The sequence below is a fragment of the Carassius gibelio genome, chromosome B13, assembly GCF_023724105.1.
Source record: "Carassius gibelio isolate Cgi1373 ecotype wild population from Czech Republic chromosome B13, carGib1.2-hapl.c, whole genome shotgun sequence".
Taxonomy (NCBI): Eukaryota; Metazoa; Chordata; class Actinopteri; order Cypriniformes; family Cyprinidae; genus Carassius; species Carassius gibelio.
The window spans coordinates 6,162,796-6,234,884 of record NC_068408.1 but is presented as its reverse complement, the minus strand read 5'-3'; the positions used below and the strand labels follow the sequence as shown (position 1 = coordinate 6,234,884).

General features: G+C 35.8%; 2 protein-coding genes, 1 long non-coding RNA gene and 1 other non-coding gene across 4 annotated transcripts; 2 read left to right on the top strand and 2 right to left on the bottom strand.

Moving 5' to 3' along the window:
- The first annotated feature begins 27,717 nt into the window (after positions 1–27,717).
- Positions 27,718–47,319, top strand: opn3 (opsin 3). Its single transcript, XM_052572642.1, has 4 exons — positions 27,718–28,165; positions 41,149–41,468; positions 44,738–44,989; positions 45,863–47,319. Exons 1-4 carry the CDS (start codon positions 27,841–27,843, stop codon positions 46,127–46,129), a joined length of 1,164 nt encoding a protein of 387 aa, XP_052428602.1. The 5' UTR covers positions 27,718–27,840; the 3' UTR covers positions 46,130–47,319.
- Positions 30,807–32,557, top strand: LOC127970251 (uncharacterized). The gene is made up of 3 exons (XR_008156569.1): positions 30,807–31,043; positions 31,967–32,014; positions 32,142–32,557. It is a non-coding gene; the product is annotated as an uncharacterized LOC127970251 (long non-coding RNA).
- A 953-nt stretch (positions 47,320–48,272) lies between the features above and the next one.
- On the bottom strand, positions 48,273–60,385 carry LOC127970243 (kynurenine 3-monooxygenase). The gene is made up of 15 exons (XM_052572640.1): positions 60,218–60,385; positions 58,976–59,045; positions 58,613–58,710; positions 57,103–57,192; positions 55,608–55,656; positions 54,458–54,545; positions 53,794–53,959; positions 53,638–53,709; positions 52,924–53,045; positions 52,012–52,159; positions 51,050–51,107; positions 50,688–50,770; positions 50,042–50,143; positions 49,892–49,951; positions 48,273–49,221 (listed from the first exon to the last, which is right to left on the bottom strand). Exons 1-15 carry the CDS (start codon positions 60,293–60,295, stop codon positions 49,081–49,083), a joined length of 1,425 nt encoding a protein of 474 aa, XP_052428600.1. The 5' UTR covers positions 60,296–60,385; the 3' UTR covers positions 48,273–49,080.
- Positions 60,386–63,110: 2,725 nt separating this feature from the next.
- Positions 63,111–63,182, bottom strand: trnah-gug (transfer RNA histidin (anticodon GUG)). The gene has a single exon. It is a non-coding gene; the product is annotated as a tRNA-His (tRNA).
- Between the last annotated feature and the right edge of the window lie 8,907 nt (positions 63,183–72,089).

The following is a 72,089-nucleotide window of genomic DNA, read 5'->3' as shown; positions in this document are numbered from 1 at the left end:
CCAACACTAACTAAGGTTGCATTTGATCAAAATACATGAAAAGTAAAGTAATATTGTGAAGTATTTTCACAGTTTTAAAAAACTGTTTTCTTTTTTAATATATTTTAAAATGTGCAAATTTGAATTGTTAGCATCATAACTCCAGTCTTTAGTGTCACATGATCCTTCTAATCCTTCTAATATGTTGATTTGCTGTTCAAGAAATATATTTTATTATTTATCATCATCAGTGTTGAAAATACCTGTGCTGCTTAATATTTTTTTAAAGTCGTTGGAAAGTGAGATTTTGAAAAAAGGCTTTTATTCAACTAGAATGCATTAAATTAATAAAATGTGAGAGTAAAGACATCTATAATGTTACAATATATATAATAAGAAATGTTTCTTCAGCAGCAAATCATCATATTAGAATGATTCCTTAAGGATCGTGTAACACTGAAGACATAAAACATCATAATTATTCCGAACATTCAAACAGTAGTTTATTTATTTATCTCTGTATGCAATTCAACCTCCACTGTTAAAGAAAAATGCACATTTTATCTCTAAAAAAGAGAGACCTTTCCTCTGAAACCACTGGAAATTTCCACGAAGACCTGTAAAGCTCATGCCTTAGGCAAAAACATTACAGTTGAAGTCATCCACCTTTGAGTTTGTACTTGAGTGGAAAAGTTTTTAGCCGAGGTAAACACAACTCTGGAACCTGTGATGTGCCGTCAGGTAAATTACTGTATTTACTAGCACTCAGTCAAAAAGCAAGTTATCATGAAGTTTCTACTTAGGGTGTAACAGATGCTCAATATACATTTCATTATATACTTTCCAAAATGTAAAGGTGACATCATACTATTTTTGGCATATACAAAGATGTAAATTCTTTAAAACACCATAATTTGCGGTGTAGAACTTCAAAGTAAGCATTCACTTATGTAACTGTAATCAATGTAAACTCGCACACATCTCAGTGGGAGAGCTGGGATATATTGTGTGTGTCCTGTTGCATAACATTCGTTTCAAGTAAGGCCATGCAAAAATGTTACTTTTTTCAACAGGGTTTCTTGTGCCTCTAGCTTATTTCTATTGATGTCTGTTATACTTTGAAGAAAGGGAGAAAACAAGACCAAAAAAGATTTCAGATAATGATGATAACACAGCCATGAATCGTACACCCCACAGTTTTAAGATTTAATTTGAGAAGGTGAAAATAGACCGCATATCAGATAATCTTGAGAAACTGTACGAAAAAATATTAGACCTCAAAAGTAAGCATTACAAAATGTTCTCAAATTTCTCGCATCTCTGTAAAATGTCTCACTATCATTCATTTCTGTTGTTTGAGTCTCACTCAGGCTGAACTAATGAAGGAAACAAGGCAGTGAGAGATGGGCTTATTTTCTTTTGCATGTCACACACACCTCAGAGAGTTTAATCCAAGCAAATACACCAGGAGATGATGAAAACCATCTCAGAATGATCATTTTCCTCCATAACTGTTTTTTTATGTCGTAGTGGGTCTTCTGTTATTAGTACATATGCTCACCAAGGTTGAATTACAGTAAAAACAGTAGTATTGTAAACTATTAAGAACTGTTTTCTGATTGCATATATTTTAAAATGTATTTTATATCTGTAATGCAAAGTTGATTTTTTAGCATCAATACTCCAGGCTTCAGTGTGAAATCATTCTAATATGCTGATTTGCTGCTCAAGAAATATTTTTTTGAAGACAGTGATGCATATTTTTTATTAATTTATTATATTTTTAATTCAAGTTTTACTCTTGTAACACTTTCCAAATTATCGACTGAGGGTTTCCAACTCATGATCATGCCAAACACTACACTGTATGAAGCACAAACGCAGCAAACCTCTATTTCCTGGAATAATGTGAGACTGTCAGGCTCTTGATAAATATACTTTGGCTCATGATACGGAGGTGCCAAAACAAGCATAATTCAAACTGAAGGATTTTCCACCTGGTCCAGAGCAGCGCTCGCTATAAAGCCGCCAGTGTCTCTGACAAGAAGGTGTTACACAGGGGAAACCTCTCATACAGCATTTCTCTGCTCCTGGTGTGGAAGCAAATACAAAGACAGAATGTACTGTTGGCTCTTTTACACTGACAGGAAGTGTTTTGAAACAGGGCCATATTTGAAAGAATGAATGCCATTTCCTTTCCATAGCAACAAATGAGATGCATTTTAAAACAGGGAAAGGTTTGGAATGGTGTTAGTCGATGTCTGGATAATGTTCCGGTTACAGGAAGGACACGCTGGCTATGTGTTGTTATGATGGAGAGAGAACACTGGAATGAAACACATAGTCACATAGTTCAGCTCAATGACTGCATCCAAACGTACTTTTAAGGCAAGTCAGTTTAGAACGTTACAAAAGATTTCTATTTCAAATAAAAGCTGTTCTTTTGGACTTTCTGCTCATTAAAGAATCCTGATTTTTTTTTTCCCCCACAACAATAAAAAGCAGCATAACTGTTTTCAGCATTCATAATAATAGCAAGTATTTCTGAAGGATCGTGTGACACTAAAGACTGCAGTAATGATGGTGAAAATTCAGCTTTTAATGATACATTTAATCCAAAATATATTCAAATATTTCACAGTTTTACAGTTTTTATTGTATTTTATAGGAAAACATATAGGCTTGGTAAACATACACTCAAAGACATTTCAAATGTTACCAACTTTCGAATGTCACGAAAACAAATTCCTCGTATGTGTGAACATACCTGGCAATAAAGCTCATTCTGATTCTGATTCTGATTCTGATTCTGATGGTAGTGTACAATTATTATTTTAGCGACTCGAAAATGATTCCTGAAAAATCCCACATTAAAAAAAAACATAGAAGTGGAGTGTGAAATGACGTGTGGAACACATTTTAAACATTTACTGATGTTTGTTGACTGTTTCCTTGGAATCAAGGTCTGTATCTCTGTCACATGGCAGCGGATTTGAGGAGAGGTCAAAGGTCACAGGCCTACAGGCTGAAGAAGAGGCACATCCGACAGCATGAAACAGACCAGACGACACTGGAGCCTGAACCCCCCACCGATTCTTCTATGCAGGAATGTTTTCTCGTCTCCATTATTACTGATGCTTTCTCCCTGTATTAGTGTTCCTCTCTCTAGTTTAATAAGCTGTTAATGGTTTGTTATACAGTCCCGTTTTGGATCGGCTGCCAGTATGTCTCTTTATGTTTTGTTTAGAAGAGTTTCAGCCACTTTAATAATGCTGAGCTGAGGTCATGAACTACACAACGAAATAGACCCATTTAAGGCAGAACTACTTTGTAAAACACACCTTCAGAACACAAGACGTAAGTCATTCATAGAAGACAATATTATGGGGAAAGAGTTTGTCTTAGAATATTATACCTGCATTGTATCTTCATTGTCAGGCCTTCACGCAAGTATTTGGTAATGTAACTTTCATTTTTCATGTAATTTGCAGTTAAGAGTCAAAATGCTACTGGGACTAAGATATGGTTTACAAGACAGTTGAAGATCCAAATATTTAATATTTAAACACATGAGCCCTCTGTGGGTTTAATATGGTATTACACCAGAAGGCTTTTTATATTTTAATTAGAAGTTTCTTTAATGAAATTTGAATGAAAATAATACCTGTATATTATGTAATGTAGTAATTTTATATTCTTTAGACATTTTTGTTTCTTCATCAGTATGAACATAATTACTGAAAGTCCAGTATTTTCAGATGCATTTATTATTACAATTTTTTTCAGATGGACTTATATTAGAATTACTATTACTAATATGTATTATAAAAAAAAATACTAAATTTTAAACTTTGAAGACACTGATATTTACTGATTGATTGACTGACTGATTAATTGATTGAATAAGGTAAAACTACATGCACTACAAAACACATACATGTTTTAATGTTTTTAACAATTTTTTTTTTTAATTTTTTTTTAGAATATCTATTTAGCATAAAGGATATTTAAATGTACATCAGTTCTCTGCCAGATAAATAGGATTCACTGAGTGCAATCTTTTAATAATTTATTTCAGTGAAGACCATGACCTTCAACCTTTGTCACTGACTGACCCTTCTAGCAAGTGGAATGTCTTTTGAACAAGTCACACTTTATCAGTTGAACTCTGACCTTGGGCATGACCCTCTTTCACAATAAATGCTAACCCTTCAGAGGTCACTTTCAGCTAGGCATGCAGCTTTAAGATGGAAAACGCATAACTGCACCATCCAACTGCAAAAAAAAAAAAAAAAAATATATATATATATATATATATATATATATATATATATATATATATATATATATATATAATATAAAAATATTATTATTATTTTTCTTTTTTATTAATTTTTTAAGTATATTTGAACTGGTCTGTTTTAGAACACACTTTGCTCAGTTTTTAACCTTAAAGTAAGATCACAGTTCAAATGGTTTAAAGTAAAAACATTTTTGCAAATGCCACTTGATATTTGGTATTCTGTTCTCTTATGCTATATCAATATATACAAACACACATAAAGAATATCTAACAATATCACTATGAAGTAAATCTGGAGCACAGATTTGAACTTTCAGATGGTCACAGGTTCATTTGGTTTATACATTTGAAACACTGCAAGGCACATATTATAGCTTTAAGTCTTTGGGAAAACCTGTGGCCTAAGATTTTGACATTCTCTAAACTGTTTTGTTTAGACTAATGAGATAATCTGATTCTGTGCCTCCCAGGGGAAAGAAAGTGTTTGAAAAGCAAGAAGAAGGAAAAAAAAACAATATTCCTCGATTTGGCCCAAACTCAACACTTTTTGCATGCAACCTGCTAATTTAGCCTAGTTAGTGACCACATTGCGTGCCAGCCGATCATTAGACGGCAGCGGCTGTCCTGTATCTGTCACATGTCCAGGTCGCCCCGTTCAGACCTGTCAGCTACCCCACAGCATAATGTAAGATCTAGATCAGACCCACAGAAGCCAGGAAGAATTTTAATTAGCGGCGAGAGAACACAACAAGGTTAAATCAATGCTGAGGCAAAAGGAGAAACAATCGCTCCCGTTTGAGAGCGTGATGGCTGCACAGAAACAGAAAAAAAAGCCTGAAGCCTCCAGAGAAAATGGACAAATCACACAAACATGGGCCGATTTACAGACACCTTTTGTGCTTTCCCAGGAGGCACAAACTAGAAAACCTCTGTGACAGTGAATTTGAGGAAAAACCAGACTAACAGGGAAAAAGAGATGAAATACATTAGAATAGTGTTCAGTGGAGTATTTTGATTGCTTAGCTGAAAATGACAAATGGGAAAATGTTTTTAAAATGATCGAAAATAAAAAACTTAATCTTTGGTTAAAATATTAGCATATTTAAAATACAAAATATACTACAAATGTAATATTCTAAATATATTCTAAAGATTCAGGGACAGGAGAAAGATATGTTCATACAGAATCATCCACATTATGAATCATGTGTCTTGCATTCATTACTATTTAAAATAATGAAGTATAGCATTGCCATTTTTTTTTTACTGTAAAATCAGTGAAATCCACAGTGAAATTTATAATAAAATATCCTAATGTCAACAAAATAATTCTTAGTAATTGCAAAATTCTTAATTCATGATAATGTCAACTGCAATAGCGCACATAATATATTATTTATATAATTAATATTCATATATTAAAAAATCTAATTTTATTAAAGTCCTAAAAAATGATAAAAAATACAATCAAGATAGACTTAATTAACATTGATTTTTTTTATCCTCAATTATTTTTTTTGTTTGTTTGTTTTTTTACTGAAGAAAATACAGTTTTAGAAACTTCTGGAATCACGAAATCAACAAAACTCTTTCTTTCTCTCTCTCTCTCCATATACACATACATTTATATATTATTTTCTGTTAATATTAAATTACGTAGGATGTTTTTTAATGCTGTGTTGAACAGTGGGGGGCTGTAGTCTATGTATGCTTAACTCATTTGTAACTAATTGTAAAATTAGATAGGCCAATACATTTATTTATTTATTTTTGTAAAATGTTCATATTTACCTGAAATTTGGTTTTAGTTGTTACTTTCAGACATCTGAAACTTGAATGTTAGCAGAAAGGATGGCAACTAAAGATAAGTTTGATTACTCTATGCATATTCTATGATAAAAGTTAATATAAGATCTGCTATTGTGTTTTTTTGTTGCTTCCTGTATTGTGAGAACCGAAAGAGGTTTAGCACATACTGTATTGTAATATTGGATGGGGTAAAAATAATTAAAATAAATAAACAAAATAAAACAAACAGATTACACCTTGCATGCTAAATGATCCCTTTAAGCCCCAGAATGATCATGTTTAAGAGGTTTTTGCTAATGACATAAATCCTATTAAAGGAGTTTAACCTGGTGCCAGAAAGAACACAATATAACAATATAATCGTCACAGTTCTCAAAGACATTTTCAACCTTACGAAAACATTCCCCTAACTGACCTCCACTTATATCACTCACTCCAGCAAGACGTTACGTGATGCCCTGTACTTTCTATGCCACAAAACATTAAAACTGTCAAATGATTTTTCAGATTTTCTGACCACTTTCCACATCTGACATTTATCTTCAGGTGAATCAGCCTATAAATGGCTTACTAGTTTCCTCTGCATATTAAACTGCATAGAAACTTGTGTAAACACATCATAAAAATAAGCCTTAAATGATTACTTTGTCAAAAGATTTGTTTACAGCCATTAGTTGCATTTAATACTGAAACATATTAAATCACGTATTTATGCACAACAACAAAAACATACTGTATCTATATACAAAATAACATGAGTGAATGATGTGATTCATTCTTTGAACTCCAGCGCCACCTTGTGGCACAAATAAGTTAATGAACTAAAGCTTTCTGTCATCTACTCCTAAAAAGGATTGAGTTTATTAACTCAGTCCTCCAACATAGAGCTAAAACCAAGGTTTAAGGTGATTTTGTAGAAATCAAAACTATACACTTACCATTTAAAGACATGAGAATGAGCAACAAACTACCTCATTTTCTTGTAAGGGATGATCAAAAGTGTCCCTAATGTTCACTTCCCTTTGAACTGGCTCTTGGGGTCCGTTTGTCCTTGTTTATAATTATTATTACTGTCAATTATTACTGATCAGCGGACTGAATACAGTCAGCAATTGATCTGAATACAGCCAGATCAATACAGATGCTACAGTCTAAATCAGCTATGAGCAATTGTTCAATTTCTTGTCTTCTCTTAAGTGATGCTTCCTCTGACTCTGCATTCAAGTGTCCATGGCAACCACATCTGTGTTGGACACTTTCAATTGAACTCAGGTGAGAAGTCAAGGTAAGAGCAAGACAACGTGAAATCAGGGGTCAGATTTCATGAACTCGGAAAATACTTTTAACAAAAATGAATCATTTTTTCTATTTACTGAAGATGGAAAGGAATAACACCTTGTTTATGTAAGACATATTTCTACTGGAAGGGGAGACTAGCTTCAGATCAAAAAACCAAACGCATTTCTGTTCTCTAGCAATGGTTTTGTATATTGAATTTTTTTATATATATATATATTTTTTTTTGTGATTTTCCTTAATATTAATTCTTAACATAAAAACTTTGATCTGAGTTCTGAGGACAAGGTTATTTTTTTATGAATGTAAGAATGTAACATATTTTATATTTTGAAATCTTACTTTACTGTAATCACTTTTTCTATCATTATTATTACTATAAAAACAATGCTTTGATATTTTTGCCAAATGGTTTTAATTTTAGCTAAAAAGCTTAAAATAGACTGTTTAAAGTGTCAATACAGAAACTTACGTCAAAAAATAAACCAACCCTTAGAAATACTCACTGAAGTAAAGCGTATAACTACCCACAGTCTTAAAAAAAAACTGTATGCACATCAGAATAAATCTACTGCTCATGTGCATTCAATTATAAAGTTTATGACAATATGTCCATGCTGGGATGTCTATTTTTTAGGTGAACACACTAATAACTCTCTAAATCATTATCAAATGATGTTTCCTCATGTTACTAAGGATGTTTATGTTTCTCATTCTTTTTATCTGTCACACTGAATGATGATAATCAGCTGATGTGTGCAGCAACATGCTTCACTGCAAAACAGTACATCATCAGAGGCATTGTACAAAATACAAATTTAATGAATGCATCTCTGCCTTCTAATTACAACGTATTGTGAAATATTGTGAGCTCCTACCTCAATAGCACTAGCAAGGTCACAGGGTCCAGTTATGAATAAAATGTAAACCTTAAATGCACATGTGAGCCAAAACAAAAATCTAAATATATGTCTCCAAATAAAGATTCAATGAGCTTCATATCTTTCTTATGAGAAACAATAGGGTGTCAGTGCATCAGATCCATAACACTGGTTGAATGACATTTTGTGCAGATTAATTCATAGGTATTGATTTTACTGTTTAGACCATTAACACCCTGGACTTCTCTCTTCAGAGACTGACCTTACATCACAAACCATCCATGTCCTCTGAGAGACAACATGCATGCTGATTGGCCGACTCAGGCCTTAAATTAAACTGCTGATGACTCCCTGGCTCTCTGGAAGATAAAAGGCAGCGTGGCTCGGGGGTGCTGGCCTTGGTTTTCTTTCTCTTTAATTTCACCCCTCATGTCAGCAGACCCAGAGACATGCAGGGCACCTCTGGAGAATGAGAGAGAGAAGTCATTTAATGAGCAAGGAAAGCGTTTGTGTTTTCGTTCCCCTCTGCGTGACACTTTAAACAGGGAGTCAGGGGTACAGACACACATGCAGAATACTGCTTTATGATGATCCTGATTGGATATAGTCATTAAAAACATACAGATTATGAAGCTCGAGTTGCAAAAGTTCATATGTTAAGAAGTGAATGTGTGTGAATTGGTAAGGTTTGAACTGAATAGATTTGGTGGTAAAAAAATAAACAGAAATGCTCCAAAATGAAAGATATGACAAAAAGAAATTTCCCTGTGTGAGTTCTTGTTTTAATATTTATAGTTATTTATTTATAGTCATTATAGGCTAGCAATAGCCTACCATGAGCAAAAGTGCTGTTAACAATTTAGATTTTACACAGCAGTTTATTGAACAAACAATAGCTAATATTACGTGAGAACTTACATTTTAGTAATAATATGTAAACATAGCTCCAAACTAAATCGAAGCAGCATGTAACGATGTTGAATTCTTGAACGAATAATTTTTAATGAATGATCCAGTATAAGTGAGTGCTTAACTGTCATATTTTTGACACAGTACAGTGAATATTGTCTGTATGAAAATAGCTCCAAACAGCTGAAGCAGAACCGTTGTGCATTAACAGTTGAATCCTCTTTCTGACTGAATAATTTTAATAAATGATTCAATATATAATATTAGTATATAATATTAGCTAATACTTACAACACAATATGGCCCATGTTGTCTGTTTTATTATGTGAAAATAGCTCCAAACAAAGCAGAAGCAGAATATAGTATAGTCAATAAATTAATCTGCGTTTCTGAATGAATCATTTGAGTAAATGAATCAATGTGTGTGAGCCATTCAAAGTTATCTTTTCTGAAAGTATGATATCACAACCATAGCCTTGCTGGCAACAATTCAATCATTCTGCTATTTAGCATTTCACACAAAACAGAAGAGCTTTGCATTCTTTTATTATCAGAATTTATTTATTTAGTAAATTACGCCGTTCTTTTCTTTGATTCACTGTGTACAGTGCATTTAAGAATTAGTCTTCTCTGTGCTTTCCTGTGGCTTATATTGTAACATCAAAAAACAGAGATTAAAGAATACATAAGTAGACTATAAGAAGTAGGCTAATGTATTTCAAAGAAAAATGCAATCAACCAAAATGTGCAAATATCTTTTCAAAGATACACCTGACATATTAAACATTAAATTAGAAAACTTGATTTAAAAAGACAGCAAAAGCTTTTGAAAATGAATAAAATATTGTCTATTCACATTTTGTTCAAATAATAAAGCCTTGATTGGAATAATAGAACACAAAAACTGTAAAATGTTGAGCCTTAATAACAACAACAGCACATTCAAGAACAGCTACAAAACAAACTACCTCGAGGCTGAACCGTCACTATAAAGCATGTCACTGAAACAGCCAAATATTGACCTGATAACCTATATATTCTCTGTCAGTTCAAACAAGCCTCCCTCTTCTCCACCTGCAGTTTTTCTCCATGCATTTTTCTACCACCATATCAGTCTACATAAAATAAATTAAAAATGTAAAAAAAAAAATAATTATCATGCATTTGTGAGACTGCCTATGGGGCATTGTTTTAACTGCATCCTGGTTCATTTATTGTTAATTATATATTAATAATATATAATGTCAAAAAAAATTGTTTTTTTGTTTTATAATTTGGAAACATTATAGGAATGTTCCTTTTGAAGTCCTAACATTTACAAAAGTTAACTTTGAACAAACATTATTAACATCACTGGACTTGAGAGAACATTGCCAGAATCTTAGCCAAAGTTCTGAGAATGTTCCCTGTTGGATGGAATACAACACACAGCCTAGGGAATCAGATAAAAGATGAATGTTCTGGCAAAAGTGTGTCAAAACAAACCGAAATATTCTGCTATTTGAGAACAAAAAGACAAAACATATTCCTTTTCCTAGAATTTTGGCCTAGATTTGAATGTGCATATTTTAGCTTTGAAGAACTTTTCTCAAACATCCCCTGGAGGAAAACAAATTCCCCTTTTAATATGTTCCCTTCGTATTTATTCAACACTTTCAGCAATAAATGTTGCTGAACCATTTCCATGTTGGGAAGCTCTGAAGATGGAAATGGGACACATTCTAAATATAGTGACCACAACAAGTAATTCATCTAATACCAGCACAATCAATTTGCATGGAATGCCACATCTTTACTATAATTTGCATGATAATTTATTAAAATAATTAAAAACATATTTGATTTGATATGTAAATTAAATTTTGTAGTAGTGATGCTACCATATTCTGAGGAAACAAATATGTAAATTCAAAAGGATGTGAATTTATGTTCAGACTTGCTGCTTGCCTCACAGCCTGAAAAAACGGAAACTTCCAAAAAACCTGACAATCTTTATGCACCTTTATACATACAGTAGCATAATAAAAATGCATGTCCCCATAGCAACTCATGGAGAACCTAGAGAATACTGGAGAATACTGCCTAGACGGTACGGATGATATTCAACCATGTTCTATTCAAAGCCTAAAATACATTAGATGTTTTCCTACAAGGCCCACACACATGTCAGACTATTTTCCATTCCTAATCTTATATTTTGTCATTCAGAGTCTCTCTTTGGTAGATTATGCTCATGGACGTCAACACAACCGCACGCCTGCACTTCGTTCTCTTATTAAGCTTAGATTTTCATCAGGATCATCTGTGAGCATCCCGTCACACAACGATTAGTGTCAGAAATGTAGGGCACAGAAATCCTGTAGGTGTAAGCATGTTGAAGAGAATTTCAGTTTCACATACAGTGAAAAAATACAACGAGAAGAGCTGTGGCACTACACAAAGCACAATATGAATGGATGGGAGTTTGTTTAATTATATGAGGGGTTTAGATCTCTTCAAAATGCACAAAACCTACCTACAAAACATACCTACAGGTACTTAAATTCAGTCTATCATGTTTAATTTATTTATAATTATTTTTGAAATTTAAAAACAATTTCTTAGTGAAAATATAATGAAAAAGTTTATAATAATACCTCTTTTTTTTTTTTTTTTTACAAAGAACAAGAGTGGCTTAATGTAGTGCGGGGTTGTTGTTTTTTTTGGGGGGGGGGGGGCAATTTTAGACTGACCTAACAACCCATCAAACATTTAAATGTTGGTATAAATGTATGAAACATTATGTATCTTTTTCTATGTTCAAAATTTGGAAAAATGTATATAATAACAGAGTAGGCTACATCATACATGTATCTACCAAACCACCATTTTCTCTTATCCCAAATCACTACGGTACATTTATAATAAGTGATTCTTTTTGAACTATTGTAGCCTGTTTAGGTCATCACCGCTGCGGAGTAACACATACCTGAGTGAATCGGCATAGAGATAAACTTGGATAAGTAGCTCCGGTTAGAATGTTTTTCCGCGGGATGCGCTGTTTATTGACCGCTAGAGCGCCAAAATGTACACAGTGTTAGTTTAAAAAGCAGAATAAAATATTATAGGTTCAAAGTAATAAAAGAGTGATAAATTATCCTTTATATTTCACCTCATTTTAAAGAAAAGCCTATATAAAACAAACCTTTCTTGAACATCAAGTGTACAGTGTACCTATCAAAACAAATAATCTTTTATCAGAACGAAAATATATTTTTCTTCAGAGGAAACACAGCAATCACATTTCACTCATGTTTGTTTCATTCCAAATCAGGCTGCTTCAGTAAATATCACATTTCTGACTACAATCATGGTCTGCACGCAGAATTCTGAAGCAGAAGAAAACAAGGCGCTTCCGGATTCCTCTGCAAACTACTTTGCCTCATATCCTTGTGACATTTAGAGAGTGACATTTGTCTAAACTACAAGTTTTGCTGTTGTGGAGCTTGTTCCGATCTATCTCTCTCTCACTGACAGGAGTGCTCACATTAAAGAATTGCTATACAGCAGGGGCAAATGCCACCCTAAAAGAAAGCCTTGCCAACCCTGTTGCCACCCCAGTTGGCAGCAACGAATTAAAGGTTATGGCCAATTTGGAAAATTTACTAGCGCGAATCTTTCCTGATTCGTGATCGAGCTCCGAACTCCCAAACTGACTCAAATGATTCGCGAACCCGCTTTGAACTCCCGAACTGACTCAATTCGCGAACCCGCTACGAAGCTACGAACTCCCGAACTGATTCAAATAATTTGCGATCCCCAAACTGACTCAAATGATTCGCGAACCCGCTTTGAACTCCCGAACTGACTCAAATGATTTGCGAAACCACTTCTAACGCTCAAATTGATTCAAATGATCCGCGAAGCCGCTCCGAACTCCCGAACTGATTCAAATGATTTGCGATCCCCAAACTGACTCAAATGATTCGCGAACCGCTCCGAACTCCCGAACTCACTCAAATGATTCGCGATCCTCATAACTGACTCAAATGATTCGCGAACCCGCTTCGAACTCTCGAATTGATTCAAATGATCCGCGAAGCTGCTCCGAACTCCCGAACTGATTTAAATGATTTGCTATAACCAAACTGACTCAAATGATTCGCGATCCCCATAACTCACTCAAATGATTCGCGATCCCGCTCGAAACTCCCGAACTGACTCAAATGATTTGCGATCCCCATAACTGACTCAAATGATTCGAACTCCCGAACTGACTCAATCTGCCTAGGGCACCAACTCCCAGAGGTTGGTGCCATCCCTGTTGCTCCAAAAAAAAAAAAAACATCCTCCATTCCCCCATCCGCAGTCGCGACCACTCGCACCTCAATGACCTCATGTTTGCAGCTGAATGTTCATAACTGATTGATGAATCCAATCCAGCTAAGAGAAAATAAAACTAAAAGTAAAAAAAAATTTAAAAAAAACAGACATAAAGTTGGCTTGATGTTGGACGAGTATCAAATTTAGGGACCGTCTCTAAAGTTACATGCGATACTGGTATACACTTTTCTAACGTCAGTAGCATTTGAGGAGTATGACTTTTAGTCATATAATCAACTGTAATTGTTCATGTAGGTGTCAGATATAATGCACAATTGAATTAAATGTTTGATGTTTATTAAAATAATCTGTAAATCATATGTAGATTATGCTACTTTTTCACATGGGCTCAAACACAAATTTGAAGCTCAATAGCATTTGAGGAGAAAACTTGCAGTCATAAAACAATTGTAATGTTTTCATCTAGGTGTCAGCTACAATGCACACCTTATAATTTTTATATATATATATATATTAAAATAAAGTAGCTATAAATCATTTAGGTCAAAATTAGGCCCGTTTATCACTTTCAGGCACATTCCTGTGAAAGTTTTTTTTTTTTTTTTTCAGGTTCCCTTACGAAAATTACCCATGGTTTTAACAATAACACCACAAATCATTGTTCTTGTAGCCATGATAACTGCAAATTAACCATGGTTTTGTTACTTCAAATAATAATTTACAAAGTATTAATATACTCTAATATTTTTTGTTGTTGTTGTTGTTGCTATAAAAACAGACCTAAGCCATCAATAGCCTTTAAAATGACCTAAAATGCATTATATAAAAAATAATGAGGCAATAATGACAGGTTAATAATAACAACAACACTGTTATGACACTGTTATGGTCACTTATTCCTTATATGAACTGTTTCAAATGCAAGACATTGACTGCATGAGATTAAGTTTGTAAATGGCAGCCTGTGTCCTTTTGTAGTGTGCACATATACTATTTATCATCAAACTGTGAAAACTGTGACTAAATTCAGTATATTTACATCTGCCATATGTTGCCACCCCTCAAAAATTCCTGCCCCCTTCTCGCCACCCCATCAATATTTTTCTACATCCGCCCCTGACTATACAGCAATTTGCACATTTACCAACAAAGCCACATTCTAGTCCAGAGGTTGACAACCTTTTTGTTCCATTATAAAATGTTCTTTAAATCAAATCACATAAATTAGGCTACATAATTATGACTTTCAAAGCCAGCGATAAAACCCTCAAAAACTGATGCAAAAGAACATCACTTAATTTAAAATTGTCACACTAATTGGCATAATTCATCATATTCGTTTAGAATGCAAACTAAATTAAAACGCTTTAAATGGACTTTTTATTCACTACATATTTTAATTAGTAATTTCAATATTTTATATATTTGAACTCGATCACTAAAATTGAAAACATCGAGTGGAATATGTTTTTTTCAATGTCTCTTTTGCAGGTAACATATTACGTCAGTAGGTGGCGACAAGTTACCGTCTTTATGAGTGAGTTACCAATTTATTCAAAACACTGATTCATTCAAATGATTTGTTTAAAAAAAAATATGGATTCTCAGTCCCACACAAAATTATATGATTTCAGACTTGAAATGTATCACATGGATGTTAATAATAACACCTTCAGTGCATCATTTTTTAATTTTAAATAACACAGTTCTTGCTGGGAAAACGACAGGTAAGTTTATTTTGTGCTGGTTAGAAGTAAGAGTGAATTAATTATGAGAAAATTTTCATTTAGGGATGCATTGTTCCTTTAAGCATCTGTCCATTTTTTTTTTTTTTTTTTTTTTTGCCGAGTCATCACTTTTCTTTCTCTGCATTGAAGTGAGAATAATTTTATTCCTCAAAGATTGATTTTTCAGCTCAGGAGACTTAATGAAGTTCTCAGTCATGTTTTATTCAGGATTCAACTTATTGTATTTCAAACCTGTTTATTTAAATATGCACAAATGGATTAGTTGTTGACATAAGAGCTAGATAGATCATTTGGTTGTTGAAAGTTCAAAGAGGTCATATTGAAATCTCTGACTTTTCATTGCAGATTTTGGGACCCCTGCTAATCTGAGCACATCTTATAAAACATTATTAAACTCATAAAATTACAGAGGAGACAGATATGAGATTACTGTTATGCCTTTAAATAAGGAAACCATAAAAAGCTGGAGACACATTCGAAGCGGGTGTAAATTCTCAATCCACTCTTAATTTTTTATCATTAACCGTATCAGAGAAACAATAGAGATATTAGGATTTTTATTTTATATAAATTGAATCTCAATCTCAAATACTATGGGTAATGTTAAAAGGTGGGGAGTGGATGTAGATATTTTTAGCATCTATAGAAAATTGTAATAGTCAGATTTCCAAGAGAGACTCATTTAGTTCAAGAAGACTTAACAAGAGAAGAATTGACAAAGAGTCTTGGCACAAATCAGCTTAGCAGTTTCAGCACTTTTACAGAAATCCGTCTTTAATTCCTGTCCATAGTAAATCCTCTGCCGCGCTGCTGTCTGGAGAGAGATCCGGCTTTTAAGAACTGAATGTTCCTGAGTGATAAAACAGATGTTTCACCTGAACGCTCTTTTGAACGCTCTTTTAATTTCATCAGAGATTACAATAATACAGCTTGTTTTGCATTACATGACTTGTTCACCAGTGAATTCTCTGCAGTGAATTGGTGCCATCAAAAATGAGTGTTAAAAGCGTCACAATTTTCCAAAAGTAATCCACAAGACTCTAGTCTATCAATTCAAATCACGTGAAGTAGAAAGCTGCATATGTTTTTCTTTTTCTTTTCTGGAAAGAGACAATGTACAATTTGTAACATTATTTTAATATTAAACATTGCATTTAATGCACAAAACTCCTAGACAGAACAGAAGTCCATTATCTATAATAACGTTTCCTCCAGTGAAGTTATCATTCAGACAGATTTGGATTTGGCTATAACCTAAAAGCTCTAGGAGGAGAAATAATATTTAGCCCTCAGAATAATAATAATGTGCTCAAATTCAATATCATAAGCTCAGACAACATAATACCATCATGCATTAGTTATTTCATTTCTTTACAATACAGAACACCAGATTGCTTTGATAGTTTTATTAGGATGCATATCACTGTTTCACAAGAAATCACATAATGCGATCCTATCCTCATTATATATACAACATTTCTTTTTTTACTTTATGGGTCAACAGCTTGTCACTCTGATACCTTCAAAGGGACATCTTTGAGGAGTCAAAGTTCCTCAGCAAAATCGCATAAACAAGGCATTGTGTGTAGAGAAGTGTTATCTGACAGTCACTGTGTTGAGACCCACAACACACAACTACAAAAGCAGCAATGCATGATTGATGAGTGATATATTCCTGGCTGTTTTTGATCAGTATTTTTCTTTTAAAAGGCTGTTTTAACACCGTGACCGACGCTCTTTGAAGTTTACTGCATCACCGTACTGCTCAATCTGCCTGTTGATCGCTGATCTGTGAAACTTGGTGCTGATTAGACTCTCACCATAATTATTTTGAACCTCCTATTAAAATAACCATCTGCATTGCAGTTGATATGAAAATGTATTTTTTATGAATGTGAAAAGATTAAATATGCAAAACAAGAACTGTGGAAATGTTCAACATAGCAACTGTGAGCGGGAGGATGGGGGCACAGCATGCTGATTTAATTAAATGAATTCATTCATGAATTTACAGTAAAGGCGTTAAATAAAACATATAGGTGTGTATGTCTTTTGGTGGGCAGGGATTAATATTCAGAGAGAGTCAAGACTATCATTGTTACAAAAAAGTATATTTCAAATATATGCTATTTTGAACTTTATATTCAAAGAAACCTTAAAAAATAATCTATGAGTATCACTTCTCACATAAATATTAAGCAGCAAAAACTGTTTTCAACATTGATAATGATAAAAAAAATCTTGTGCAGCAAATTAGCATATTATAATGATATCTGAAGACTGGAGTAATTATTCTGAAAATTCAGCTTTGTATCACAAACATAAATTACATTTAAAGTATATTCAAATAGAAAATGGTTATTTTAAAAAATGTAATAATATTTCACATCATTACTGACTTTACTGAATTTTTATGACATAAATTGAGGTGAGAATTTTTTTTTTTTTTAATCTTGAAGAAAATATGATTAATACATCATAAGGATCTAATTTTTATATGCATATTACGTCTATGTGTCATTTTTGTTGTCATTTTGCATTTTGTCTAGTTAAATAAAGATAAAACAATGTTAAATTACATTGTATCAAAGTGAATAAAAAGTACATCTTGTGTGCCATCACTGATGCCAGCTGTCTGAAATGAACCCTGTTATTACGCCATGCACTGCAGATTAAGAACAAGATCAATGTTAATCTTGTTAATAATTAGTCATGCATGCAATGTTAGAATCAACAGAACAAAATGTTCCCCATGCAGTAAACAACCTTGCAAGGTTTCTTCCTGCTCAATGCAGGACTATTGGCATGCAGAAAGGACAGGTCACCCACCGGGCCTATGCATGCAAATTCCTCATTACTATGCTTTCTGGCAGATAGAAGTGAATCCGACAAGCTGAGCAGGCAAATCATTCCCACAATGCCTCCGGAGGGAACCGAGTCTGACAGAAGAGTGTGCTGTATGGATTATCATCCTAATGTCAAGCCATCCTCTGCATCTCAATGGTGCTTTATGGCAGTTCCCTACATAATTATGAGAAGGTGTAATCCGAGATGCTGAGCTATGATGAGGGGCACAATGAAATGGGAACCAAATTGAGGGCATGAATGAGAATGTACAACACAGAGACAGGGACAGAGAGAGACAGAGAGAGAGAGATAGAGCATGTTAAAAACAACATCTGTGTTTCAGAATCAGTTTAACATCTTACTGTGAATAAATATCTGATGCTCTGTTATGCAGTTGGTTCCACATGAGGTGACAGAGGCTTCATACAGCAGAACGAAGCTTGAACATCAGAAATAAACTCGACAAGACAAAGCACTTTGCAGTCTTCACACCCAGATGAACTTTCCTGACATGTGAGAAGAGCAGAAAGCATCACATCCTTCAGGCAAAAATTACAGATTCACTTTTATTTCAAATACTTTAAAAATATCTTTAAATATATTCTAAAACACACGCACACACACACAGACACGCACACATATATATGGCTGTTTTGCACTGTATTATAGGCATTATGTCCATTCTGATTGCTTTGTTTTTATAATATTTTATATTTATTGCTAATATTTTAAATAATATAAAAATTTTCCATAGTGCACATTTAAATAAACATAAGACAAAATGCATATAAAATAACTAATTTATAAAATTATACAAAATATTATACATAAAATATTTCAAGTAATAAGAAAACTTCCATAAAACAATTAAAAACGTTAAAAGCAAAATGTTTCAAATTAATTACAGTTTTAGTAACAATAATATAAAATGTAAAATAATATAAAAACAAAAAATTGGTAGTGGGAATGGCTAAAACGGACAAAAACGACCCTGCTATTTTGACACAACCTACCAGCTGATAAGGTCACTCTGATGCATCTGACTCTCAGTTCACTCACTCACACACACACACACACACACACACCTGCTTGTAATGCCAAGCTACTCGACTCAACCCTATTAGAGTTGATTGAGTCACCATCTTGGGTTTCCTCTTTGACCCTTATTTATATTTCACCTAGCATCATTCAATGGGGATCAGTTGAAACTCGTACCATTCTGCTCATGTATCCAATTCCAGAATGAAACTCATGCTGATGAATCAGGCCTCTGTCAGCGTGACACAGTCTGATAACAAAGCCTCTACGTAGGCAGAATTTTAAGACATCAAAGGCATGCTGTTCCATAAGGCTTCCTTTGCACATTTTTTGGCAGCATTGCATGTTTCCTTCAGAAAGCAATCACATAATTAATTTTGATGAGCGCAAAGGGAAAAAAAGCCATGCAAGGTGGTGAACAAAGCAAGATAAATCTCACTATTTGACCCAGTTTTTGTGTGCTATATACCTTTGATAAAGAATTTCATTTTTAGTATTGCAACATTACAAACTCTATTCAAGCAATTTGCAAGTGAAGTCGTGTGTGCCTTGTGTGAGGTGTGCTAATAAAATGACTCGAAATTTCTACCTATGTAGAGTGTTATAGATATTTTTTTAGTTTTTTTCTGTCTCACAATTCTGAGAAAAAGGTAAGAACTGCCAGATATAAAATCTGAATTGCAAGATGTTAACATTTAACTGTAAGAAAGAAATGTATGTATGTTGTTAGGAATGGGGGTTGGCCTTTTGTCAGGAATGTTGATCCACATCCACCATGTATCTACTCCATAAATAAAACAGCTTTTCAGACAGGAGTGAGTGATCAGAGAAAGGACACAAGCTGAAGGGTCCGTTCAGCTGAACACAGAGCTCACGTCAGTGAATCCGCTCTGCCGTTGTTCACTGACATTTACCTGACTTTTAGAAAGTGAGCTGAACTGCCGGAGGTGCTGCTGGATATTATTCCGCCATCTCACCAGATTTCCAGTGACCTGTTCACACACTTTCATCATCCTCCCATGTGCTAACCTAAATCTCAAAGGGTGAATCCTCACCAACAATATGAAATTCTGTTTTTGGGTCACGTATGATTCCTTTGCACAAAAGACCTTCTTGAGTTCAAAGTGATGCAGCGCAAAATAAATATACTGAAAGTCTGTTTAAAAAAAAAAAAATAATAAAACAGGTAAATGCAACTTTGTATTTTATCTAATTTTTTCTTGTAATTATGAGTTTATGGCTTGGTTTCACACACTGGGCTTAGACCAATCCAGGATTGGATCATAGTTCAAAAATGACATTTAAGTAATTTTTATAAATGTTTCTTAGATAAAAAATTACTGATGTGCATGTTGAGACAAAAAAAAAAAGACGCTGATATATATTCAGATTGTTCAGTGGAAGTTTCTTTCAGTTGAAAAAGCTCAGACTTACAGTACGTTTTAGTCTGGAACTAGGCTTAAGCCTTGTCTGTGACACCAGGGGTACATCTCACAATTTAGACTTTTTTCTTCCAATTAAAAAAAAAAAATTATTATTATAAGAAAATGTGACGTGATATAAACTCAGAATTCAGAGATATTAACTCAAAATTGGGAGATATTAACTCTTAATTATGAAAAAAAGTCTGAATTGTGATACAAACCCAGACTTGTGAGAAGTCAGAATTGTGACATAAAAAGTTTTAATTACCTTGTTTATTTTTTATTTTGTGATGGAGAAAAAACAATTGGGAGATATAAACCCAGAACTCTGAGGGGGGGGGGAACATTTATGAAATTTAAATTTAAAATTGTGAGAAAAACCCTGAATGAGCTTAGACCTGCAATTCTGTTTTCTTGCATTTCTGCCATTTTTGGCAGTTTATATCTGACAATTTGGTGTTTGCATTTAGTATTTCTGACTTTTTCTGAGAACTACAAGAAATTGTGAGATATACAAACAGAATTGCGAGATATTAACTCAATAAGTGTAATCCATTTCATGAACACATGACTCTTATGAACTGGTTCTTTTTAGTGAATCAGAGACACCCAGTATACTACATCCAGAGCGTGTAGCCCCTCAGAACGAATTATGAGGTGCTGCTTTCAATGTATCGTTCAAAATGATGGATTATGGGTTTGAATCATACTGAGCCATTGCCCTGCATAATTTACAGCATTGGCAGAGAGACCATTTTTTTTCATATCTAAGTAAAACTAATTCTGGCAAAAAAAAAAAATGGGTAGCAAAAACTTGCCAAAGGTAAGAGCTGAATGTCTCAATCTGTATCATCGCTCTTACTGAATAGCTTGCTGACAGTTTGATATAGTGTGATCTTCAGTTGTTCCACATAAATCAGCCTCCTACTCCAGTGTTGCCAATGTCGTGTTGTGAGTATGGAGGAGTGTGTAATGTGCTTTCCATTTAACGGGAGGTTAGTGGAGCGGAGCTGTCGGGTGGAGCAGAGCACTGTGGGACAGACACGCTCAAGGATTTAGCAGCACATCATGTCTCAGTTGACAAGAGAACAGGCATTCTTTAATCCTTTCACTGAGCTGGGAGAAAAATGAAAGGTGAGAAACTAAGAAAAATTAGTATGTGTTGGTAAGTGCTCGCACCTCTGTGAGAGAAAGAAGAGAGAGAAGACAGGTATAATTCCCTCAAAAAGTGAAAATCATTTACTTTCCAGTTCACATCGAGAAAGATAACTATAACGATGCATTAACATCCACACCAATGCACGATAATATGGATATACTTTGTATCTCACAATTTAAGTTCTGAGCTTGCACCTCAAAATTAGTGGAATAATAAAACTGCAACTTTTTATCTCACAATTCAGAATTTTTTCCCCTCACAATGCAAGTTAATCGAAAGTATTTCAAAACTTATTTATATCAAATTATCCTGTTTTTTTTTCCTATAAAAAGCAATTCTGAGGAAGAATGTTCAGAATTCAGACTCTTTTCTAGGAAATAAAAAATAATTGCGACTTTTTAACTCACAATTTTGGCTTTCTTGCAATTGCGAGTTTAAAGAACCTGAATTGTGAGATATGTGTGGGGGAAAAGTCATTTGAGCTTTTTAATCTTTTTTTTTATCCAGTAGTGAAAACAAGCTTCTATAAGATAATGCTCTTTTCTTAATGAGCACATGCAGAAGTTTTATTGTTCGTCACTTTTAAATGCTAAAAGTCTTTGGCTGTGAATGCTTTCATCTTGAAAATAAAATCATACTGAAACTGTTTCCAAAAATATTATTCCCCTGTGTGATTATCATTATACTCCTCTATTCTCATCAAATTTGAAGGATTATTAAAACGTATTGCTAATGTTATAAACCTTGGCCTGATTGGGCCTTTACTCAGTTTAGCGAAGTTATTCCACATTAACTGTTTATTTATTTAAACTGTTTATTTAAAAAATTCTATACTGATTTTAATTGAAGAGATTTCAATCATAACCTGAATAAGTTCAGCTGATTCTTTCAACACAACATGCACCACAATGTCATGAGACTCAGAATAATGCCCTCAGCTAGTGTTGAGCTTAAACCACAGCAGCACAGCCGATGAGATGTCAGGAACAGGGTACGGATGGTGTTTGCTGAGGTGTTAATGGATGACAGAGCAAAGAGTCACACTTGAGAGTGACAGTTTCTCTGAGGAACCAGAGTCAGTAAAGGCTTTTTATGCTATAGCAAAGGTAAAAGAAAGACAAGAATGAGACACAGAGAGATAGACAGATGTGAAGGAGCCAGAAGATGAAACAGGGCTGCGTGCGTGTCATCATTATTTTATCATATGCTTTCTGAGGATGTGATGCTCTGATCAGATCAAAAATTCTGGGGAACGGCATATTTTAAAACAGAAGTCATTTCCAGCAGATACTATCAAAACATAATGAAATATATTATTTTAGACATGGTGAAATGTCCATTTTCAGATAAATGACATTGTTTCTGTGTAGCATGTTTACACACTAATGACAATTATGATTTAGAACTAGGTTCTTCTTTTGTATAAAAGGAGACATCCAATGTAAAATCTTTCATGTTTTGTTCTGTATGACGGTTGGTTGACAGCCACCCACACTATTATATTATTAGGTACCAAGTCAATATACTAAAACATTTCTGACCTCCAGTATAAAAGTCTGTAGCTGAACTTGTCTATCCAAAAACCTCAATAATGACCTGAACAAGAATTTGTTTTGCTCTGTTAACCACGCACACTAAACTGTTATAATAGACCCCCAGTGAACACACTGCTGCTTTGATCACCACACTATTCCTCTAAAGGAGAAATACTTTCATGCTGTTCAGATCATTTTATGATAAAAAAAAAGTCTTAAAACTGAAGCAAAAACAAGACCTTATTGTGAGTTTAACTGCTGCAGGCAAAAACACTGAAGTACAAGCTAACAAAATACAGTCAATATCACACACATTATCTGGGCAGTCATCAGCAACAAACAAACAGCAATCTAAAGCTGAATCTCTGATAAACAGGTCACATTGTTTTCAGTTCTATTTTCTAATTCTATAAAGAAGCTGAACATTGTGGTTCTACACAGACAAATAAAACTGTGATTATATGTATAATGTCCTCAGTGTCCTACATTAATAAAAAGCTCACAGTGAAGGGGAGTCAAATAAAATGAGTCAAAAACGCACACACAAGTCTTGAATGCCTCAAGGCTGTTGTCATGATCACTCAGTGTGAGAAATTACTAAGTGCTTGGACTCTTGTGACCCAACCTGGTTGAGCCATTTAAGAGACGCACATGAATAAAAGCTCATAACTCAAGTCAAATCAGTAGAATCACAGGATGTACGCAAACACACATATGATCAGTGAAAATGTCAACATGTTGCTTTGAATATATCAAATGTACTCTAAGCAATGGTGTTATTTTATTTTAAACCTAAACTGTACTCCACTAAAATCTCTGTTAATGTGCTCTCTTTAGTATTTGTAGGCGTTCATGCATAAAATGTGTCTTTTGTGAAAAAGAAAGGCTCTTCAGATGTTAAAGGTTCTTTATGGAACAATTTATACAAAAAGGTTCTTCTATGGCATTGTGAAGCACCTTTATTTTTTGAAGTGTATGGACTCAGGGGTGTAGGTATTGGTAGGGACATGTCAACAGACATTTAATTGTTTGATCAAAATTATTGCCAGTGAAAAATGAGTAGTCACTGGATATTGGATTTGGTTTTCAACCACTAAAAATGGGTATTATTCAACAATCTGAATATGGAGCTTCATTGCCATCCCCATATCTCTGGGACTGAACAATATATGGCCTTGAAAATGGAAAGATATTTCAAGGACCAAAATCATATTGAAATATCTTTAATACTTTTTTGAGTTATAGGCATGCAAACTTATGAAAAAAAGACTACTCCATACAGGTATGTTCAATGCAGTCGTTTTGACAGAAGGAAACAAGATACATCTTATCTTACATCTTATACATAGTTTCAACAGTATTTGTTCTTCAGACCTTCCTTTTTAAAGGGGTCATATGACTGTTTCCTGATCCTGGGAGAGTAGACTACAATTCCGGCTGTTCTGACTCACAGTCTGTAAGTACATTTACATATTTAAAGGATTCAAACGCGAGTTTTGAGCAGTGTACAGTATATACTAATTTTCCTGGTTCTATGAGAGTGATGTTATGCAGCTGTGAAGCTGTTTTTTAAGTAAAAAGTGCTTCATTGAGAATTAGAAAAATTTCACACTTTCCCTTTTGCCTGTCTGACAACTCCTCTCCACCAATACCCCATGGACATTCATCCCAGCTTTGATCTCTGATCTATGAAGTCTGGTACATCATCCTGGGAAAGGGCAGACATGCCATCGCCTAAACATAGAATGGCATTAACATGCATGAGCTTGGGTGTATGAAACATTCCTGTGCATGCAAGGAAAAGGAGGGGTGTTGATGACAAAAAACAAAGAGAGTGAGAGAGAGAGAATTGGGACAGTGTATAGTTTTATTTCCCGTCAGGGATTGTAGGGATTCATTCACATCCCAACTCCTCATAATTAGACTCCATTCAGCAGTCGGTGTGCTATGCCGTAAACTGTACAGTATAATTTGCTTTTTATTAAAAAGAAAGAGAGAGAGAGAGAGAGAGAGAGGAGAAAAAAAGAGTATATGCATGAATGAAATGACCCAGTTTCCAGAGACATGAGTCAGACGAGTATGTGAGGGGAACAAACTATTTTCTAGGTAATTAATGAAAACACACAGCATACAGAATTTAATCATCAAGGGTTTCTACATGAGGGCATCAACATTAGATATTTTATCACATGAAAAAAGCCATATGAACCTGTTAAAATCAATAGTTAAATCATACCTTCTCAAAAGTTTGCAAAATGTGCATTTAAAGGAATAGTTCACACGCTGAAAAAAATGATACAATTATTACTCAAAAATTGCTGTAAATTTCACTACTACAAATAAATAGCAAGTAATGCATTGAGTTAAATATGACATTTTGAAGCAGAGAGACTGAAATAGCATTTTCTTATTGCAATTAAATCTGCTTTTTTTTTTTTTTTTGCAGATTCTTAATCATTTACTCACCCTCATGAAATTCTAAACCTGTATTACTTGCTCCTTTCTATACAGCAAATATATAGGAACTGACAAAAAAAGCACCATAAAAATGATTCAAATTCCTAGTCTTCTGAAGCCGTATGATGTGCAACTAGAATTTAAGTTATTAATTGCCACAATCTGTGATGAGGTGTTTCGTCAGAGCATGTGCGTCATTCTCTTTGAGTTTGCACAAGCGTGAATGAGATCTGACAGCTACAACAGCTCGCCTTTATTGTTTTGTTTTCACACTACCACTGATTTCAGAGACAAGTCCTTCATAAAGCTTGTAAATAAATCAAATCTTTCTCCACAGTTTCTTCTAAAAACTAATGGGAGCTGTAAAAAATATCACTGGGCAGGGAAGATAAAATGCTGATAAAATCCTCTGATTATGTTCCAATAAGAACTCAGATTTGTACGTAATAGATGGTTTATATTACGAATGTTCTAGGACAATTGGGAGAAATCCTAGGAACAGTGACCCAGTTCATCAACAAGGAATATTTTCTACACAAAAGTAGAGCTGTACTGAGAAGACCCTCTTATGAAACACATTTTTGTGTCAAAAATATCATAGTTTCGAATGCAAGCTGCTGAAATATATGAAGCTGCTTATATATACTTTTTATACTATTTTGCACATATTCATTACTGTTTATATTAAATTATTATATTTATGAGTGAATATTGTTTGTTTGTCTGCCATTGTTTTATGTATGTTGTTTTTATGTATTCCTGATGGGTGATGGAGCACCCCTAATTTCGTTGTACCTTCACAGTGCAATGACAATAAAAGGCTATTCTATTCTATTCTGAAATAATTTTACAGTTTGCACAATTTCAGGTTCTTGTGAAACCTCAGTTCTGGTTTAAATCAAAATCCTCACATAAGACTTATATATATATACTGTGTTTGGAAACAGCATATGAAAATTATTTTTGAAGGATCATGTGACACTTTAGACTGGAGTAATAATGCTGAAAAAAAGCTTTGTCATCACAGGCATAAATTACTTTAATTAGCCTTCACGGCTGAAAGCTGCAGGGGCATTATTAATCATGATGCTGCTCTCCAATCACCTGTGCTTCATTTGCATGTTTGTAATTGAAAAAAGGGAGTCAAAGCATCACCTTTTTGGTTGTCTGAGGTTATTTAATTAGTATAAAATGGACACAGGTATGTTTTTTTAAAGCTTAATATGTTGTTGAACTGTATTTTTAAATATTCATAATTCCAATTTTGGAGGGAATGTTTGTAGAGCTTGATTGCTTTAATTTTAAAGTCTGATTCTTCACCAGTGCCAGATGAATCTGAGTAACAAACATTCCCATGGGATCCTCTAAAAATCCACTGATAAAAAAATCACACTTTTCCCACTGTAGCTTAGGGTTGGTTTATTTTTTATTTTTTTCTGAAGCCCACTTAAAATATATTACACTGTATTAATTTGACCACCTACTGTACTTCCTTCTCTCTGACCCCCTGAATTAAATGCGAAAGTTCATAACCTTTTCATGACTAATGGCTGATTTATTTTAGCTGATTTATTTAGTCTGTCTTATAAATATTCAACATAACAGACTGCTCATTACAGTCCAATACTAAACACAACAGTTCACTTAATAGCACATTAGCCTCCATATCATGACTATTAGTGCTCATAAAAATACATTAAATGCTGAATATCACTCATACTGCCATTAGTGTTCATAAAAGCACATTAAATATTGAACATTACTGTCACTGTTGTTATTCTTCATAATATTACCACCATTCCAATCATAAGCACCATAACAGTGCATTTAATACTGCTTTATATCACTACACTTCATATAAGCTTATAAAATACTGAATGTTGCCATTACTGTCATAGGTTTTAAAAACAACAGAGTAGATACATCACCATCTCTCTCTCTTCTCTCTCTCTCTCTCTCTCTCTCTCTCCAGCAAGAACTTTCGTGCATTTCTCTGGATGCAGGTGACATTTTTCTTCTGAGATGAATTCAACCTTACTGACACACTGAACTACAATCACTGGATTGCTTCTGGAAGGACGCTGAATCGGGACACTTTCAGTCACCATGCTGGGCATTCACTTAGAAAAGAAATGAATTCTTTAAATGAAACATCACCTGAGACTAACCTTGGGGATTATGATTATATTTTCGCCGATGAGACTTATAAACTCCTGACGTTCACCATCGGATCTATCGGTGTCCTGGGCTTCTGTAATAATATCATCGTGATTATTCTCTACTACAGGTTCAAGAGACTCCGAACACCAACTAATTTGTTAATAGTGAATATAAGTGTCAGCGATCTGCTGGTGTCAATCACCGGAGTTAATTTCACATTCGTCTCGTGCGTGAAAAGAAGATGGATCTTTAATTCTGCCACATGTGTTTGGGATGGATTCAGCAACAGTTTATTCGGTCAGTTCTAATGTATCGATATAGTCACCCAAGTTTTCAAGCAGCTTAGCCTACTTTGAATTCAAACAAAGTCGTTCGTAGCCTAACGTTACATGTTTATTTCCAACCAATGTTTACTTCTTTAGATCAAGAAAGACAGGTCAGACCTTGAATAGCCAATGTGTTTGTCTCCTAATGCTGTTTGGTCATTGCTGTCATTTCGTCTTTTATATTGTATTTTATTGATCTGTTATCTGAATTTTTTTCGTAATTTTTACAAGTGTTCTCGGTCAGTTGTCAATGTGGTCATATGGTCGTATGAGCTAAACAGAGAAAATGTTAAAAGAAACAAAACGCTGCGATATGTCACAAATAACGAAGCATTTCGACTGCATTACGGAACTTGGCGCTACGAAATGGTCCAGAAAGTACAGTTATTTAAAAACAATATTAGAAATTATCGTTGCTGCTTCATTCCTAGTGGGTAAATAGGTATAACGTGCTTTACCACAGAAACAAAACCGGACAAATAAACTATAACGTTTTATTTGGAACCGACGCAGTGAACAGCGACATTACTTCAGACGTTGTTGACCATAACTGCAAGACACTTTGCTTAATACAATTGTGTTTACGTTATTTCAGCTTTGTAAATGTCTAGACTTTTTGAATGGGCGCGCGAGACCTTTCTCACTCGTCGCGACAAAAGAGCGGCAGCGATTCTGACAGGATTTCTGATACTTACCTCACGACAAATTTTATTAATAACTTCAAAAAAGCTATGGGAACAACACTTTGTAGTACAGTCTTAAGCTTTAGGCAGATCATCTGGAAGGAGCTATGCAGCGAAAGCGCTGGTAATAAAACTAAAAGAGCTGCATGTAATATAGCAGCTCAAAACATTTGGTCTTGCAAGGACTTGAGCTAATTTTGTGGTCTCTGACTTGATTATAGGCTACTTTTAGAATCTTTGTAAATCTGAGAACTTGAAATATTATTGAGAAATCTTTTTTAAACAGAGACTGGGGCTTTGTCTTAATAGGAAAAGGCAATTCTTTCCTACAGCAAATGATTTCGTATGAACATCTTACTCATTTAGCACGATCTAATTCAAGTTATTTAGAGCATATCAAATTATCTAAAGGAAATGCATGTTTTCCTCATCTAATCATATCAGATAGCTTCACAGTCTTAAGAACATTTATGCTTAATTTGATTCACTTGATCATGTGACCATTTACAACAACAAGCAAAGAAACAATCCAAGCATCCATAAACAACTATGACACATTTATTGGAATAAAAGTCCATCTGGCGCATGGAAAGATGAGGTTGAATGGAGACACATAATTGCACTTTAATGGTCCAGAAATATCTAGCAGAAGATCAACTAAGCATCTGTGAGAGATTATGCTTTGAGGAGAATACCATAATCTCATTTTGAAAGATAGATGGTCATTTTAGGCATCTGCTCCCCCAAGGTCACACCTGATGCTATTTTAAATCCAGATATTATCATCACACATGATTGCTTCTGTACTGCCTCCTTTGACCCATTTAGATGTGAAATTGGCTGCGTTTGATAAAAACATTTGTGTCTATGACCTCCATTTGTGCTCCCTTGAGAGCTTACTCATTTAAATAAAAACAGTTTTGATGTAGCTCAGTGTGCAATACTGCATTATATTCTACATCAGATTTACTAATCCCAGTTCTATGAGAAGTAAAAAGAGGTCTGTGTGAATACATCTGACAGCTGAGAGGAAACACGTTAGTGCTGCTTCCCTGCGGGCCTGCCTCTGTCACAGAGGACTGTGGATGTTTGATTAATTGGGGGAATGTGTCTGTGAGTTTCTTGCCAGAGGAGTCTCTGCAGATACTGCAGTTCAGAGAAACTGTTATTTACTTCTAGAAATGATACCAATTACTAATCCATCATCTGTTGAACGTGAAGCTGTTTGCTGGGAGCTTAATTTCTGTAAAAGAGAGCTTCATTGCTTTTTATTTATTTATTTATTTAACGCTTTTCACAATGCACAGCTTTACAGAAAATCATTAATGCCAATTTTTATTGTAATGTTGTTTATATTTATAGTTGGGTGTATCTCAAAATCTCTCAAAAACATGGTTATATATGTCTTAAGAATCTTAAAAGAATCCACATCTAGTACCATTAGCACACAGGGGCGGACTGGCCATCTGTGTGATCTGGAGAACGACTGGTACTCCAGGACGGGCGGCAGGCCTGCCCACTACCCACCACGCACGCAGTCATCACCTCATTCAGACTATAAGTCGCATCAGTCAAAAAATACGTCATGACGAGGAAAAAACATATAAATCGCACTGGATTGTAAGTCGCATTTATTTAGAACCAAGAACCAATAGAAAACATTACCGTCTTCAGCCACGAGAGGGCGCTAAATATTTTCAGTGGTAGCTCCCTCTCGCCGCTGTAGACGGTAATGTTTTCTTTTTGTTCATTTCTCTCGGTTCATGTCAAATTAATTTTGATAAGTCGCACCTGACTATAAGTTGCAGGACCAGCCAAACTATGAAAACTGTGACTTATAGTCCGGAAAATATAGTACACTGTTAAATGTCGCTGTAGATTTAGCAGCACATTACTGTAAAAACCTACAGTACAATACTTCATTTTTATATTACAGTAAAATACTGTAATTTGCATTGCTTTCTGAGTAATATTGTTTGAGCGGGAACATTTTACAGAATATTTTAGTATTGCTGTAACCTAGCTGTAACTTGGCTGTAATATGCCAGGCAATAATACAGAATTGCTGTAAACAGCGCGTCACCTGACAGACGACGTCACAACACAACTGCCGCAGCTCACTTACAGATGTCTGAACGTCTCTCTCTGTGGAAATCTGGAAGTTTGGTAAGTTAATTTTAAATTTTATAATTAGGTTTAAGGAGTACATAGCTTTTAGTGTGAAATGACAGTGGAAGTTTAGCCAGCGAACGTTGCAAAAACACCGTTAGAGAGTTAACTTTAGATGTCTAACATTACTCGCTGTTTCCATCGTGTGTCCCGTATTTTCATCTAACGTTAACTCGGCGAATTATACCTGATTTATTTTCGACCAAACCAGACCTAGTGATTGTTGAAGATGGTTAATGTGAGTTTTATTTTGTTTATGTCGAATTTTAATGTAGTGTGTTTTACGATGGTCTGTGAGGTAAAATTACTATATTTGCTAATGGAGTCTGGTAGGATTAATAACTAATATGTCTCTGTAGGGATCCTTTCCATAATGTTCGATCCGAGCCTGTCACCAAGAAATTATAGTATTATAATAGACACTGTGCTCCAACTGCTAAAAAGATTTGCAGTCTGTGACTGTTTCCCGGATGATGTGCTGCAGCGCGTCGCGGTCTATTTGAATAAGTCGTTTAGAAACAAAAAAATAATAATCTAAAAAAGGCTTTAAAAATATGTTATTTTCATCTGCAACGTAAATATGTGATTTGGGCTTCAGGGATTTCATTTAATTTAGGCGGGAGACCCAGTTCTGTAGCATTGCGATTGCAATGACAAATAATGATTAATAAAAAATATGTATAAAGGTATAAATTGCCTTTATTAAAGTTAATAATGATCTATTAGTCAACAAAGACCCATGCATGCCAAAAAAAAAAAAAAAGTGTAAAAATTTTAAAAAATTTAGAAACAGAGGCTTATACATTTTTTACTATATAATAGATGTACTGTTGGAATGAATGAAATACAGTGATGTGTTAACTTATACATCCACGGCAAGTAACGCGTAATTGAATAAAATTTATTTTGATTTCTTACAGCTCTACAGTGTGGGCCACTTATTTTTGCAGCCTGGGAATGAGTTTTCTGTAAGTATTAGCCATTTTAATACTATGTTTTGAAGGGTTACTTCACCCAAAAATGAAAATTCCATCATTAATTACTCATCCTCACGCCTCTTCAAACCCCTAAGACCTTGGTTCATCTTTTACACAGATTGAGACTTCTTCCAGCATCAGAAGTTGAAGTGGAGAGGGGAGATTCAGTCTCTGCTGACTGAGATGGAGAATGACTCAAGAACCCTACAAGACCAAGATCTGATGGCGACTTCAGTTGTCCTGCTTTTGATGGCCTTCTTCAGGGAGGCGATGGAATCCCTGTTCATACTGACAGATGTAAGTATCTCAAACACATCTATTGTTTATTTTGCCTACAAGGACATGAAAAAGTTTGTACTCCCCCTGAGTTTTTGTGCAATGACAATATTTTAAATATTTTTATTAAGATAGGAAATTTAAATAATAAATAAGCAGTGGAAAAGTATTTTAAGAAAGAAAAATATCACTGACAATATTTGACAAGTTGTACTCCTTATACTCATGTTTTATGTATAGTAGCTACTTCATATTCTGTACTTTGATTCATGTTGTTTTAATATGTTTAGGTCAGGCAACCCAGGCAGACATTGAGGCACAGCAGGTGATGCCAGACACACCCAGGCTCATTATGCTTGGTAAGTATGTGCTTTTTCACTACAATTTATTATTTATGCATACACACACACACACACACACATATCAAACATATCATACACACTGGAACACACTAACACACACTTTGTAAACTCACTCACACAAACTCAGACACTCTCATAGACACACACTAACACACATACTTACTCATACACACTCTCACAGACACTCAAACATACATGCTCATTCACCCACACACTTACATATATGCATACTCATAAACACTCTCATAGACACTCACACATAAGCTCATATTCACCATCATACACTCACTTACTTACACATACTCACAAACATACTCAAACAGTATTCACACTTACATATGTTTGTACACCTACACTCAAATACACCCATACTCATACACCCATTTACACATTCACATAAACACAAACATACTCAAATAAACACACTCTCACAGACACTCAAACATTCATGCTCATATTCACTCATACGCCCACTCACTCACACATACAAACACGTACATACTTACAGATAGTTGTACAGCTACATACTCATATACACTCACATATACAAATTCATATTCACATGCATACACCCACTCACTCAAACACACACATTCACATACACAAAAACTTACTTACATATACATACTTGTACACACTCATATTCCCTCATACACCCACTCACTCACACACACATACAAACACGTAAATATGCTGTACATACTCTCAGATGTTTGTACAGCTACACACACACACATACTGTACATACTCACGCACAGATGTTTTACAGCTACACTCATATCCACTCACAGATACACACTCATACACCCACTCTCTCACACACAGCTGTATCAACATAAGTATTTTTATTCACTTTTATTATACTCTATGAATGTGTACAAACAGTAATGTATAAATTGCAACATTTAAGAATGTAGTTAAGTCATTCACGGACTTTGTTGACAATGTTGTTTTTGGAATAAAACATTTTAGGTAATTAACATTGTGTTCTTTCATTTTCAGGACAATCAATTATGACAGCATCCAAGTGGATGCTATCAATTGAGGGAAACATTATCTTGAGACTGGAAAGCAGTGACACATTTATAACCGCCTTTGCAGTGATTTTCGCAAGCTACTACATCTTCAACATCGAGAACCAGGAGTCTGCTGCTTGTACACTAGAGCTTGTTCAGAGGCAAGTGAATTTCTTTCTGCATTACACTTTTGTATTGTATTTAAATCATGTGTGCAACAGTTGAGTAAGAAATAAAAGTTGGAGGACGGGAGGAATTTGAGAAAAAGGTTGAGTGCATTAGTCTTTTTTTTTTTTTAAACATATTTATTAACTGGTATGATATTGCTAACAGGTTCCTGGTCAGAATCACCCCTGAAAATGGTAATGCCAGACAGTTAAAGTGTACTGCCAGACAGGGAGTTAGCAAGAGGACCAAGAGGTTGGTGCAGAGGAAGGTGACAGCCATCAACACACATGTTAATGGTTTTATTCGGTCCTTGATGGAGTTTGAATGGAAAACTTCAAACTGAAGCCTGCACTCACCACCCACTGTTAATGGGACACTTGTTGTTGTTGTTTTAAGTTGTTATTGCTCATTTGTCATTCTTTTACTCAACACAATCCTCAAGTTCTCTTTTTTTGTATGTTTTTTGTTTCATTTACATTTGTGCAAACTTAAAGGGATAGTTGACCCAAAAATGGAAATTCTGTCATTGTTCACACACCCTCAAGTTGTTCCAAACCTGTGTGAATTTCATCCTTTTGTTGGAAACAAAAGAAGATATTTTAAAGAATACTGGTAACCAGACAGCTGACGGCACCCACTGACTTCTATAGTTTTTTTTTTTTCCTATTATAGAAATCAAAGGCTACCATCAACTGTCTGGTTACCAACATTCATCTTTTTCATCTTTTGTGTTCAACAGAAGGAATAAATTCATACAGGTTTGGAACAACATGAGGGTGAGTAAATGATGACAGAATGTTAATTTTTGTGTCAGCTATCCCTTTAAAAGCCATTAATACCTGTGAATTGCTGATGCACTGAACATTCAATGGTTTTAAATGAAATGGTTGTAATAGTTTTAATTGATTGAATAAAACATTTTTGACAAGAACATTGTTAGGGTTGTCTTTTGATTTGCACGGGTATTCTGAAGTATAATTATAATATTACTTCCTACATATTTATATACTGAAATAACTACATATTATAATTATAATATTAACATTATTAGTAATTATTTTGAAAAATATAGTAATATTTAGCAGTAATGAATCAATATAGATATTGCAGTACAATACCGTATTAATTACAGCAGAAGCAGACTAAAATGAGAAAATGTTGTAAAAATACAGTAAAATACTGTTTTGTACAATTACAGTACTGGCCTTGTGTACTGTAAATTGAATTACAGTATAATTACTGTAAATAACAATACAGTAACTTGCTGGCAACCGTGCTGCCAGTACTGTACTGTAAAAATACAAGAAAATAGTTAACAGTGTAAGTATGGAACATGAGAGGAGAAAGAGTTACTTGCTAGGGATGATGTTAGGAAGTTATATTCAGGTTGCTACATTTTTAATGATTACAGTAGTTAAAACAGCTAAACTTCAACATTTTAGCTGTAAAATGCCCAGTGTTTGGAATAACGGCGTTTAAAAGAACGGCGTTAGGTAACGACGTTATTTTTTCAGTAACGGGGGTAATCTAACAAATTACTTTTCTCGTTGTTACAACGCCGTTAACCTTACTGAACGTTAAATGCGGTGCAGTCAGGAGCAATCCGATGAAAAACTGGCATTTTCAAGGTGGAGATATAAGCACTACTTCAAATTCATTGTGGTCAAAGGCAAGAACGTGCATGTAATGTGTAACACGCATCTACAAAGCTAGTGGCCAAAAACACTTTTCTTACAAAGATAATACTTGAAGTGCAGAATAAAACTCTTGCTGTCTGTTGACGTGCAATAAATATCGAAAACTGCAAAAAAAAAAACAAATTCTCTGACACATAGCAACTTTTATTTTTATTTTTTATTTTTTTTTATACAGTAATGCAAATAGTTACTTTCCCTGGTAACAAGTTACTTTTTGGAACAAGTAGTGAGTAACTATAACTAATTACTTTTTTAAAGTAACGTTCCAAACAGTGAAAATGCCACATGCAGTAGCTAATATTAAGAAATATTTTGTGCTTTTACTTTTAAAAATGTTGGTAACATCATGACGAGGCTATAACAGTTACTGTTATAACAGCATATTATATAATCTATTCCATGCTATCTTGGAATATTTTTTTTTATCCATTTCATAATTTGTTTATTCAGGTTGAGCTTAGACTAAGAGCAGAGAAAGACACTCACAAGAGTGTTTTTTTTTTTTTTTTTTTTTTTGTCAAACCACTCTCAGAAGAAGACAAAATACCTGACAGTACGGAGAGTTTTTAAGTTGAGTGTTTAAATCAACAGTACACAAAGATGGCGCAGACAAACTGTTGTCGAATTTCCGCGCGCCGATTGCTTTGGGCTGTCCCTGTCCACGAACATAACCAGGTGAGCAGATCACTCTCTCACTATTTGATTGCTCTAGTCTTTACCCAGACAGCAAGCAGTTTCGGCCCAGATGTGGTCCGGTTCTGGGCCGAAACTGCTTGCTGTCTTGGTATCCACTCATCATCATGCACCAATCAGAACACATGAGAACTCTTTGACCACAGCTGCTGTGCTTCAAAAGCTCTTGCAGCAGCTCAACACTGGTTTTCTCTGAGATGGTCAGATCACATCAGATTGTGGTTAATCTTGTATATCATGACTTATATCTACTCTTCCTCTCCCTGCAGTTTGGTAATATAAAGATTCCTCCTTTGAACTCCCACCTCTTCTGTGGGCTTTATTGTTCTGGGTCTGAATTTGGGCTCCTGGGATCTAAAAAAAAAAAAAAATTTCAGTCTCCAAGGTGAACGTTATGACAACACACTCTTACAAAAAAGGGTTCATTGGGGTTCTATATAGCACAAAGGTTATTTAGATTATTATTTATTCATATTACATTATTCTGCAACATTTTGTATTTGTAATTAAATTATTGTTTGTAGTAACTTAATATCACATTTTAATCATGCTGATTTTTGGAGAATGATTCGCGATCCCCAAATTGGCTCAAATGATTCGCGAACCCGCTTTGAACTCCCGAACTGACTCAAATGATTCGCGAACCCGCTACGAACTCCATAACAGACTCAAATGATTTGCGATTCCCAAACTGACTCAAATGATTCGAGATCCCGCTACGAACTCCCGAACTGATTCAAATGATTTGCGATCCCCAAACTGACTCAAATGATTCGCGAACCCGCTACGAACTCCCGAACTGATTCAAATGATTTGAGATCCCCAAACTGACTCAAATGATTCGCGAAACCGCTCCGAACTGAATCAAATTATTCGCGAACTCGCTTTGAACTCCCGTACTGACTCAAATGATTCGTGATACCATCGAACTCCCAAACTGACTCAAATTATTCGCGAACATGCTACGAACTGAACTGATTCAAATGTTTTGCGATCCCCAAACAAAACTGACTCAAATGATTCGCGAAACCGCTCCGAACTCCCGGACTGACACAAATGATTCGTGATCCCAATGATTTAAATGATTCGTGATCCCCAAACTGACTGAAATGATTCGCGATCCCGCTTCGAACTCCCGAATTGATTCAAATGAATCGCGATCCCGCTACGGACTCCCGAACAGACTCAAATGATTCGCGATTCCCAAACTGACTCAAATGATTCGCGAACCCGTTTTGAACTCCCGAACTGACTCAAATGATTCGCGAACTCGCTACGAACTCCCGAACAGACTCAAATGATTCGCGATTCCCAAAATGATTCGCGAACCCGTTTTGAACTCCCGAACAGACTCAAATGATTCGCGATCCCTAAACTGACTCAAATGATTCGCGATCCCGCTACGAACTCCCGAACAGACTCAAATGATTCACGAGCCCCAAATAACTGACTCAAATGATTCGCGAACCCGTTTTGAACTCAGAAAATGACTCAAATGATTTGCAAACCCGCTTTGAACTCCTAAACTGACTCAAATGATTCGCGATCCCAATGATTCGTGATCCCCAAACTGACTCAAATGATTCGCGAACCCGCTTTGAACTCCCAAACTGACTCAAATGATTCACAATCTGAAGTTCCCATCCAAATCAAATGACACTGCCAGCGCTTCTATTGACTTAGTTCTCTAATTTCGAGTGGATCTTTTATTTTTATTCAATAGCATTACAACATTCATGTTTTTGTTTTATTTACTTTATTAACAAATGTATGTGTATTAGCAGCGTTTGCTCAAGTTAAAGCAGTTGTTAACATGAACATCTGCTGTTTATTTATCATGATGTGTAAAGCATTAAAATCTGTATTGTTTCATTTGGTTAACTGCAAGCGTTAATCTCTTAACTTGTGGGAGGACGCTAGCAAACAGAAGCCTTCTTTGTTTACATTAGTTCAGAGGAAAACGCAGCCCTGAAGAGTTTTGTAAATAATAGTAGTATTATAAATAGTAGAATTATAAATGAATAATTTGCTAGTTTCATTTGTAAATGAAAACACTAATTTATCACAAAACGTTAATATTATCAATTATATATAGTTAGCTTATATGAAGGAATGAATGAACAAATGAATGATGCATTTATATAGTGATTTATTGTGTATTGTTGTCCACCCAAAGCGCTGTACAATCATGTGAAGGGTCTCTCCTCAACCACCAGCAGTGTGCAGCATCCACTTGGATGTATTATATATATATACCGTATTTTCCGGACTATAAGTCGCAGTTTTTTTCATAGTTTGGCTGGTCCTGCGACTTATAGTCAGGTGTGACTTATTTATCCAAATTAATGTGACATGAACCACGAGAAAACATTACCGTCTACAGCCGCGACAGGGTTCTCTTGGTTCTTGGTTCTAAATAAATGTGACTTATAGTCCAGTGCGACTTCCGAACTGACGCAAATGATCCGCGAACCTGCTACGAACTCCCGAACTGACTCAAATAATTTTGCGATCCCGCTCCGAACTCCCAAACTGACTCAAATGAATCACGCTCTGAGCTCTATTGGCTTAGTTCTACCAGAAAGACTCGGGAGGTGTAGATGACACTGAAGTATTTATTTACAAAACATACGAAAAACAGAATTAATTTGGCGTAGGCCCCATCCGTAGCGTGGATCTGAAGATTGTAGATACCAGCTAATCCTGCCGAAGATGTAGGCAGGGCGGAGCCTATCCCAAAAGAAAGAATGAAAAATGTAATACGCACCTAGATGAAGTATTTCTTAGAGGATCCTGGAACGTGAACAAAAGAGATAAGTTGAGATAATTAGCCAGACATGAAATACAACATCATATTATAGCTAAAGTAATGGCTTATATGTAAGGGAAAAGGGCCGCAGAGCCTCAGAGCGAGAGGGGTCGCGAGAGGGTTCGCAAGAGGGGTCGCAAGAGGCCAAACAGTGATAGGGGCCACGATAGGCCGGACAGTGATAGGGACCACGATAGGCCGCAGAAAAGCCCCGGCGGGCCACAGAGGATGGAAATGCCCCGATAGGCCGCAGAAAAATGGCCCACAAATGAAAACAAATGAAATGGGCCACAAATGAAAACAGCCCCGGCGGGCCGCAAGGGGAAGGCCAGAGAAACAGACTGCAGAATGAAATGGCACTTATATAGGCAAACGGAGGGGAAGTCACAGAAGAAAGGCTAAGTTAAGCCAACGAAAATAAAGATTTTTGAGAAAAGGGATATGAATAGTATTTCACCACCACCAGTATTTGCAAATAGATCACCTTGAGAACGTCTTGAAATTATTTGCTGAGCCTTCGAGATGAATTTCTGTTCGGGTCTAATGTAGGACTCAAATGCTGAGGAAGACCATCTGCCCTGTAACGTGATTGTTGATGTTGGAATTCCGTGCTCAGCAGCAGTAGTGGCCGCGCATAATCCTAAAGGAATGTCCAGTGTATTGAAGTGGAGACAGGCCGCAGTTTTTTAAAACCGTAGCTAAATGAGAGCTAAACCAGACCTTAGTTATGGGAGCGCCGTTAGGTAAAATTAATAGAGGAGATTGGAGAGAAGTGCGGAGACAAATTTTTAGATATTTAATCATGGAGGAATAAGGGCAAAAATGGTAATCATTTTTATATAGTGACAGAGATACTCCTGATCCCATAGAGTCGTTCTTAGAGTGCTTAAAGAAAATAGTAAAGAAATTAGGTGAAAAGCAAACGTCTGAAAGAGACCGATCTCTTGAAGATTCGAAATGCTTAGATTCCGACGTGAATTAGCTGTTAGGAACAAAGCTTCCAAGAGGACGTTAATAAAACTAGAAAATAAACCGTTGCATAGTGACGTTTTTAGCTGTTTAAGGAAATAATGGGTAGGCGTTTATCATAGGTTTTAACAAATGATTTTGTTATACCTTTAAGGAGCAAACGCATGGCTGGGACGTTAAAAAGACTTGGATAGTCGGGGACCGGTTATGATATCTGCCAAAGATTTTTGGACTACTCCGGCATCCGAATGCGAGTCTGACTGCAAAGTAAAATTTTGCATTCCATTTGACACCAAAAAGAGCCCAATCAGAGGGATGAATTGGTATCATTTTAAAAGCATCCGTGATATCTGCTTTAGCCAGCCAAACACCTTGGCCGGCTAATTTGATTAACTGAAAAAGGTTCGGAGGGAATATATTCGTACAGCGATAGAATCAGAATGGGGAGAAGACATGTCGAAAATCAACCGTTTTTCCCTTTAATATTTGCGGGTAGCAACTCTGAGCGAATTAACTCATTTTAATGTAATAAATTCATTTTAAGACAGCATGGAATAGATTGTATAATATGCTTTTATAACATATATAATCTATTCCATGCTATCTTGGAATAAAACCTGTTTTGTTTTTTTTTACATTTCATAATTTGTTTATTCAGGTTGAGCTTAGACCAAGAGCAGAGAAAGACACTCACTCCAGCTCAACTTTAAATTACTTTTAAGCGCCCCAACGTCAGATTTTGTTTTTTCTTTGTCAAACCACCCTCAGAAGAAGACAAAATACCTGACAGTACAGAGAGTGTTTAAGTTTAGTGTTTAAATCAACAGTAAACAAAGATGGCGCAGACAGACTGTTGTCTAGTTTCCGCACGCTGATTGCTTTGGGCCGGGTTTAGCCAAAGTCCAGGGCCGTTTTTTATTCCCAGTCCATCCCTGTTAGCACATATCGTATTTTATCTTTAAAAATTAATTTTGTCCAGACAGGATGATCCTTGTAAATGTTTAGTGCCATAGTGAGAATCCTAAAAGAATCCTAAAAAAGAATTATGAGAATGGCAAACACAGTTTAATGAGAATTTGAGGACAGAATGTATCTATCGATTTAACTTTTTTTATTTCTCTTCTCATCCTTTAAGGGATCGTGTCCATCATGACTCTCTCCGGTCTGGCGTATGAGCGCTACATCCGTGTGGTTCATGCCAAGGTCATTGACTTCCCCTGGGCTTGGAGGGCCATCACGCACATCTGGCTGTACTCTTTGGCCTGGACTGGAGCTCCTCTCCTGGGATGGAACCGCTACACGCTGGAAGTCCATCAGTTGGGCTGCTCCCTCGACTGGGCTTCCAAAGATCCCAATGATGCTTCCTTCATTCTCTTTTTCCTCCTCGGATGCTTCTTCGTCCCTGTGGGTGTCATGGCCTACTGTTATGGAAACATCTTGTACACTGTGAAAATGGTGAGGAGAACAGGCGCAACAATGGGCTTAGCTATAATAACAGTCATTTTCTCACTGGCCTGTCTGGATGTACCAGATATATATTTCCTGTTACCTGATGCACTAGAAACATACTAACTACTGAGTTTTCTACCTAGATAGGAGGTTCTTCATAATTGCTTCCATAGATAAGGTTTTGCATGTGCAAAGTTGATTGAATATTTGCTAATTGTATTTTTTTTTTACTCCTTTGTTGAATTTCCTATTTCAAATTTATGTGGGAGGACAAACTTACTTGATCGTCCCACTTCATCGATTTATCAGTCCAAATTTATCAATTATTAGTACTATAATGGTATTGCAAGCCATTTTTCATTCTTTGTACGCAAATAATTTTAAACATAAACGGTGCAACAGTTTCAAACTTAAGAACTATTTTCACTTGATTGAGCTTCAAATTAAATATTATTTTAATGATTTCGATTGTCAAAAGTCTCTCCAGTACTTACCCCTTCCCCTACCCCTTGGAGTTTCATAACTCCAAAATCATCACCCAATATGGCATTTCAAGGGAATTTCATTCAGTTCTTCAAAGTGTCTACAATCCCATCTAATTAAAAACTATAGTGTGTTTCACAATTTCAAATTTTATTCCAAATATATTTTATCGACCCTTAATTGATCTCCAAAAATTTTTTCCTCACTTGTCATCTCATTTCTGATCTGTGATTTGCATATGGCACCTTACAGTTTCTTTCTTTCTGTCTTTAACCTTCATCATTCTCTCTTGTTCTTTTATAAACACACTGTCAAGCCGCTGTGATTTATCAGTGCATAGGTGCCGACATGCTGCTGTTTAATGGGCTCTTTCCACTAAAAGCCATATTGTCTGAAAGTGCCTTCAGCAAATGAGCAAGCGACGGTGATTGTGTATGTAAATAGCTTGCGATTTTCATCAGCAGTTACTGTGCAACAGATTTTATCGGTGTGCTGTCCAGATGGGGGAGAACATAACCGCACCAACATGAGTGATTGTGTGCTTACCGCAAACTGAAGTGTGCAGTCTTTTCTCTTATCTTAGCTTTGTGTACAGAGGCAGCTTGAATTAAGCTATTTGTAGGTTGATTCCCATGGAAAGCATTCTGCCCAAAACAGTAACACTGCTTGATCCAATGGCATATGTTTGGGACAGGGCGAGTGTTCTGCAAAAACTGTTATGATTTTTTTATAAGTGGTCCAAAAATGTCACACTTCACCTGTAAGCAGTTTATGTGTACATTTGCCTTTGAGCTTGTGTGTTAAACTTTCCAAAAGGTTTTGCACACAAAGAAAAGACTATGCTATTTATTGACTATGCTATAACAGGCATGATTAATATGATGTACCTGCCTGAGACTCCAGTCATTCTGTGGCATAGGAAATATTTATTTAATAGAGTCTATTTAAGAGAGAGTTTATTTAGCCTGACATATGGACAGTTTTGCAATTCAGCCAAGGTACTTGCGATTCATTTCAATCACCACACTGCAATATTCACTATCATTTAAACGTTTTTAAAGAAGTTTTTTTAAGAAATTAATGCTTTCATAATATGAGTTAATTATAATAAGAGATGTTTCTTGAGCAGCAAATCAGCATATTATAATGATTTCTGAAGGATCATGTGACACTGAAGAATAGAGTAGGGTGCTCAAAATTTTGCTTTGCATCACATGAATAAATTGCATTTTTATATATTAAAATAGACAATAAAATAAAAATTGAAAATTAAAAAAATATATAGATTTCATTGTACCTCCAGTGTGTTTGATCGGTTTCTTGATTATTCTCTTCCTTATGAGTAAATATAGTTAAGTATGCCAGGAACTGCTTGGAAAAAAATACATAAATGATTCAGGAAATAAATAAATACATACATGCATTGGTGAATCAAGCACCTGAATGAATCAGGGAATCAATAAATGCATGAATGAATAAGTACAATTTGAAGTTATTCATACAGTAGAATTGTATACATTGATATTTTACAACATTTTAAAGCATATTCCACCAAAGGGCAGTTTAATATTAACTCGTAAATTAAAAAGTTATTTAAATGTGGCCAGTCAAAGGCAATAAATTACACACTTAAATTCATACATACGTATGCAAATCTTAAGCTAAATTCTTGATGTCAGTTAATCTAAAATAATGATTAAATCTGTGAATCAACGATGGATTTGTATATACCTGGCAGTGTCAGTAGCATGACAGTTTTAATTGATCCATGACAAAAGGAAAAACAGCTCAAACATGACTTTACTGGGTTGGGAAACCATCTTCTGATAAAGTGATTTCAGGAGAAATCTTTGACCAGCTGTTCACATCATCACCATTGCGCCCCCAAATGCTGACCCAGTTCTGTGTCAGTTACACAATGCCAGGCATCTTGAGAGATGCTCAGTCAAACTCAGCAAATTTTATTGCCATCCTTGCAGCTGCATAATGATGAATGAATGAATGAATGAACGAATGAACGAATTAATGAATGAATGCATGCCTCAGAGAACATAATGTGTTTAATTAAAGATGCATCATTAGAGATTTAAAACCATGATGCTTTCAAGCAGGGCAGCATAGGACCTCCATCCAAATCCATTCACCTTGGTAAAGTATATCTTTATCATCAGCAAACATTATGTGCAATATTCATTTAAAGTCTTAGTATGTCAGCCTATAGTCTGACTATGGAGTTTTTTCTATGAACATATAGATTGTTGATATGGTTGTATGAATTGGGAGAAGTTTTATTGTCAGAATTAATTTGACTGATAATCAGTGCGGTGCTAGTAATTCTATTCTAATATATCAATGATCTTTTCTGTTCCCTAGAATAGTTTTAGAATTCTGATATTTATGGTTGAATTTTGTATTATGTTTAAATTTCACCCACATTTTTAGCAATGTTATTTTTGCAGCATATCATTATTTTTGCATGTCCTTTTCTAGTTTTTAATTTTCCTTATGAAACAGATTAAAGAAAATCTTACTTTTCAAATCATTTGTATTAAAACTCATTTTTAAAAAACACAGAACTGAGTTCTGAGAACTGAGAGAACTGAGTGAAAAGCTTTATTAGGTCTCAAGATCTAGATTTTTTTTCCTTTTCTTTTTAATGATATACAAATTTTTTCACACGGTATCAAAAATCAGGTTGACTAAAGCCATGTTCTTTTTTCCAGGACATGCAGTAATATATTCTTTAACATGAAGAGGTTTTATGACAGAATGTCTTTGTTCTTTTCCTGTAGCTGCGCTCTATCCAGGATCTGCAGACTGTTCAGACAATAAAGATTCTGCGATATGAGAAGAAAGTGGCGGTGATGTTCTTAATGATGATTTCCTGTTTCCTGGTGTGCTGGACACCCTATGCTGTGGTCTCCATGATGGAGGCTTTTGGCAGGAAGAGTGTCATCTCCCCCACGCTTGCTATTATTCCCTCTCTCTTCGCCAAATCCAGCACTGCCTACAACCCCGTCATCTACGCTTTCATGAGCAGAAAGGTCAGCAGAGGTCACTTCATTCTGATGGAAGGGTATTATTTAGTCAGGTCTGGTGATCCTCACAGATACAAACTTTACAAGTCAACATACAGTGTTTCTGTGAACTGTCAAATTGTATAAGAGATAACCTTTGATATTTTAAATAAATGTAGAGTAACAAGAAAATAAATAAATATTCCTTTAAATAATAAATGATAAAAAAAAAAAAAATTAGATACTATTTTATAATTCGTTTAACAACATTTTATCTATTTTGGAGTAGAATGATTTTTTTAATGAAAAATAAAATACTATAAAAAGTTAGAAACATGAAAATCTTTTTCCTATTGTGTAATATTAAAGGAATATTAAATGTTTTTCATCATTGATCATTTAATTTAGTATTTTATTTTATGAAATGTGGAATTGCTCAGACAGAGTCTCATACTTAAAGTAAAACTGAATAAATAAAGATGTCAGCAGAATGTAGAGTGCAAAAAGAGATTTTTTTTCAAGGTTTTAAATAAAGATTATTAAATTAACTTAAAATTTCCTATTTAATTCAATCTATGAAATTTACTAGCAATTTCCTGGTAAATTAGTATTAAAAATAAATCCTAACCCAATTTGTTTTCAGGGTATTTAAACAGGTGATTAAATTTAGTTTAAAGTCTTTGTAGCGTTTATCTGCATTTAAAAAAAAATTAATATAGAAATTGTATTCATAAATTGCTGGTTAATTTCACAAATAATTACAAAGAATCTGCAAACAACACATTGAATTAAACATTGAATTTTGAAGTAGAAAAAACTGATAGTATTTTGTTGTGCAAAGTATTTTAATAATCTTTGTGTGTGTGTGTATATGAAGCTTACTTTTTTGTGATTGGTCAGTTTCGCAGGTGCATGTTACAGATGCTGTGTTCTCGTCTGGCCACTCTGCAGCACAGCATTAAGGACCGTCCCCTCGCCCGCATCGAACGTCCTGTACGCCCTATTGTGATGTCACATAGCCGTCCTGACCGGCCCAAAAAGAGAGTGACCTTCAACTCATCCTCTATCGTGTTTATCATTGCTAGCAATGACACTCATCCTCTGGATATTACCTCCAAATGCAATGATGAACCAGATATCAATGTAATTCAAGTTCGACCGCTTTGACACTTGCCACTAGTGCCATTGAAGAACGACGGTGGAGTTCATTAACATCACACTAATTTCATGTTTATAATATACAAAGGATACAGAATCATGTTATTTATACATAACTATGGAAAAAAGTATTTTTTAATTGTTGTAGCAGTAATGAAACATAAACAGACTTTTTTGTGTTCCCAATCAAGATTTGTGTGAATTTTGTCAACTGTAAATGCTGTAAGTATTTGATCAATTGTGTTGCTTTTCCATCTTTTCGGACACTGAAACTTCCAGCTTCACCCAGTTTCATGGGATGGTGAGATATCCGCAGCTTAGATTGCTCTGTCCATGAGCAGAATACATTAGTGAGTGTGCTCAGATAGATTAGCAGCACAATGTTAGTACAAGGACGGGATATTTGTCAAAGACTGCAGCACTTTGTACACAACGTCAGTCAAGTCCACAGCGCCCCCTGGAGGAAGCACTGTGTGTGTCCTATTTGACAAACAAGCCAAACATCACTATTTCTACTGCTCAATATTTAGATTAGTGCTTTGAGCGAACCCCTAAATATCAAACTTGGTTGAGTTTACCTCAAATTTCTTTGCTTCTTGAGAAGAGCTGTGTTTACACTTTTCTGTTATAGAGAATATACTTAAGATTGGCAAGGGTTTAGAGATGTTCCTCACTGCAGAACACGAGATCCAGGGGGCAAGCCTGGAATCCAGATCCAACTCAACCTGCACCTGACATATCCCTAAACCCACCCATCTCCACCCCATAGATGTGGATCCAGCCTTGCCCCCTGGATCTGTGTTCTGCAGTGAGGGCCTACTGGAGGTGTAGCAAAGGTTTGAGTTTGCCATTGGTGGGTAGATGACGCAGACAACAGACATTTAATTGTTTGATCAAAATTATCGTTACAATTTAGAAGTTGTTGGATTTTAGTAGTGACATTCTTAAATCCGAAGTTCCGATCTGAATCAAATAAAGATTCACGATCACCATCATTTCAGATAGGGACTTAAGAGTTTAAGGCTAGAAGGGAGACAGCTGTGGCTTCTGGGTATGTACATATCAATATAGATTATTTTTTGTCGCACTGTACAACATTTCCTATTCTTGCATTATTGTAAAGGGTAGTTTAGGATTGGGGTAGGTGTAGATGTTAATAAAACACAATCTAATAGGAAGAAAATAAAAATGTATTATTATTTAACAGTCAGAGCTGTATTTATCCACAAACGACTTCGGAGCGCAGTTCGCGAACCATTCAATACACAAACCCACTTCGAAATTCTGATCTGAATCGAAAGCTTCACCAAGCCACATTTCCAAGTCTCGATTTGAATAAAATGATTCGCGAAACTTAAAGTTTCCAAATAAATCACGAACTCACTCTGATTTGCTTTTCGCTCTTTGAAGTCCTGATCTACATTAATATGACCAACTGCACCTCAAAATGCATCTTAAAGTGGAACAATTAATAATCAGCCTTATGCAGCATTGTCTATTATCTAGTTATATTCACTAAATAGATTGACTACTGCAGTTCAGTTGATGACAATTCAATAGGAAATCAGTTGAAAGCATCCTGTCATCTCATCTCATTGAAGTGAATCTTACACTTATCAGTAGTCTATATTATAATCAATATGTTATACTGTTATCTGATCTTGGCCTACAGGGATGGAGAGTGGGCCTATTTTAGTTAGCGTACATGTAGGCATATTTAAAATACGTATTTGAAAGTGTTACATTGTTGATTGCGTGGATTTGAATAGGAATTTGAAGGTTTTTTTATGACCAATTAAACCTTAAATATTAAAATCAGATACTGAATAATGACTAAAAACATAAGCTGAAAAGAAGCAGTGGTGCTTTTATCATTTTAAGAAAGGGATTTATGATACTAAAAAGACAATTGAATGAGCAACTGCCTGTTTGAGTGGGCAGAGAGCATCTGTTATCTCATTTATGGATTATGCCTTGCTGAGGATTTGTGGGTTAAATGTGAATGAGGATTAATGTGAGTTTTTACATGACAGTGAAAGACCATCAGGAGGACTTAATATTTCTCCCGCCCTAAAACTAGAGTATGACATTGCTTTTGTTGCACTAAAAGTGAGATACCTAGACCGCAAAAAAAGCTGAAGAGTTGCGGCAATCCATGAACAAAAGATTTTATTCAGTCACATTCAACTTATTTAGAATCTACAAGAACAGACAGTGATCAGCTTGACTTTTTAAATTAATTAAAACCAAAGAAATGATATGTGCTAAGAGATCCCAACACCCACACATGATATATAAAGTAAAAGCAAACCTGAATTAGAACTGAAACAGAATTATACATCCATTACAACAACTTCAAGGTCATGGTGACTTATTAAAAGGTATGTTCTGGATTCAATACATGTTAAAGGAATGCAAGACGGTTGATAATCACAGAAAATATAGAATAATCTCCATTTAAAATGGAAGTACATGGGACCAGGAACTAAATATTAAAATGTATAAATGTTTAAGAGAACTATTCCCAGTTCTAAAAATACAAAATAAACAACTTTTGGAACTCAAACACTTAATGTTTTACAGAATAATTCAGCATAAGTCAGCATTCTTGCTGCTCAAGTCTTGAGCTGGTAAAATCTACACCTTGAATGCCATGCAAGTCACTTTTTTATATTAAAGCATGATGAGAAGATAAGTGCTATAACAACCACACCAGCAACATTTCTGCTTTAAACCATCTGGAATGCTGGCCCATTATAACCCAATTTTAAGTGCACTACATTGACAAACTACTAAAAATTATTTTCTGTGGTAATCAACATCATAACACAAAACGCAGGGCATTTTTTATTTAACTTGTATTGAACAAGACTTCAATTCTGGTCCAGTACAGACCCATGAAAGATCTTTTGGGAGTTTCTCCTTTGACGTGACATGGCTACTAAACATCAACACAGGGTTTAGAAGTGCTTTAAGGCGAGTATACGGCTCCAGAGGTCCTCTGCAGTGATTCTGGGGAGTTTGTGAGAGTATCTGAAAAAGACATACGTCCCTCCTGCAGCAGATACAGCTCCACACAGCCACAGACCTTGAGTGATCACCTGCAAAAGACCAGAAAGACCATTAGTTATTTTACTATACTGTGAAAAATGTAAACAACTTTTTAAATCCAAGTTTTAGGTGAACAATGTAGGCTACTAACAACATCAGCAGTGAATGACAATTTCCGATGTAAAGAAATAGGCTTTTACAATTATAGGCTATGCTACAGTTCAATAAAAAAAAAAAAAAAAAAAATTTACAATAAAGAAACACTGAACAAAAACATATATTGCAAAAAAAAAAAAAAAAATCTTGAACTTTCTATTTATTAAATAATCCTGAAAATGTATCATGGTTCCCACATTTTTTTATATATATATAAATATATAATTAATAATAATAGCTGATTTCTGAAGGATCATGTGACACTTAAGACTGGAGTAATGATGCTGTGCATCAAATAAAAATTTGGCTTAAAATAAAATTTTAAAATATATTAAAATTGAAAAGGTTTCATGACAATATTGCTGTTTTTACAGACTTTTTATCAAATAAATGCAGCCTTGGTGAGCAAAAGATTCAAAATCAGATATTTAGATTAACAAATTATGTGTGTTTCACACACAAAAGAATAGTCAAATCTAGTGCATTGCATTGTGGAATACAGTTTGCTGCTAAAGCATACATTTCAGCAAAAAAAAAAAAAAAAAATACAGGATTGGTCTTCACCTTATTTTGCCAATGCCAGCGCTTCACCGCTTCGTGGTACCGTGTTCTGGTAAATGTAACCTAAGAAGCATGTAATACACCATACGAATTAGTGAACTAACCACCAACTAAAAACAAGATGATACAGAACACAGAAAGGAAGGCTCTTACCATTGTGTAAAGTGGGATGATTGTTTTTGGCATGATGAAGTGAAGGAAATTGTCCAGGTATTTTCGAAACAGGAAATATCTGGAATTGACGTGTGCTCTCATCTGCGACACAGATCACATCATGAGCGAAGCTAACGGCAGCATTTAATGTTCTAGCTCTTGGTCTGGCCTTAACCTCTTGAAAACAAATGTGTGTGTCTGTATCTTCACCCTGCCATCAGTCTGTGATCAGACCTGTGTCACTGTGGCCAGTATGTCACATGCAATCATCTGGACAGACTCATTACTGCTGCTGCGTGAGTGTGTGTTTGTTCTGTAATGTATGTGTGCTTACTACTTAATGAACAGAAAAACCCATGACCTTGATGTTGCTAGCTCTACGAGGCGCTACAGGAATATATTATATCCTCTATTCAGTTATTTTTAGCTTGAATATTTTCATCCATCCATCAGGATTTATCTTTACAGTTCATACATCCTCATTCCCATTCAAAGTAACAAAAGCCACCTGCTCTCTAATTACTCTTGGGGTTCTTTGACTGGTATGTGCAGCGCCGCTTCAGTTCGAACACAACTGTTGTCAAATGAATGAAATGGAAGTCATGTGACAGCACTTGGTGTTCAGATACAGTATTGCATGGCCTACCTCTACATAGTTGTACATGGCCAGGTCAGCGATGGCGTGGTCGTCAGGTACACGGACTCTGGTGTATTTTTCAAGCACAGCAGCTGCAGGCAAAGCATATTCAAAATAATTTAATTTAATCTGCAAACAAATATTTGGCATTCCTTAGATCTCTCTTAGAGTTTATTTAACAGTACTGCTAATTACTGATGTTACTCTGGGATGTTCCAAACAGTACTTGATTTATTTAAAATTATACGTTTTATTATGTTTATTATATAAATAAGGGAGAAGATTAAAATAAATGTATAACATTTTTTTTATTATAATTTAATTAATAAATTCCTTTCATCTCAGAAATTTTGGGGGGTTTATTGTCTTACCAAGGTTTTCATTCAACTGGTCCATGATCTCGTCAAAAACTAAACAATCCTCAAAGCCCTGTGAAACAAAATAAAATAATGACACATTTATTGGTTATTAATTTTATTTCACTTTGCTGAAAATTTCAATCTGCAAGACCATCAATGACTACATTTACAAGCTCCCAATTTTTTTAATAAGATCCATATCAGGGTTAGTATAGTTAACTAAATGTGTGTGTGTGTGCGTGTGTGTGTGTGTGTGTGTGTGTGACCCTGGACCACAAAACCAGTCATAAGTAGCACAGGTATATTAGATTGTTATCAGTAGCCAAGAATACATTTTATGGGTCAAAATTATACATTTTTATTTTATGCCAAAAATCATTAAGATATTAAGTAAGGACCATGTTCCATTAAGATATTTTTTAAATTTCATTTCGTAAATATATCAAAACTTAATTAGTAGTATGCATTGCTAAGGACTTGCATTAGGACAGTTTTCTCTATATTATATATTTTTGAACCCTCAGATTCCAGATTTTTAAATAGTTGTATCTCAGCCAAGTATTGTTCAATAGCAAAACATACATCAATGGAAAGCTTATTTATTATTGTATAAATCCCAGTTTTTCAAAACATTGACTTTTATGACTGGTTTTGTGTTCCATGGTCACATATATAATTTCAGACATACTACCAAACTACCAAAAATGAATTTTAAAATAGACCTAAAAACTAATTCAAACTAAGATACTACTACCTACTAAAGTAACACTGGTCCATGTTCAGGTCAAGCTTTTATTGAGTACAAAGATGTTTGCATGCTCCAGAACTATTGGAACATTTCTGTATACTGTTAATCAGATTTCATCTGGTGTTCAGGTTATGTTTACATCACTGGGAGAAATTACAGCTGGAGACTTATTGAAAAAACTGAAGCATTTTGATGAGTATGAATATCCTCTCCAACCCCCACTTACTGCATTCATGCCTTGACCATAGAAAGGAACCACAGCGTGGGCCGCATCTCCCATAAGAACACACTTATCAAAGAGATGATACGGGGAGCACTTCACCGAGACCATGGCCTGAGCCGGCAGCCGGAAGAAATCCTGTTTTAGAGCCTCACTGTGAAAACACAAAGACACACTCAGTCCATAACATACATGCATATATAACACTGGCACGTCTGTTTGTGGCACAGTGACTCACGGCTTAATTATGTTAATTATGACATTCAATGTAGGACAATCTCATTCAAAGCATTCTGTTAATTAAAAAAAGAAAAACAACATTTTTAGAATTACAATCTGAACAATAACACTGACAAGTTACTCATATAATATAAAATCCGGAAACTGAATATGCTATATTAAGGTCATATGTTGTTTCAAATTCGTTTGACTTATAATTCAGTAAAAAAAAGGGCACTATTAGTCACCATTTACTGCATTTTATTGGGATACAATAAAGCAAATGTGACTGGGACTTTTATTATGCCTAATATCTCCTTTTTGTTTCAAAGAAGAAAGAAACACATGTCTTGAGTTAATGATGACAGAATATTTTATTTCTGGGTGAAATATACTTAAAAAAAATAATAATATCATACTCTACCATTCCTACTCCAACCATAAAATAAATTCAGCAAGGATGCATTAATTTAATCAAAAATAATGGCATTTATAATGTTACAAAATATAAGCAGCACAACTGTTTCCAGCATTGATAATAATAAGCAAATCATCATCCCAGTACTGTATCTCCTTCATATTAAAAAGCCACCCGCTGGGCTGTGTCTGTTAGACTGCAGTTTCACACCTCACTGAGAAAAGAACGAAGCAGAAAGATTGACAAGAGACTGAAAGAGAGACAGAACAAACTGTACTCACATTCCTATTAGAGGTATGGAGTCAGGAAAGTATTTCTGAAAGAAACGGATGACCTCGTCACCGGAGCGGATCTTCTCGAATTCTTCAAAGGGCATGAAGAGTGTGCATGTGAACGTCTTGTCCTTAAAAAACCCAAATCAAAAGAAACATGATTTTCTGCCAGGAAAACCACAATATAACCACAGCAAAAGATTATAATGCACTTTCAAAACACCTTCGGAGGAAATACTTGTACAGAAAATGTGAGACTTTTTGCATTTGCATGAAAACCACACTATACATAATACCCAGCACTAAATCAACAGCAAAAAAACAAACTAATAAATAGTTAATCCCCCAAAACATTTTTAAATAATAATAATAATAATAATATACAGTAATAGCAAAAACTAATAATAATAATAATAACAAAATACTTATACTACTAATAATAAATACTACTACTATTTATGATAATAATAATAAAACACTAGATAACAAGTTTACAAAAACTTAAAATATTTTTTACAATTTTATAATCATAGTAACAACAATGAAAACACCAGGTAATAGATATTCACAAAAAAGTTAATAAACAGTAAAATAATGAAATATTCTGTAGTTTAAAAAACAATATATTGAAAATTGTAATATTGTAATTGAAAAAGTATAATAATGTAATTAAAAATAACAATATATGAGTAAAACACAATGAAAAAGATTACGTGACCTTACCAAGTTGGGCAGGGCAATCATCATGAAAGTGTTTCTGGGCCAAATGTGCAAGTAATTGGGCTCCATTGCAAACTTAGAGGGCACAGAGAGAACGAGATGTGAGCAGATAAAATGATGGCAGATATGTATTGAAGATAAGATTGTTGTGACACCTACATCTCCGTCTTTAGGAGGCATGGTGAGCTCCATGTACCCGTGGGGAATGTATGTCTGGCTGTAATTGAAACGACTTTGCCGTAGGTACTGCTTCCTGACGGCAGAGAAAGCTCCATCACAGCCTACAATCAGATCAGCTTGGATATCCTTCTTCTGGCCATCAGGTCTGTTCAGAGACAAAACCTCTGCTGAAATATAATCTGATTCACACTCAATATACAAACACGCACATACATTTACACATGACCCTCTTGGGCAGCCAAACCTGATCTGTGACTGAAGATATGTTTAAAAAAGCTTTTCAAAAGTTTAGTTCACCTAAAAGTGAAAACTTTGTGCTCAACGAAAAGAAATATGGGTTTGGAATGACAATAAGTTGGGTAAATAATATTGTTGATATATATATTTTTTTCAAGTCTGTATAGTTTTATTTATTTATTTTTATATGTATTTATATATTTATTCATTTTTGTTTATTTCATGTTAACTATTTAACTTAAAGTTAAACTAAACAACAAGAAATTCAAGTAACTAAATTGTTATTTTAAGACTTTTTTACGACAGAAACTGTGACTATTACTTTACATGGCACCCAAGGTATTTTAAACAAAATCACGGTATTATTCACTCCCCAAAATGGAGACAGAATGTGATTACAGTTTACCCAACGAAGGTCATCGTTCCCGATTTTGGACTCCAGTCCTGCAGCTTGTGATCAAAGTTCAGTGTAGTGTTTGGATATGTGTCTGCCGCTGCAAGAAAAAAAATTCAATTCTGTATGTTTATTCAGTAAATAAAAGGAATAAGATTCAAACTGGATTGATTTCTTGATACTAAACTCATTTCTGCTTAAATTAACTAACTTTTAGAAATGGCATTCACAAGTTTGCAACCTGCCATTCAGAAGTGTGGGGGTTAATTGTTTCTAAAGGAAATTAATACTTTTAAGGCCTGTTCACACCAAGAATGATAACTATAAAGATATAGCTCTAAAAATCTAAGAATATCAGAGTCCACACCACAACTATAACAATAAAGGCACAGAGAAACTATACCATTGGAATCCCTTTCAAAACAATTTTTTTCCAGGTGATGAATGAAAAAAACATTGACAGCCAATCAGCATCAATCTTGCTTTCTCGAGAATGTCCACTAGTGTGTACACTAATATCTTTATCTTTATAGTTATCGTTCTTTTTGTAAAAGGGTCTTTATTCAGCAAGGAGACACTGAATCGCTCAAAAATGAAAGCAAAGACAAAAAATTTATGTTTCAAAATAAATGCTGTTCTTTTAAACTTAATATTCATCAAAGAATCCTGAATAAAAAAAGTATCACGGTTTCCACTAAACTATTAAGTAGCTCCTTTCCAGCTTTGCCATCACAGGAAAAAATTACATTAAAAAAATATTTAAATAGAAAACATATATTTGAAATTGTAATAATATTTCACAATATTACAGTTTTTACAGTAGTTCAAATAAATGTGGCCTTGGTGAACATAAGAGACTTCTCCAAAAATATTTAAAAATGGAAAACTTTTTCACAAAACTTTTCAAAATTAAACTGGATATTCAAAAAAGGGACTTGATTTTATCCATTAGTGACTGATTAAATCCCAAAAAGTGGGCAAATGAAAAGAGGACTTGAAACAAAAAATATTTGAGGCCATTTGGGATTGATATGCAAATAGGGTCGTATATCTTCAAAATAAACTAGGTCATTTAAAAAAAAAATGAAGGTACATGAGGTACCATATAATGTATAAAGTGGCACATTAAGTGTTTCAAATGGTTGTTTAAATGAACTGTCACCTGTTAGCAGCTCCTTGTTGAGGTTAGCTCTGTCCACAGAGAGGATGTACTACAACAGAAAGAACAGTCATATTTCGGGAACTTCCAGTTTAGAGTCAGTCAGCCGTGGAGAATCTATCATGCATGTTCTGGATTATCTGGGATATTTTAAATCTGAAATGATGGATTTATGACAGCCATGGAGTTCAGTCACCTGAAAGGCACTATAATCTACAGCTTAGATGTCACAACTGTTTAAAAGCACCTTGACGCACATTGTTTGCAGCAGTGAGTGTGTATTGTGAGGGGATTACATAGTAGTAGCAGCAATAAACTAATGGTTTAAAAGCAGTTCTGTTTCAGTCCATCTGGTGATTTCCAATCAACATAATCCCCGCAAACCTCATCAGGAACAAAATGAACACACAAACTGGGCCAGAGAAAACTGAGCTTTTCATCTCAGCTGTTTTCAAAGCATATTTAGGGCTGTTTTGTTGCAAAGATGAAAGAATGTCTCACGTGTTAAACAGGATATTTAGTTGTGTTAATCAGTTGTTCTACAACTGGTTCTTCTTCATTATAAATATTTAATATTGGACATTTAAAAAAACTATTTTTTTTGAAAAATGGTGAATAATAAAATTACATATAAAGGCTCAAAATATGCACATGCATTAAGATGCAATTATTTAAATGATATACCTCCTACTTCTTATTAGTTTCTTTGTTCATAAATTTCAATGATATTATGATGACCTACACAGGCCTAAAATGCAATTGTATTAATTATGCAAAATTACTTCAATTGTATACCTCTTTTTCTTAATTATTTTTTGTTTATAAATGTTGATATACAGGCTCAGAAAACAAATTTATTAATATGAAAAATAATTCAAATTATATACCACTCACTATTTTGTTCTTTCTTTCATAAATTTCAATTATATTCTAATGACCTTTACAGACCCTAAACTACACATTTATTTATATGTAAAATTATACAAATTATATGTTTTATTCATACTAATAATAATTATTATTAATAATATTTTGTTCATAACAACCTGTCCATGTTCACTTGCATTCAGATTTCTGTCAAACTACTGTAGTCTTATTTATTCCACATTTATAAAAGTTAGACTTGTGTAGATGTGTCAGGAAACCAAATGTGCTGATTTCTCATAAAAAGAAATGCCAAAGTCCTAATTGCCACTATTATGTGTGCATTATGATTGTAATGATTAACAAACTGGTTTGAGGGGAGATGGGTGTATTGACTCTGCTGGGGTCACTGGTCACGTATCAGCACACAGACTCAAAGCATGAATGTATGTGTGATGTAAATGTTCTCAACTAGTGGGTAAATAACCCTGTAACTGTGCAACAACTTTACTGCAATCTGTCATGTGACTGTGCATTTCTGAAACACTGAGATAAAGATCCAGAGGATAGCCATTTGAAGTTGTATATGTTTGTGTGAATATGAATGTGTAAATCTGAAAATATGTACTGTTACCTGTCCCTTTTTGCCATAGGGTATTGGAGAGCGTTTTCCATTCAGATTATGGATCATTCGGGCATGCATTGGAATGCCTTTAGAGACTATCTGTAAAATTAAAAAAACACATGACAATATATATATGCACACAGTCTCAATGATCTACACTACCGTTCAAATGTTTGGGGTCAGTAATGTTTTATTATACTCACTGAGGCTGGATTTATTTAATAAAAAAAATACAGTTGAAACAGCAATACTTTGAAATAATATTAGATTTTTCTTATGTAATATATGAATTCATGTTATGAAATTTTCAGCATCATTTCTCCAGTCTATGATCCTTCCGCAATCATTCTAAAATTCTGAAATGCTGCTCAATAACCTTTTTGTTGTTGTTGTTGTTGTTGTTTTTGTTTTTTGGATCCTTTCACAAATATAGTTCATAAGAATGGCATTTATTTGAAATGTAAATTTACTGTCACCTCTAATTAAATCAATACATATTTGTTGAATAAAAGATCAAATAAAATACGATTTTATATATATTATACAATTCATTGAGGCACAATATTTGGAACTAAAGCCAGAGAGCAATGAAAAAATTAAAATTAAAAAAAAAATTTAGTTGAAGCCCCTTACCAAAACGTAACGCTAAAATCTCAATTGAAAATGATCGGGGTTGATGGGAATATTGTTGCAGGACCAACAAAAGCTGTTGCTCCAGGCAGATGTCCTATTTGGGTAAATCATGTTATGTACATTAAATACAAGAGCTAACAACAGCTCCATCCGTCCACCTTATGCCTCTAAAGCTTCAGACTGTCTGTCACACTCTGTCAGATATGAAAATCATGTTAACTCAGGATTGAGTTCATACAGTATCCCTGACCTGGCATTTCTGGCTCTGTCGAGCTGAAAAATCACATAGTGTAAAATAACCAAATCACAGAGAGACAGGACTCTGTGTGCTAACCATATACAATTCAATCCTTCCTATCAAAACTCTAAGTTTGACTGTGTATGTATTGAGTGCAAGCATTTGACCTAGTTTCACATGGTCAGACTTCCTCATAGTACTTTCAACACTTCCCTCTGCGGAAAAGCCAGAGAATAACTCAGTCATCACAGAATTCATGAGTTCTTACTGTAAATACTGTACTACTGGTTACCAAGATGTTTATTAATAAGCAACCGCATGCTTATATTTTTCCTAAAAGTGTGAATCGTGATAGAAAAATGCTAAACAATAAACCCAGCTCCAAGGGGATTGTCTCTTTAATAAGTGTACTAAACTGTAAGCCACTGTATTGATCAAAGCATCTGCTAATGGCTTCTTACTACTTGATCGAAACACTGTGCTATTATTAAATAAACTGCCTAGTGTCTACGAAAATGTTGAATATGATGGCTTTAACAACTATTTAACAACAGCTTTTTTATAAAGTGGAGACTTATGTATGTAAAATCTGAATAAATGCATGCTACAAGCGCTTAACTTACACAAAAAAACAATGATAAAACCCACCTTATCCTCCATTCCCACATGTTTCAAGGCCTGGCGCCCCCTATGTGACAAAGCCAAGTTGATGCTTCGACCTTTCACGACTTTTGCTTGACGAATATCTAACAGAACAAAAGTTTAAACGAGGAGGTTAGGAATGCATTTGAAGTTAGGAAGACATTTGAAACCATATATCTGTACATTATGAGAATGTGGTGGTCTATAATTGTCTAAAATCCTTCCACAATATTATAACTGAGCTCAAATTGTTTTGAAGTGTGCGCCGTATGAATAAAGAGTGGAGTGATATAACTGAGATGCAGAATGACAGCCTTAAAGTAAAGTTTTGATTAATGCTAGTGTGAGAGAGATAGCTCATGTTTTCACCTTCTCTGGATTCATAGACTGCAACGTCAAATCCTCTTTTGGCGAGGAAGCAGGCAATCAGCGATCCAACCTAAATTGACAGGGTTAGAATAAGAAATAGATTATTTATGACAACATAATTCCATGTTTTTGGATATACCATGTTAGTACAATTTTGTACATTGAAATATATTGGAGTTCAATGTAAATACTATATCATGGTAGGCTTTAAGAAAATGGCAATTATTAACCACAATATGTTAATAACTGTACTATGATTCAGTAAAAGTACATTTTTGTATAATAATGTTTATACATAGGGTTTCAGAGGATCTAAAAAGCTTGCAATGGCATAATTTTCCCTTATAAACTTGTACTTAAAGCATATTAAGGAAAGAGAAGACTTTTGGATGATTTTACTTTAATAATTTTTATCTCAAATATCTATATAAAAGGGTACTGCTGAACTTTCTGAGGCCAGGGCTTTACATAGACACTGGCTGACCGACACAGGTTTAAACAAACAATATATTATTTACAGACAATATGCTTATGCTTTGTGTCAAGTGCAGTATTATTGGTCATATTTTATCATCAGTCTTTTTATGTCCCCTTTAAGCATGAGATCAGAAGATCAAACCATTAACGAAGGAAACATTTAACTCAAAGTCAGTTTATGCAACTATAAACGCATAAAAACACTTGATGAAAACATAAACACCCCCATAACTCATTGAATATATTCATAAGCCATTAACTGTGTTACAGAAAGAGTACAGGCTACATTTAATTTAATGTAAATTTAATGTATGTATTTAATTAAAATAATTCTTGTCAGATTACCCTTGCATAAATAACTATAAAGTGCATAGAATAATGTAAAAAATGTAATACAGTCATGAATCAATCTTCACCACATCTGTAATAGAATATTTACAGAGTTTCATAACCACTTTGTCAATCATTAACGTTCACCTGGTGCAAGTTATAGTAGAATTATAGTATACCTGTATTACTGTGATTAACAAAGATCATTTTAAAATAATTGTCCATTTTATTTTACTTTTCATAGGAAACATTCTCTGTACCCATAGAAATATAACAGACCACCTGAGTCCAACTTTTCTTTCATTTAGAGGTCATTTTCTGTGATTTCAAAATTTTTAATGTCTTGATAGATAGAGACATTGACAGAGACGGTAGATAGTGATTGAGAGAATTCAAAGATATGTAATCAAGTCATAAAGATCAAGTGTTTCTCACCAAACCGCCTCCCACCACCGCGATCACTTTCCTCTCACTGCGGCTGGATTCATGTGTGTGCGTGGAAACACTGTCCATGATGATTTACAACACTAAAGTGTTCAGAGTTAAACGGCTATGCTGGAATCAGTGCGTGAATGAGTTTCTGAGAGTTTTCAAGAAGGGGGTTTCTGGTTATGAAGGAGGAGCAACACAAAGTCAAACATCGACAGCCGGATCAACAGGTCGTCGTTTATCAGCCCTTCAGTCTGTATGTCAGAATGGAATTACATTTCAGTTGGAACAGATATGAAACCTAATGTATGTGATGATCAAACACAACCGAACTTCACACACTAACTCAAACACACACACACACACTCACACGGTTTACATTAGTAGTCATAATCGTCGTGCATTCATTACAGTTCGTAACACCCAAAACAACAGTTATAACTTCAGAAAATACCAGGTTTACTCAGTACATATCAATTATGTTTGTATGATTTACAACTGTAAAAACACCACCTAGTGGACGTGATCAAAATGGCATGGATTCGTGTGCGACGTCAGGACAACACTGACGCATTCACAACGTGACTAAGATGCGTCAGTCATTTTAATCGGTCACGGTTGTTTTAGATTAATTCCGTGACCGTCTTACAGTTTTTTTCAATCGCTAACAAGCACTTAACCATACTTCAGATACTTTTTCTAAACTCTTAACACAGACTAACACCTACAAAACACAATTGGCCAAATGGATAATTTTCTTCTCAAAAACACATTTTGTTAAATATATACTAAATCTTCTTTTCAAAATAGAACACATCTTTCTCTACACACACCAACTTTACCAAAACACTGGAAATCTGACTCAAAATTAAATTATTCTGTCAAAGAATAACACTTGTTTTCACCTCAAAAGGTACATGCAGTCAATCAAAGTACACCAGGTTTCAAAATACTGGCTATTGTTGACATTACAAAAACTGCATAGACTTTTCAGTCTCAGTTTTGCAGGTATTTGCATGCAAAACATGCAATTCACTGTTTTACACTAAATTTCTTGGTTAGGAACTGTATGTCCAAATGTACAGTAATGTTCACATTCAAAAGCATTCCAGTAAAAAGCTATTTTTTTCCTTTACTGTTTACTGCAGGAGGTACAGTAGAAACACAGTGTGATAGAACAGAAAAGGTTTGACAGTATTGCCTACAGTGAACAAAATATCCATGAAACACATAAGAGCATTCCGAACAAAAAAACAACAACAGCAAAAAGCCCAGATAAAAAAGGAGAGGGGGGGGGGGGAAATAAAAACAATCTCTCACTGCTCCTACTCCTCTCACAGCTCCTCTCACTGCTCCTCTCACTGCCCCTCCACCTCTCACTGTATCTCCCACTGCTCCTCTCACTGCTCCTGCATCTCTCAATCTCTCACTGCTCCTGCTCCCCTCACTTCATCTCTCACTGCTCCTGCTCCTCTCACTGCACCTCTCACTGCTCCTGCTCCTCTCACTGCATCTCTCACTGCTCCTGCTCCTCTCACTGCTCCTGCTCCGCTCACTGCATCTCTCACTGCTCATGCTCCTCTCACTGCTCCTGCTCCGCTCACTGCATCTCTCACTGCTCATGCTCCTCTCACTGCTCCTGCTCCGCTCACTGCATCTCTCACTGCTCCTGCTCCTCTCACTGCTCCTGCTCCTCTCACTGCATCTCTCACTGCTCCTCTCACTGCTCCACTCACTGCTCCACTCACTGCTCCTGCTCCTCTCACTGCATCTCTCACTGCTCCTGCTCCTCTCACTGCATCTCTCACTGCTCCTGCTCCTCTCACTGCTTCTCTCACTGCTCCTGCTCCTCTCACTGCTCCTGCTCCTCTCACTGCATCTCTCACTGCTCCTGCTCCTCTCACTGCTCCACTCACTGCTCCTGCTCCTCTCACTGCATCTCTCACTGCTCCTGCTCCGCTCACTGCATCTCTCACTGCTCCTGCTCCTCTCACTGCTCCTGCTCCTCTCACTGCATCTCTCACTGCTCCTGCTCCTCTCACTGCTCCTGCTCCTCTCACTGCATCTCTCACTGCTCCTGCTCCTCTCACTGCATCTCTCACTGCTCCTGCTCCTCTCACTGCTCCTCTAACTGCTCCACTCACTGCTCCACTCACTGCTCCTGCTCCTCTCACTGCATCTCTCACTGCTCCTGCTCCTCTCACTGCATCTCTCACTGCTCCTGCTCCTCTCACTGCATCTCTCACTGCTCCTGCTCCTCTCACTGCTTCTCTCACTGCTCCTGCTCCTCTCACTGGGCCCCTTGCTCTTACTCTTCCTCGACCATACATTACAGTGTTTGTCTTTTTCTGTTTCTGTTTCCAAAAATATCACTCTTCAAAGTCCTCCTTTTATTGTATAAGTGTCAATGTAATAGAAAAAAATAACCCCTGCCATTGAGTCTAAGCCAGATAGGAATCAGCTGTGGTTGGCCCAATTTACACAGCATAAATCAGCTAAGATATATTGTTTTTGAACTGATATCATTGCAGAAGCAGAGGTTTTTATACTGTATCTAAGGTTTTGAACATTGTTTTTGCTATTGTGTGATGTTGTGTGTTAACATTTGTAAATACTACAAAAACGATCCATAATTTTGTTGGGAGGTATAGCTTGTCTGTTCAGAAAATGTAAGCATTGTGGAAATGTATTTAATGACCCCATATTGTGTGAAAACGACATGAAATGTGTGAATGGTATGGCCACAATAGACAGATGCTGTGCTAATTGTGTTTAGAGTTTTGAAAATGTGACAACTGCTTGGACAAATGCTTGTTAGCGACTGAAAAAAACTGTAATTTGACTGTGTTAATAATCAGATTCTGTAATAATAAATTCGGGATTTTACTTAAGAAAAAACTGCCGTGACCCGGATTCGAACCGGGGTTGCTGCGGCCACAACGCAGAGTACTAACCACTATACGATCACGGCGAGCCACCTACAGGACGAGCGCGAAGTAGAAAATTGACAGTCATGATTACAATCATGTATAGATGTGGTGTTTTACACTATTGTTAAAACAACAAGGCTTTAATAAATTATGCTGATGAACAGCTGTTGTAACAACTTATTTTCATGTTGTAAACAAGAAATCACAGATCCAGCCCTGATTCTTTATTCTGGCTCTGCAAATTTACCAAACATCTGACATGCATGATGAATTTTCTGTGGAGTATTAAAGACTAGACTGCTTATTTTTAATCCAGAATCTGCTTAAGAACAACTCAAGCTCCCAGCTCCTTACGTTACTGCATCTTTAGATATTAAAGAACATGTTGTATAAATGTTTGTCATATAGCCTACTTGAAAACAAAACATAACAAAAAATAACAATCCGATGAAATTACAGTTTTTTTCAGTCGCTAACAAGCATTTGTCCAAGCAGTTGTCACATTTTCAAAACTCTAAACACAATTAGCACAGCATCTATCTATTGTGGCCATACCATTCACACATTTCATGCCGTTTTCACACAATATGGAGTCATTGAACACATTTCCACAATGCTTACATTTTCTGAACAGACAAGCTATACCTCCCAACAAAATTATGGATCGTTTTTGTAGTATTTACAAATGTTAACACACAACATCCCACAATAGCAAAAACAATGTTCCAAACCTTAGATACAGTATAAAAACCTCTGCTTCTGCAATGATATCAGTTAAAAAACAATATATCTAAGCTGATTTATGTTGTGTAAATTGGGCCAACCACAACTGATTCCAATCTGGCTTAGACTCAATGGCAGGGGTTATTTTTTTCTATTACATTGACACTTATACAATAAAAGGAGGACTTTGAAGAGTGATATTTTTGGAAACAGAAACAGAAAAAGACAAACACTGTAATGTATGGACGAGGAAGAGTAAGAGCAAGGGGCCCAGGGAGAAGAGCAGGAGCAGTGAGAGGAGCAGGAGCAGTGAGAGGAGCAGGAGCAGTGAGAGATGCAATGAGAGGAGCAGGAGCAGTGAGAGGAGCAGTGAGAAGAGCAGTGAGAGGAGCAGGAGCAGTGAGAGATGCAGTGAGAGGAGGAGGAGCAGTGAGAGATGCAGTGAGAGGTGCAGGAGCAGTGAGAGGAGCAGTGAGAGATGCAGTGAGAGATGCAGTGAGAGGAGCAGGAGCAGTGAGAGATGCAATGAGAGGAGCAGGAGCAGTGAGAGGAGCAGTGAGAGGAGGAGTGAGAAGAGCAGTGAGAGGAGCAGGAGCAGTGAGAGATGCAGTGAGAGGAGGAGGAGCAGTGAGAGATGCAGTGAGAGGTGCAGGAGCAGTGAGAGGAGCAGTGAGAGATGCAGTGAGAGATGCAGTGAGAGGAGCAGGAGCAGTGAGAGATGCAGTGAGAGGAGCAGGAGCAGTGAGAGATGCAGTGAGAGGAGCAGGAGCAGTGAGAGGAGCAGTGAGAGGAGCAGTGAGAAGAGCAGTGAGAGGAGCAGGAGCAGTGAGAGATGCAGTGAGAGGAGGAGGAGCAGTGAGAGATGCAGTGAGAGGTGCAGGAGCAGTGAGAGGAGCAATGAGAGATGCAGTGAGAGATGCAGTGAGAGGAGCAGGAGCAGTGAGAGATGCAATGAGAGGAGCAGGAGCAGTGAGAGGAGCAGTGAGAGATGCAGTGAGAGATGCAGTGAGAGGAGCAGGAGCAGTTAGAGATGCAGTGAGAGGAGCAGGAGCAGTGAGAGATGCAGTGAGAGATGCAGTGAGAGGTGCAGGAGCAGTGAGAGATGCAGTGAGAGATGCAGTGAGAGGAGCAGGAGCAGTGAGAGATGCAATGAGAGGAGCAGGAGCAGTGAGAGGAGCAGTTAGAGGAGCAGGAGCAGTGAGAGATGCAGTGAGAGGAGGAGGAGCAGTGAGAGATGCAGTGAGAGGAGCAGGAGCAGTGAGAGGAGGAGGAGCAGTGAGAGATGCAGTGAGAGATGAAGTGAGAGGAGCAGGAGCAGTGAGAGGAGCAGTGAGAGGAGCAGGAGCAGTGAGAGGAGCAGGAGAAGTGAGAGATGCAGTGAGGGGAGCAGGAGCAGTGAGAGATTGAGAGATGCAGGAGCAGTGAGAGGAGCAGTGAGAGATTGTTTTTATTTTACCCCCCCCCCCTCCTTTTTTATTCTGGGCTTTTTGCTGTTGTTGTTTTTTTGTTCAGAATGCTCTTATGTGTTTCATGGATATTTTGTTCACTGTAAGCAATACTCTTAAACCTTTTCTGTTGTATCATACCGTGTTTCTACTGTACCTCCTGTTGAATCATGCAACAGTAAAGGAAAAATAGCTTTTTACTGGAATGCTTTTGAATGTGAACATTACTGTACATTTGGACATAGAGTTCCTAACAAAGAAATTTAGTGTAAAACAGCGAATTGCATGTTTTGCATGCAAATACCTGTAAAACTGTGACTGAAAAGTCTATGCAGTTTTTGTAATGTCAACAATAGCCAGTATTTTGAAACCTGGTGTACTTTGATTGACTGCATGTACCTTTTGAGGTGAAAACAAGTGTTATTCTTTGACAGAATAATTTAATTTTGAGTCAGATTTCCAGTGTTTTGGTAAAATTGGTGTGAGCAGAGAAAGATGCGTTCTATTTTGAAATGAAGATTTAGTATATATTTAACAAAATGTGTTTTTGAGAAGAAAATTATCCATTTGGCCAATTGTGTTTTGTAGGTGTGAGTCTGTGTTAAGAGTTTAGAAAAAGTATCTGAAGTATGGTTAAGCGCTTGTTAGCGCTTGAAAAAAACTGTAATATTCAGTGAAATTTGTCTGTCAGGGTAAGCAATTCAATAACACTTATTTTAAATTCATATATGGTTATTTTTTTAATTTTCTATGCTATTAAGAAGATTTTTTTATGTATATTTTATAATATTTTTATATTATTACCCCTGGCACTTTTTATTTAATAGTTTTTTCTTGTTCTTTTTTTCCCCGTTATCTTATTTTTATATGCATCGTGTAATGTTGTGCAGTATAATCTGTACAGAACAAAATGTATAATGTTATAAAATGTCATAAAAACAAAAGTTCAATTTATGTGTGCTTTATTTGTTTTTTATTTGTGCACCAAAATAACACAAATGCAAACCTGGAAACTATCTTTAATTGATCTTTTGCTTTAAGAGAAGTAAACTGCAGTTTTACACGATGTGTTCTTGTTCTTGTCTGTGGTCATTATTTTATAACAGTAACACACTCAAAGTTGTTGTTGTCTAGTTGACATTAAATGTCAAGCAATGATAGCATCATGTCTACCCTATTACAAAAAATAAATCAATAAGGGATTAGATCAGTAAGAGTTTAAAGATTATGTCAAGATTATGCATAGCAAATCTTAATCAGAGAGAGAGAGAGAGAGAGAGAGAGAGAGAGAGCAACTGTCAGAATATTTGAAAAATGACAGAATCAATCCCTATAACATACCCATCTAAAGCTACCAATGAGATCCTAAAGAAGAAACATAAAGATAAGCTCCTGAAGGACAGTCCAGAAACCCTGTACTCTGACCTGTACAGGAATGGAGAGGTCAGTAACATCATATTCCACACAGAAGACCCTGAAGCCTGGCACTCAGCAATCAGACATCATTACCCCACAGTCATCAGAAAGGGCATCAGTAATGGATGGAAGCTACAGATCAAGGAAGGGGAGGAGTCAGATTCAGATGTCATGATAACAGCCAACCTGTATAAAAATGGGACTGTAATGATTCAGGGCAAGCTGAAACAATTTGAAAAGGACTTCCTGCTAATTAAAGAAAAAGCTCAGCAGAACAAGATCAGCCCTAAAACACAAAACACAAAAGATCATCCCTAATACACAAAAGTGTGCAGAAGAGCCCTCGACGTCCAGCCATCAGTCCAGAGACGACAGTGAGGAGATCTGCCTTCTACACAGCATCATCAGTGATATGAAGGAGAAGTTCAGGGAGATGGAGCTGGAGCTGGTGCAGCTGAGAGAGGAGATGCATGGAGCAGTGAAGGAGACGGATCCAACACAGAAAGAAGCGGATTACAGGAAAGAAATAGAAATGCTTAAGAAAGAAACTCAAGAAATGAAAAAACAGGGAGAAGAGTACAGCAATCAGCTGTCTGTAATGAGGGAAGAGATGAGAAAGCTGAGAGAGTCCCACATAATAGAACGGTCAGCTGTGGAGAAGCAGTCGACTCAGAGAGGAGACCAGCAGAGCTCAGAGGAGACTCGAGAGACCCGGCCCAGCAGACCTCCTCCAGCAGACTCCTACAGTCCATCACAGCCTCACATTGTACTCCTCATGGACTCCAACGGCAAGTTCATCGATGAAAGGAGACTTTTTCCCAGAACACAGAGGTGCCCAAACACAGAGAAGGCCCTGGAGCTCTTGTGTGAAGAACAGCTGGGTTCCCCCAGCCACATCATCACCCACACCGGCACGAACGACCTCCGAGCTCAGAGAGAGAGAGTGGCTACAGCTCTCATCAATGTGACTGAGAAGGCATCCTCCAACTTCCCCAACTCAAAAATCATCCTCTCCACCCTGCTATTGCGCTCGGACTTCCACCAGGACACCATCAGGCATATAAATGCTAGAGTATCCAGAGACTGTGCCCTAAAGCCCAATGTACACCTGGTTCAGCACCCCACACTGAATCTCAGCAGCCTGTACGACCATGTCCACCTCCACAGAAGGGCTGTCCCCATCTTTGCTAAAACCCTGAAAGACATCGCACTCAACCGCAGCTCCAGCACACCTCAGCGACCTCATGGACACCCCATAGAGCTACTGCAGGGACACCACTTCACCTCTGACCGGAGGAAGCCCACGACAGGTTCTGTGTTCCCCCCTGGACAACAGCGCATGAACAGGCCTGAAGCCCCCTCACCTTCTCATCAGCCGGGCAGCAGATCACTGACCCCCTGCAGCCCCAGCACAGCCCCCAGCCAGCCGACCTCATCGCCCTGCAGAGACCTCAACAACATCCAGCACATGCTGACCCTGCTGTGCTCACACCTCATGGGTTAGTGACTCAAAAAAAAAAAAAAAAAATGTATATAATTCTATTGAGAATTAAAAAGAAAAGAATTGAAAATGTATATGTGTGTGTGTGTGCGTGTGAAAATGTGTTTTATTTCTACTTATTTTAAATGAGACTCTTAGAAACCTATTTATTATTCTTGATAAAAAAAAAAAGGTATGGATGTGTATGCATGTATACGAGTTAATTTTTTATTTTTATATCAGATTTTAGAAACCTCATATTATTTATACTTCTTGAAGAAAAAAAAAACTATATAATATGAATATGATATTTGTATATTATTCTTTACCTAATGTAAACATTTCACTTATTTTCTTGGATCACAATATTTAATATATTCTTCTTGATTTGTCAATTCAATATACTGATGTCTGTCTTGTTTTGAAATAACAAATGTGATTACTTAATGAGCTCATATTCCCTGAAAGTCACATGTTGGAATATTCAAGGACTGAGGTCCTCTGTTTTTGGTATCAAGAGACAACATTCAGACTTTAAAAAAGAAATTGAGAATTCTGATATTATAATACTACAGGAAACATGGAATGTTAAAGATTTGTCCACTGGCTGTCCGATTGGATTTAGGGAAATAGTTGTCCCATCAACAAAACTAAGAGGGGTGACTCAGGGCAGAGAGTCAGGGGGAATGCTGATATGGTACAGAGCACACCTCATAGACTCAATCACAGCTATTCAAATCGGAAAATTTAACATTTGGTTAAAAATCCAAACAGACATTGTCTCCACAGAACGTCCCATATTCTTGTGTGCTATATACCTTCCCCCAGCTGAGTCCCCCTATTACAGTGAAGAAACCTTCTCCATCCTGCAGGATGAGATTAGCCATTTCCAGACTAAAGGAAATGTGTTAATGTGTGGCGATCTAAATGCCAGAACCGGAAATGAACCAGACTTTGTCAACACACAGGGAGACAAATATATCACAAACACCAGCCACTCTCTGCCCTCATACCAGCTAAGAAACAATTATGACAAATCAACAAACAAAATTGGGAGAAGCCTTCTAGAGCTCTGTCGGTCACTGGGCCTGTATATAGTGAACGGTCGCATACGAGGAGACTCTTTTGGTTGTTACACCTTTAATTCTTTCTTGGGCAACAGTACTGTAGATTACTTCATCACAGACATTGACCCAGTGCATCTCAGAGCATTCACAGTCAGTCCTCAAACCCCTCTGTCAGACCACTGTAACATTACACTCTATTTAAGACCAACTCATAGCAACGAATCACACACACAGCCCTCTCATTTACTGAAGCTGCAACCACCCTACAAGTGGACAAATAACAGCACAGAAAATTATCAGAATGCATTAGAAAGTCAAACAATCAAATTACTATTAGACAAATTTATAATGAACACATATCCACAAAATAAAGTAGGCATAAATCTGGCACTAAAGGACATTACAGATATATTCCACCAATCAGCATCCATGAGCAATTTGAAAAAATCATTAAAAAGAAAACCAAAAAACACCAATGAGAAGTGGTTTGACGAAGAGTGTAAAAGAATTAGAATGACAGTACGAAATCTTTCAAATCAAAAACACAGAGATCCTGACAATGAAGAACTCCGTCTTCAGTATCACGAAGCCCTTAGACTGTACAAACAAACTCTAAGAGTAAAAAAGGAAGAGCATACAGAACAATTATTTCAAGCAATGGAGGAATCAATAAATACCAATAACTTTTGGAACAACTGGAACACTCTCTATAGAGCACAAAAAGAAGAATTGGCCATTCAAAACGGGAACATATGGAGGACACACTTTGAAAATCTGTACAAAACAACTGAAACAAATCCTGCTCGAAATGAATTAAAAACCAAATTAGAAATCCTGAAAGAAAAGATTAAAGACAATCAGAACCCCCTGGACTTTCCAATCACAGTAAATGAGCTTACCGATAGAATACATGTGCTAAAACCCAACAAGGCATGTGGCATCGACGGAATATTAAACGAAATGATAAAATACACCAACGACCAATTCAAAACTGCAATAATCAAATTATTCAACCTTGTTTTGAGAGTAGGATTTTTCCCCGACACCTGGAACCAAGGCCTAATTACACCAATCTTTAAACAAGGAGACAAATATGAGCCAAACAATTACAGAGGCATATGTGTCAATAGCAACCTGGGGAAAATATTCTGTTCGATTATTAATATGAGATTGCAAAACTTTCTCAAAACCCACAAAATCCTGGACAAAAGTCAAATTGGATTTCTGCCCAAACACAGAACATCGGACCACATCTACACCCTCCATACTATCATTGATCGACATGTATACCAAAATAAATCCAAAATCTTTGCTTGCTTTATTGACTTTGAGAAGGCTTTCGACTCGATCTGGCATGAAGGACTCTTCCTAAAACTACTGGAGAATGGGATTGGAGGGAAAACATTTGATTTGATAAGCTCCATGTATAAAAACAATACATGTGCTGTAAAAATAGGAAATAAACTAACAGAATTTTTCTCCCAACAACGAGGAGTCAGACAAGGTTGCCCATTGAGCCCCACTCTATTTAACAATTATATCAACGAATTAGCCAAAGCCTTAAATAATTAGAGTGCCCCCGGCCCAACCCTGACGCAATCAGAAGTTAAATGTCTCCTCTTTGCAGATGATTTAGTGATTCTGTCAAAAACTAAAGAGGGACTACAGCAGCTCCTCGACGTGGTACAGACATTCAGTCAAACGTGGGCTCTCAAAATTAACCTCGCAAAAACTAAAATAATGATTTTTCAAAACAGATCCAGATGTAGAGAAAATAAATACATCTTTCGAGCAGGAAACCAAGTCCTCCAACACACCCATGAATACACCTATCTGGGACTAAAACTGAGTTCTACAGGGAACTTTAATCTGGCTGTGAATGAACTGAAGGCAAAAGCACTGAGAGTCTTCTACATGATTAAAAACACTATTCGACATGAAATTCCAATTCAAACCTGGCTAAAAATCCTAAAATCAATAATTGAACCAATTGCTCTGTATGGCAGCGAGATATGGGGACCTCTAAAAACCCAAGATTTTTCAAAATGGGAAAAAGAAGAAATTGAAACTCTGCATACACAAATTTGTAAAAATATCCTAAAAGTAAACAGATCAACGCCAAACAACTCGTGCAGAGCTGAATTAGGACAATACCCCTTATTGATCAGTATCCAAAAGAGAGCGGTGAAGTTCTACCAGCACCTGAAGCGCAGCGAGCCGAGCTCATACCAGGCTGAAGCCCTGCGGTGTCAGGAGCAGAACCTGCAGAGGAGCGCTCTCTCACAGCTGATGCTCAAACTACAGCCAGACCAGCACAGCACAATCCGGCCAAACCAAATTATCCAGTTACAAAAACAGAATTACATCACCTACTGGAAACATGCTACTAAATCACAGAAGAAGTTGGAGCTGTACTTAGACCTGAAGAAAGATTATAAACCAGCAGAGTACCTGAGCTGTGTAAAAGATCCCAAATTAAGAAAAACACTTACAAAATACAGACTGAGCGATCACTGTCTGGCTGTAGAGAGAGGACGACACAGACAGAGATGGCAGCCGAGAGAGCAGAGAGTGTGTTCACTGTGCTCTCAGAGAGAGCTGGAGACAGAGGAACACTTCTTACTACACTGTGATTACTATCAGAACATAAGAGCTGCATATTTCCACAAATTCCAACAAATTAAACCAAATTTTATGACATTACCAAATACAGAAAAATTAAATCACATTTTAGGGGAAAATTCCAAAATGATCACAACAGCAGCAAGATATGTATCAGCCTGTCACAAACTAAGACTGTCAGCCAGTGGACAAAAC

Excerpts from the sequence above, each read along its gene's own strand:
- opn3 (XM_052572642.1), top strand. The coding sequence starts at position 27,841 with ATGAATTCTTTAAATGAAACATCACCTGAGACTAACCTTGGGGATTAT. Across the intron at positions 28,166-41,148 it reads ATTCAGCAACAGTTTATTCG|GGATCGTGTCCATCATGACT; the intron begins GTCAGTTCTAAT and ends TCATCCTTTAAG. Across the intron at positions 41,469-44,737 it reads TCTTGTACACTGTGAAAATG|CTGCGCTCTATCCAGGATCT; the intron begins GTGAGGAGAACA and ends CTTTTCCTGTAG.
- LOC127970243 (XM_052572640.1), bottom strand. The coding sequence starts at position 60,295 with ATGGACAGTGTTTCCACGCACACACATGAATCCAGCCGCAGTGAGAGG. Across the intron at positions 57,193-58,612 it reads ATGTGGGAATGGAGGATAAG|ATAGTCTCTAAAGGCATTCC; the intron begins GTGGGTTTTATC and ends TTAATTTTACAG. Across the intron at positions 49,952-50,041 it reads TCATCCCACTTTACACAATG|GTTACATTTACCAGAACACG; the intron begins GTAAGAGCCTTC and ends CATGCTTCTTAG.